Source organism: Zea mays, chromosome 5 (genome assembly GCF_902167145.1).
Source record: "Zea mays cultivar B73 chromosome 5, Zm-B73-REFERENCE-NAM-5.0, whole genome shotgun sequence".
NCBI lineage: Eukaryota > Viridiplantae > Streptophyta > Magnoliopsida > Poales > Poaceae > Zea > Zea mays.
Genome location: NC_050100.1, coordinates 5,621,574 through 5,691,731, shown reverse-complemented (window position 1 = coordinate 5,691,731; position 70,158 = coordinate 5,621,574). Strand labels below are relative to the sequence as shown.

General features: G+C 48.6%; 4 protein-coding genes and 1 non-coding gene across 7 annotated transcripts; 3 read left to right on the top strand and 2 right to left on the bottom strand.

Annotated features, from left to right (window-relative positions):
- The first annotated feature begins 1,096 nt into the window (after positions 1–1,096).
- LOC100382108 (uncharacterized) lies at positions 1,097–6,863 on the top strand. Of its 3 annotated transcripts, NM_001174869.1 has the most exons (6): positions 1,155–1,355; positions 1,506–1,837; positions 3,626–3,732; positions 3,825–5,705; positions 5,802–5,901; positions 6,063–6,862. In NM_001174869.1, exons 2-6 carry the CDS (start codon positions 1,723–1,725, stop codon positions 6,707–6,709), a joined length of 2,850 nt encoding a protein of 949 aa, NP_001168340.1. In that variant the 5' UTR covers positions 1,155–1,355; positions 1,506–1,722; the 3' UTR covers positions 6,710–6,862. The 3 variants fall into 3 exon arrangements, with proteins under 3 accessions (XP_008643989.1, XP_008643988.1, NP_001168340.1); XM_008645767.3 differs by having other exon boundaries at positions 1,097–1,837; positions 3,626–3,726; positions 6,063–6,863; XM_008645766.3 differs by having other exon boundaries at positions 1,097–1,837; positions 6,063–6,863.
- Positions 6,864–34,628: 27,765 nt separating this feature from the next.
- Positions 34,629–36,157, bottom strand: LOC100383029 (uncharacterized). The gene has a single exon (NM_001175708.1). The coding sequence runs from the start codon at positions 36,050–36,052 to the stop codon at positions 34,706–34,708; it is 1,347 nt and encodes a 448-aa protein (NP_001169179.1). The 5' UTR covers positions 36,053–36,157; the 3' UTR covers positions 34,629–34,705.
- A 14,378-nt stretch (positions 36,158–50,535) lies between these two features.
- On the top strand, positions 50,536–50,696 carry LOC111589456 (U1 spliceosomal RNA). Its single transcript, XR_004849788.1, has one exon. It is a non-coding gene; the product is annotated as a U1 spliceosomal RNA (small nuclear RNA).
- Positions 50,697–55,626: 4,930 nt separating this feature from the next.
- Positions 55,627–57,301, top strand: LOC103625838 (transcription factor JUNGBRUNNEN 1). The gene is made up of 3 exons (XM_008646239.4): positions 55,627–56,078; positions 56,200–56,483; positions 56,581–57,301. The coding sequence occupies exons 1-3, from the start codon at positions 55,859–55,861 to the stop codon at positions 57,085–57,087; spliced, it is 1,011 nt and encodes a 336-aa protein (XP_008644461.1). The 5' UTR covers positions 55,627–55,858; the 3' UTR covers positions 57,088–57,301.
- Positions 57,302–58,469: 1,168 nt separating this feature from the next.
- On the bottom strand, positions 58,470–61,249 carry LOC100191535 (uncharacterized). The gene is made up of 7 exons (NM_001136966.1): positions 61,020–61,249; positions 60,867–60,933; positions 60,646–60,734; positions 59,852–60,066; positions 59,055–59,685; positions 58,890–58,972; positions 58,470–58,792 (listed from the first exon to the last, which is right to left on the bottom strand). The coding sequence occupies exons 1-7, from the start codon at positions 61,131–61,133 to the stop codon at positions 58,693–58,695; spliced, it is 1,299 nt and encodes a 432-aa protein (NP_001130438.1). The 5' UTR covers positions 61,134–61,249; the 3' UTR covers positions 58,470–58,692.
- Between the last annotated feature and the right edge of the window lie 8,909 nt (positions 61,250–70,158).

The following is a 70,158-nucleotide window of genomic DNA, read 5'->3' as shown; positions in this document are numbered from 1 at the left end:
GCAAATGGTCCCCATGCATGAATGTAGATGTGTATTTACCTTGGCCTTGTAGGAATCTAACTGTCCACCTTTCCTGTCCATGCTATAGTCACAGATGAGTGTTTTTTTTTTTTTTGTTCTTCCCTTTCTACAGTCACTCTAAGTATCTGGTGCTTTCTTGTTTACAACGCCAAACATTTTTGACCCTTACGATGTAAATATGAGCCTGGTTAAAATAAGATTGTATGGTGTGGTCTGGAATTAATAAATGTGTTGATGAAGGAACTTAAGTGACCGACAATTGTTGTGTGATGTGAGGTTGATGCTGCAACTGCACCTGCAAATTTGTTGAACGTCATGTGTCATCTTGTACATGGAACTCAGTTAGGTGGCCAGTTATTTGGGTCATGGTCTTTTTTGGAGCCTTTCTCCAGATTTTGCACCATGCAGCCCTTGTGGGTGCACCTGTAATGTGATCTGCAATCGCCTTTTAGGTTTAGCCAGCCAATCTTGATATATCTCGTGCTGTTTCCATCCATCCCCCCACCCGCCTTCCTCCCTTTCTCTGGATCTTTATTAATGGCGCTTGCTGTTTGTAGGTCTGGAATGTTCTTCTGTTGCTTTGCAGCTACAGTTTAAACCAATGGCCATCCAGAACCGTGCACACAGAATTCTGTGGATTGGCATTGCAAGCAACACTTGTACTCCCTCCTTTTTTTTATTTGTCGGCTTTTAATTCAAAAATAAATCTTTTTTTATTTGTCGTGTTTTAAAAATGAATCCTTTTTATTTTCATGTTTTATTTCAAAAATAAACTAGACCACGATAAATATCGGAGAACGTAGGTAGTAGTACACTTGGTACGGAAGCTCTTCTTGCCAAGATGTATTACAGTATTAGCATGGCCAAACTTCTTTGTACCACAACACGTAAGCATCTTTACAAGCTTCTTTTCCCGTACCGAGGGATGCTTGCCAATCACAACATCTTGATTCACCACCCCCTGATTAGCTTTTGAAGTTTTCTTTTAAAAAATGTCAACATATCTACCGTAAAGTCACGGAGACTATTATATAAATATAAATATGCACAAACAATTAAAGATAAAGTCACAGCAAAATCCTTTACGTTTTGCACAAATCCACATCATGGTCAAATGCGATCACTCACCACCCCACTACTCCACTACCACCACCTACCTAACCAAAAGCTACAAGCCTTGAGAGAATCCAAACGCAAATGCCATGTCTGCGTTCCCGGCTTTGCTTGCGAATGGGGCGAAATGAGCTGGGGGGCGCAGCGCAGCCGCAACGCGGTGCAAGTGCAACCAGAGGCAGGCGGCCATGTCATGTCACCATGGACGTGTGACTTCCAAGGCAATCCTCCTCCCACTCCTCATCAGTCCTCCCCCGCCAACAACAACATCTGAAAGCGTCTACTACTAGCGCAAGCGAGGTTGACATGTCTTCTCGCCCTCTGTCCCTGCCCCGCCGCACGGCTCGGTGACGGTGAGGCACACAGCACAGCAAGCGAGGAGGTTGACGACAACGAGAGCCCCGGAACGCTGACGCGCACCAACCCGGGGGAGGAGACGCCGCGCTCTTTCACCCTCGCGCACCTAACTGACAAGCCGACGCCTGGCCTGACCGCGAGGAGAGAGGTTCATGGTGCAGTGGAGCAGCGGGCGGCAGCGGAGCCTCGACCCCTCCTCCTCCTCCTCCCCCGCGAGACGGGCGCCGAGAGATGGCCAAGGTGCCCGATCTCGGCTCCGACTTCGCCCAGAAGCTGCTCAGGGACCTCCGCCGCCGCCGGGAGCGGCTCGGCTTCGACTCCACCGCCGCCGCGCCTCGGGCTCGGGGTAAGCTTTCTTCCTTCCTCGCCGACCGAGTCGCCGGTGCTCGCTTTCAAGTTGAGTTATTTGAGTTTGTAACAATCTCGTCGCGCGGCTTCGCCACTATATTACTCCGCAGCTGCGCATCGCCAATTTGGTATTATGCAGCACATATCTGCGCCATATTGGGACTGTTATTCTTCCGAACTCTGTTACCGTCTATGAACTGTGGTAAAAGTCAAGTTTGTCCCTGCTGTAACCACGACGCAAGCAGCCCCTCCCCTGCTCCTCCTATCATCTTCCCCAAGGCGAGCTCCACCAGCTGGATCTCCAGGGAGCCCCTGCGACCTTGGCCATGGCCGACCTCCACTTCTCCCTTGGCAGGCGCTGCCCTCCTCTGGTCCGAGCTCGAGCAGGTGAGCTCGCCCCATGGCCTCGGCTCCTAGCCTCCAGGCTCGGCTACGAGGACACCACGCTCGCCCTCACCCTCCGCCTCCCGGGCTCCGACTCCGGCCGTTCCTCCTCGCTCGCCGCGCCCTCCGCTGCGCCGTCACCCAAGGCGCGGGTGGTGGGGTGGCCGCCGGTGAGGTCGTACCGCAAGAACGCGCTCGCCGACTCCAGCAAGGCCAACCGCGCAGCCAATTTCGTGAAGGTGGTCGTCTCCCGCCGCTCCTCGGCCTCTGCTCCTCCCGCGCCCGGTTCCCATCGCCGCTCTCTTCCCCAGCGCGTCTTCTTCCCCAGCCGCGCCGTGTCGAGCTGCTTCTTGCGCACGCGCCGTGCCGAGCTCGCCCCCGACCTCTGCTCTTCCCTGGCGCGTCGCGTTCTTCCCTGCACTTGCCCATGGCGGCCGAGCTCCCAGCCTGCGCGCCCTCCGGTTCTCTGTGTCGCGCGCTGCTCCAGCTCCCACGGCGCGCAGCCTCCCTCTCGGCTCACCGGATCTCCCAGCGCCGCGCCCAGCTTCTTTCTCCCTCAGCTCCCGCGGTTCTCTCTCCATCTCCCTCCGTTCTCTGTTGCGTGCCCAGCAGAACTCCCTTGCGCGCCCGGATTCTCTCCTTCCCTACTCGAATTTGGTCAGGCCCGTGCAGCTCCCTGGCGCCCTGCTTCCTCTGTTCTCTCCCTGGACGCGCACAGCGTTCCGTCGAACTCCTGCGCCGTGCCCTGCTCAGGTTCCATGGCCGCACCAAATTCCCTGCGCGCGCTGGCCTACAACTCGACTGCACACCTCCCTACTTGTCATGGCCACCGTGCCCTGCTCCCTGATTTCTGCTCGCCGCGCGCGCTCATCTCTCTGTTCGCCTCTGCGCACAACTCTCCGAGCTCCATGGCCGGTTCCCTGCTCGCCGGGGATGCTCCTGCTCCAGCTCAACCTCGCCTTGTGCGCTCTGTTTTCTTGGTCTCACGCGCGGCAAGGTAGTACTCCGGTCAAGGGTAGATTAGTACGAAGGGGTACATAACCTGTATCAAAAGCAATAAAACAGACGTTAATGGAGCGCGGGAGATTAACTGTCCCAATCTGGCGTGACTTTGAACTCCATAATACCAAACTGGCGAAGTACAGCTGCGGAGTAATAAACTGGTGAAGCCGCGCGACGAAAATGTTACAAACTCAAATAACTCCTTTCAAGTTTCAACTGGCATTGCGCTGTCGTCGTTCTTTTTCCCTTTCCCCGGAAAAAAAAGTGAGCGGCACTGTTCCCATCATTTCATTTTTCGAATGCTTGTTGCCCCCGAGATAAATTTGCATCTGTTCTTGAGAAGAATAAAAAGGAAGACAATAATAAGTTCAGATGATAATATATCTGTGATGTTCTGCAGATGCTTATTCGAATGCTCAGAAACCACCTCAAGTTCAGAAGCCACAACAACAAGCAGCTCCTCGGCCTCGGGTGGCGACAAGATCAGAAGCACAAACGAGCGTAATAGTAAACCCGCAGAGACCCAATCCGAAGCAGTTACTGTGCCTGCTTAAATTTTACTCACTTTTACAATCTTTACGTTTGCTCTGCACTTGCAGCACCGACAAGGCAGCAGCAGCAGCTCCATTGCCAGACCAGGGACGCCGCGCCGCCATGACGCGCCGGCCATCGCCGATTCGCACGCCACCGTGCCGTTACAAGGAGGACGAGGAGGCAAGCAGACGGCGCCCGCGGCGAACGCCGGCGGCGTGGACGTGCAGATGGCGCTGGCCCTCGCGCTCAGCAACAGCGGCAAGCTCCAGAACGTGCATCTCGTGGCGCGCCAGGGCGGCAGCGGCGGCTCCGCGTTCTTCGGCGAGCCGTGCAGGATGGCGTCGCAGGCGCGGCGCCTCCTGGCTCCTGGCGCGCACGTCGGCAAGGTGGCGATCGGCGTCCAGAATCTCAACGACATTCTCGTGGCGTACTCCTCCGGCGGTGCTGCCGGCGCGAGGAGGGGCTCGGTTGAGATCGGGAAGCAGCTGCTCAGAGGTGCCATGGACCTCGAGGAGTCGCTCAACATGCTCATGATGCTCCAGGACGCTACAGACTACATGGAAATGGGGAGCTCAGGGAACGACGGCAAGGTGCTGCTGCTGGAGGGCACTGAGAGCTGGAAGAGGTCCGCGCCGCGTTCGACGAGCTCTGCCTCTGCAAGGCTGGTAGAGATCGTCGACGATGATTCAGGGACCGAGCAGGCCGACGATGCGAAGAGCTCGTCAGATACGTTCATGCAGATCGTTCCTCACGGCATGTCTCAGAGTTACAGACGGAACCACATCTCGCCCTCGCAGCTCGCCGGTGCTGCAACCAATTGCAAGAGCAATGCTTCGAGTGGCGAGAAGGATGGTTCAAAGGTGAGGATGCCCGGTCTGATTGCCAAGTTGATGGGGCTGGAAAACCTTCCGTCAGCGAAGACGGCTGCAGAGCGCAAGGAGACAGAGAGGTTTGTGAAACCTGAGGCGGTGCCAAGAAAATCAACGGCGGCAACTGTGATGGCTGGCACATTACCGATACGAATTATAGCTTCGGAACGGATGCCATCCAGAGGGCAGCTCAAGAATTTTCAGACAAGAGAGTGGAATATTAGCCTGACAAAGTCTGAAGAACCTGTACTGTCAAGTAGATTTTCACATCTCAAAGTTGACAAGCAAACAAGGCAGACCATGAGGCAGATGTTAAGCAAACAGGAAGGTACGGAGAGAAGAGCTAGTGTAAACCAAGTAGCTGATGAGAAAATCGTTCATCAGGATACGAAGCTGGCTGAAGACAGCAACCAGCAAAAGACAACAGTCAGTGCAGGAAGAAAGATGAGTTTCCTTCAGAGGTTTAGGAAGACTGGAAAGAACAAACCAGCCACAGAAGAGAAAGTCACTGTTGAAGAAAATAAACAGAAGCTCGGGAAGAAGCAAACCACAAGCACAAAACAGAGAGACAGTGAGGTGAAGCCGAGGAAGACGAGAGAGAAGTTTAACAAGGAGAACCTTGCCAATCCTGGAAACAAGACTCTAGGAAATAATGGCAAAACTGCCAAGACTGATCAAACGAGAAGGCAAGCACAAAGTAAACCTTCAGATAAGCAAGTCATGGAAAAGAAGGTGCAGAGTTACCGTCGAATGCAGAGTGAAACAGCCATTCAGAACCTAGAACAGAAGAGGCCACTGAAACCAGAACCAGCGCATTCGAACACGAAGGAGAAGCTTCAGTCTGTTACACCGACAGAACCACAGAATGGAGAAGGCACAAAAGTAGATGATACCAGAAGCCAGAAACCATCAGACAACACGCCCGGTGATGATGGTGTATGCGAACAATCTGCAGCGGAGATGGAAGATAGCGGCACAAAAGCTTTGCCGTACCAATCGGAAAAGGAATTGACTGAAGAAACCATTGATCCGATCACCGCAGCACAGGCTACACCTGAATCAATTGCTGAGACAAATGTATGTTTAAATAACAGCGCATTCTGCATCAGTTATTATGAAAGTATTACAGTGCACTGTTCTGATGGCATTTTTTTTGCTGGTCCAAACATGCAGGATGACAGCACAGTCAGTGAGGCTATACAGACACCGGAAACATTTCCTGAGGAAGAACAGCAGCAACAAATGAAAGAAGTGAACGATGAATCAACGAATGGTACACATACTCTTGATTCATTATTGGCCTCTGCACACTCAACAAGTTGTCTACTTACAGTAAATTTTTAGGAATACGATTTTATTTTTCAGAAGCTGTAGTTTATGGATAGCAACCTACATGCCAGATGAACTATGGATAACTTCATGTTTCTGTTGCAGGACTGGATCATCTCATGAACCCCAGTAACCCGAATGATTTGAGAAACCACAATATGGATGTTGTCTCATGCGATTCCTTCACAGAGAACCAGCTCCTGCTTGCAGAGATGTTGCTGAAGGATCCCTACCTACTCGAAACCACGAAGGCGATCACCGGGTTCCACGTCCCAGCCAGCGCAGCTCAGGTTAACACGGGGAAATGGCTAGACGAAGGCAACAGGGTTCTTTCAGACATCGGGCGCGAAGTGATCAGAAGGAAAGGCAAGCGAATGGAGGCGATGGTGGATGTCAGCGCGACACGTGCCGCTAACCTGAAGCTGCGGACTCTGGACGATCTGGTCAGGGAACTGGACAGCGACATCCAGTCTCTCCACGTCCCGAGGAAAATTCAGCAACGGGGGGATGACCACAGCACAGCTGAGAACCTGAGGATGGTCCTCCGCTACGACATGGAGAGCACGCACTCGGACGCTAACTCGGTGTGGGACTTTGGTTGGAACCGCGCGTGGGACCTGCCGGTCGAGAAGAACGAAGTCGTCAGGGATTTGGAGAAGAACATATTGGGTGGTATCATCACTGATGTAGCAAGGGAGCTTATCGATGTATCCATGCGCCAGCGCCATGGCCCATGGGTGCTGTGCCTGTGAGTCTTGATCTTGACTGACTTGGATATATATATGTGGGTATTTTCAATCTGGGTATGTACGAAGGTTTTCCAGTAGAAACATTCATATGATTTTTGTGTGTATATATAAAAGGAGGAACGTGTGCATAAAAGAAAGGGCAAATCTTCTGAGTTTATGTGTTCTTTGGTGATACAGTTTTTTTTTAAGAAAAAAAGAAAGGGCAAATCTTCAGAGTTTATGCTTCGATTAGGACATCCCAGTTAAACTTGATCAACCACGGTACAGTAAATACTATGAAACGAACACAGTAGACTTGCAGCCAGCTAGTAGTGCCTGGTGCCTGAAAACTAGAAATAAGTTCTGATCAGAAAGGTTTCATGTCTTCCAGCAAATATGTCAGATGTATCTCGTATTCTCGTGCAAGCACAGCTGGAAGCGTCCCGGGGTTGTACACTTGTACCGAAGCACTCGCTTGAACGACTATCAGGGTGGCATGTACAACCTTCACGTTGCTACACGGTAGGGTACTCTAAGTATCTAAGGGGGTGTTTGGGAACAACGTTTTTCTGCAGTTTTGGAAGAATACTGCAGTATTCTCAAATACTGCAGTATTATATACATAATGGTGTTTGGCAAGCTGGGTAAAATCTCTGTTTTCAAAACTGAAGTATTGCAAATACTATAGTTGTTTTAAGGCATTCTAAACTTAGCTCTGGACCTCAGTTTTCAAAACTGCGGTATTATAAACTACGGTATTGTCATAACTAAAGTATAGTATAGTATTTCAAAAACTGTGGTTTTCAAAAACTTTGTTCCCAAACAGGGCCTAAGTATGTCACAGCTAAAATACAATATAATATATTGGACGTGTCTAAAACCTGTATCTTACTATATTCATTACACCAATCAAAACATTCAATAAATTAAATTAACCAACCAAATAGTCCTCTGTCTCGAGCATAAAGCCAAGATACAATGTCTTTGTTAAGATACAAATCTTGAGTTTTTTTTTTAAAATTACCCCTTTAAACATATTTAAAGACATAGTTCTTCATAACATACATTGTACATGCCCTCATGCTTGACGACGGCTGCTTCTCTGGTTCCCAGGTTGAGCTGCACCAGACCGATTCCGTTCGGTGGCTGACCCCAGAAAATTTCAAAAGACTTGGCAAAAAATGGAAGAGTTGAGTCTTGTCCATCCTAAACTGTATTTTACCTATAGATTACATGTACATGTCGGTGATTTACGACAGATGAGCCTGAGCAGCTGAACAGGGTGGCCGGGTGAGTCCGCCAGTAATTCTGTCCATCTGCGGAACCAACGGACACGCGATGCCGCTCCTAGACCCAAACAACTGCAGATGAGCGGGACGTCAGACTAACCTGGCCTAAGCACGGCTACACCCGGAATTGAAGATATCTAGGCTCGATATAGTTTAGCTAGCGTCTAGATCTAGTTTAGCTAGCGTGTTGTATGGTGCTGACCCACGGACTACGAGCGAGACTTAGATATAGGAGCATCTTCAAAAGACTCTTTAATTTTTACTCTCTATTTAACTTTTTATATTTATCTCTATAAATATTAAACTCTATATATAACATCTTATTCCAACAGACTCTCCAACATACAAGTTAGCTTGGCTAGTGAGAGTTGCTAGCCAAATTTGGCTAGTGAGAGAGTTAATTTAGAGAGTCAGATAGATTAGAAAGTTAAATGACCAGTCTATTGGAGAGCTATTATGCTATTAAATAGCTAAAATTTAACTTGAAAAGTTATTTAGCTAGTCTCTTGGAGATGCTTTAAGCTAGTAATCATGTATCACTGGTCTATGGCCTGACGAGCATACAATTATAACACCTAAAACCTTATTTTTAAAATTTAAGAAAAAATTCTCTAAAGGTTCAACTTAGGTATCCCCTGATAAAGATTATATATTAGAAATTATTTTCTCATACAATAAATAAGTGATAAATATTGAATTTTTTAATGTACTTTAAATTGGACTATATATTCAAAAGGGTATTTCTCTTAAATAGAAACTTTGTGTGGATGCTCTACGTATTTAAAGCATTTGCTTAGATGGATTAAATAGTTAATATAAAAAAAATGTTGTGCATTAACACTGAGTTTTTGTTTGTGCATTCAAATTAAAGTTTGAAATACAAACACATATTTCATTTTGAAATTCAAAAAAATGAAACAGAAAACTGAAAATAGAAAAGGGGAAACAAAATAAAAAAGAAAAAAAAACTTATCTCACCGCACGACCGATCTCACCTCTCACTCTCAGCCAGCCACACCTGCTGCCCATTTTTTTTCGTGTGCGTCTGGCCACTCCTTGAGTCGCTGTCCGGCACGGTTTACAAATTCGTTTTACTGTTCAAAATTTTGTTTTTTTACCAAAGATTGATTTTCTTTTGAATTTGGAACCGAAATATATAGCTTTTCGGACTAAATTTTTACTTTACTGTAGTATCGAAAGAAAAACTACCAAATTTTAGTGTACCCGGTCGAAATCGTGAACAAGGTGTCCAGATGGATCTGGATGTCAGGCTCCTTCTATAGCCGTTCACATCGTAGTCGCTAACGATGTGGGACTCTAATACCAGAATCGTCTTCAACCTGGAGCTCGACTCCATGCTGAACACGAGGCTATGTTGCTGTCGTGGTTTCGATTAGGGCTGGAAAAAAACTTGATGCTCGCGAGCTAACTCGGAGTAGCTCGGCTCGAAGCGGTTCGTGAGCCTTAAACGAGCATCGACAAGCCTTTTTTTAGCTCGTTATCGCAACGAGCCGGTGAGCTACACTAAATTAATCAACCTACACAACAGTGATGAATATTGGATAATTTTATAAATATTCGGCTTATAAATATCTAACAACCATTGGCACCTTTTGGAAGAGAGATTGGGGCACTGGAACGCTAGATGGCGAGTCGCCGCCGTGGCCTCGGCACGCCGCCGCCTCAGATGATCGGAGGAGGGAGAAATCACACGTAGCCATTGATCTCGGAGTAGACGAGCTAGATTAGAATGTATACATAACCTTTCATACCTTAAAATTTGGTCGTTGAATCTCAGACGGCTCCGGTTAGATCTGAACCATAGAGATTAGATCGGACGGCTCTGATCCATCCCACCCAATCGCCAAGCCAGTTTTCTAAAAAAGACCTGTCGGCGTTTCGAGACAGGGGGGTCCCTAAGCCGACGAGTGAGTGTGCTGCGTGCCCCAGCCCAGATGGGTCGAGCGCGTGGGCGAGCGCGAAGGGGGGAGAGGCGAGGTGGCCGGAGTCGAGCGTGAGAGAGGTGTAAGTCCCGCGGCCTTCGTGTTCGTCCCGCGCCCAGGTCAGGTGCGCTTGCAGTAGGGGGGTTACAAGCGTCCACGCGGGTGAGGGAAGCGAGCGGCCCCAAGAGAGCGCCTGTCCCGTCCTCGGTCCCGCGCGGCCAACCTCCTCTGAGAAGGCCCTGGTCCTTCCTTTTATAGTCGTAAGGAGAGGATCCAGGTGTACAATGGGGATGTAGCAGAGTGCTACGTGTCTAGCGGAGGGAGAGCTAGCGCCCTAGGTACATGCCAATGTGGCAGCCGGAGAGATCTGGGCACCCTGCTGGCGTGATGTCGTGGCTGTCGGAGGTGCGGCGGAGCCTGATGGAGGGACAGCTGTTGGAGCGGTCGAGTCCCTGCTGACGTTGTCCTGCTTCCGTAAGAGAGCCGGGGGCCGCCGTCGTCACAGAGCTTGCGGAGCGCCATCATTGCCCCTCCGGCGGAGCTGGCCGGATGGGACGCCGGTCTTGTTCTCCGTGACCCGAGTCGATTCGGGGTAAGATGATGATGGCGCCTCCTGTTGACGTGGCGATCTATGCCCTAGGCAGGGCGACGTGGGGGTTCCTCCGAAGCCGAGGTTGAGTTTGCCCTTTGTTGCCGTGGCCGAGCCCGAGCCAAGGGGTCGGGCGAGGCGGAAGTCGTTCGGCCGAGGCCAGGGCGGAGTCCGAGCCCTGGGGTCGGGCGAAGCGGAGTTTCGTCGTCTTCCGGGTCTTAGCCCGAGTCCGAGCCCTGGGGTCGGGCGGAGCGGAGTTCGCCGTCTTCCGGGTCTTAGCCCGAGTCCGAGCCCTGGGGTCAGGCGGAGCGGAGTTCGCCGTCTTCCGGGTCTTAGCCCGAGTCCGAGCCCTGGGGTCGGGCGGAGCGGAGTTCGCCGTCTTCCGGGTCTTAGCCCGAGTCCGAGCCCTGGGGTCGGGCGGAGCGGAGTTCGCCGTCTTCCGGGTCTTAGCCCGAGTCCGAGCCCTGGGGTCGGGCGGAGCGGAGTTCGCCGTCTTCCGGGTCTTAGCCCGAGTCCGAGCCCTGGGGTCGGGCGGAGCGGAGTTCGCCGTGGCGCCTTTGGCAAGGCCTGACTGCCTGTCAGACTCACCCTGTCGAGTGGCACTGCAGTCGGAGTGGCGCAGGCGGCGCTGTCCTTCTGTCAGACTGGCCAGTGGAGCAGTGGAGTGACGGCGGTCACTTCGGCTCTGCCGGGGGCGCGTGTCAGGATAGAGGTGTCAGGCCACCTTTGCGTTAAATGCCCCTGCAATTTGGTCAGTCGGTGCGGCGATTTAGTCAAGGTTGCTTCTGAGCGAAGCCAAGGCCTTGGGCAAGCCGGTGATGTGTCCGCCATAAAAAGGGGGCCTCGGGCGAGACGGAAGTCTCTCGAGGTCGGCTGCCTTTGGCCGAGGCTAGGCTCGGGTGAAGCGTGATCGAGTCACTCGTGTGGACTGATCCCTGACTTAATCGTACCCATCAGGCCTTTGCAGCTTTATGCTGATGGGGGTTACCAGCTGAGAATTAGGCGTCTTGAGGGTACCCCTAATTATGGTCCCCGACAGTAGCCCCCGAGCCTCGAAGGGAGTGTTAGCACTCGCTTGGAGGCTTTTGTCGCACTTTTTTGCAAGGGGACCAGCCTTTCTCGGTTGCATTTTGTTCCGGTGGGTGCGCGCGAGCGCACCCGCCGGGTGTAGCCCCCGAGGCCTCGGAGGAGTGGTTACACTCCTTCGAGGTCTTAATACTTCGCTTAACGCTTCGGCTGGTCTGGTCGTTCCCTCATGCGAACTGGCCGTAGCCCGGGTGCACGGTCGGGGCCCAAGCTCTCGGGCTGGTATGTTGACGCTGTCAACGATTTGGCCGGAGCCGGTTTTTGCGAGAGCAGCCCCCGAGCCTCTGCACAGGGTGAGAGGACGATCAGGGACAGACTCGACTTTTTACATACGCCCCTACGTCGCCTTTTCGCAAGGAGGAGGGGGGGAGTGCGCCATGTTACCCTCGATGGGCACCGAACATGGTGTCTCCGGTGAGCTGCAAGCGGGTAATCCGAGTGGACGTCCGTGCCCCGTTCGTTGGGGGTCGGCTAGGGGCCCAGAGGCACGCCCAAAAGTACCTGCGGGTGATTTGCCGGACCCGGTCCCCTGGCGACGGGGTCCGAGGGCTCGATGCCTCCCTCCGATGGGATTCCGTTACAAGATCGTTCCCGCTGGTCTCGGAAATGTCCTAGGGTACCTCGGGAGCGCAGCCCGAGCCTTGGTTATGTATCGAACGTACCCCTGGTCATCCCTCGCTCGGTGTCTGAGGCGACTGTGAACCCTTCGGGGGCCAGCCTTCGAACCCCTGATCAGTAATGGGCGCGGAGCCCGAGTAGCCTGAGGCGGCCATGGAGCCCTTCGGGGGGCTGGCCTTCGAACCCCTGACCAGTAGTGGGTGTCGGGCCCACGCGATCTGAGGCGACTGTTGAACCCTTCGGAGGGCCAGCCTTCGAACCCCTGATCAGTAATGGGGGGCTCGGAGCTCGGTTCCTTCGCGGAGAAGGATCCCTTTCGGGGTATCCCCCTTTCCCGGTCCCTGTTGCAAGAGATAGAGAAAGAGGAAAACGGAAAAGGATACGAAATCGGACGACGTGGCGTACCTTTTCTGACGCGGTTATTGCGGCGAAGGTGAAGCGTCGCGCGCTCCTCCTGCCAGAGGCGCCGCGTGTCCCGCCGCGGAGTTAATGCGACGGGGCGAGGCGGCCGTTGCGCGCGTGCGATCCGTTCGAGGAACGGGTCACGGGTGCACCGTCTCCACGCCGTGAGAGGAGGCTCTCTTGCTGTCCTAGGATGGGACGTGAGCCTGGCTGACGACGTGACCGCTGCGCCCGCCCGCCTGCCACCGCTATTACTGCCGGCCCACTTTCGGTCGCTTTGACCGACGCGCCAGGCTGGCGCTGTTGGGTCGCCTCGAGTCGCGGCATAGGCTCCGCAACCGAAGAGGCGTGATGGTGGCACAAGTGGCGGTGCGGTCGCTTGCATGCAGCAACTGACGCACCGGTTGCTCGACGCGTGGGCCTGGGTTCCCAAGCTGGCGTGTCAGAAGTCGGAGAAGCGCGTCCATCTGGCGCGGTTGCATGCCGCCTGCATGGCTGGCCGCTCCTTCTGCCCGTTGGTCTGGGCGAAAATGGGGGGTCGCCTGTAACCGCCGGACAGTCGTGCGCACCACGCGCGGCGGTTTGGCTTCTTCTGCCCTGAGCCGGCTTGCATGACATGCGGGACCCAGCCCCCGAGTCGCAGGGGAGGGCCTTGGAGCGTGTTGGAGAAGACTCAGCCCGCGGCGTCTGGGGGCGCACGTAGGGAGAGTTGCCTTTAAAAGGAGGGAGACTCCTTTCGTAAGGCAACCATGTCTTCTTTCTCCCTTAAGCGTCGTGTCTTCCCATCTTCCAAGCCCCCGGATGGGGGGTATCCGCCGCCTTTCCGCCTCCTCGTTGGAGGAACGCAACTCCATGGGAGTTGGTACCTCTCAGCCATCGTTCGGCTTCAAGGATTTTCATCACGCAGCCCGGTCGCGCCCCTTCGCCGGCGGTCACCCGAGATGGCGACCTCCAGCTTGATGGTGGGGGAAAGCGAGCCGGGCTGTGGCCTCTGCCCCTTCCTCAGCCTCAAGGATTTTCATCACCAAGGCTGGGGAGGGGAGAGTGCCGAGTTGGGGTCGGCCCCTGCGTGGGCGGTGGCCCGCTCCTTCACTCAGTGATGGGGGGAGAAGCGGGCATTGCCCGTGGCGTCCGGCAGCTGCAGCGTGCCTGGTCTTCAGCCGCGAGTGGCTTCGGGGCCACTTGCGGCGCCGGCGTCTGCCACGGCAGCTGGAAGAGGTTCTTCCGCCGGCGCGGCGGCCGGGACCGGCCACGGGCTGACCTCCAACTTCTACGGCCTTCTGCCCGTCCTTGCCTCACGAGTTTTGGCATGGGCGGGGGCCTCCTGGCAGCGGCATCCACCCTGAGGTCAGCGTTGCCGCTGTTCGGCCCCCCGGAGCAGAAGTCGTCGTCGTCGCCGCTGCTGGAGCAGGTGACGGCGCGTCGTTCGTCGGCCTTCCGTTGCTCCGCAGGCCTTCCCCCTCGGAGTGGGGTTGTTCGTACCTGCGGAGGGGGAACCGGAGTTCCGTTTGTAATGGCACTTCGAATGCCAGTGTTCTTCGTTCATTGTGGCTGTCGGGGCCTGAACGTGTATGTAATTTTGGCACGGAGCCGTGTTTTTTCCTCATTTTCGAGCATTAAGTCTCGCCTGTTGATTATCTGAACCGCTTTACCAAGCATGAGTTGCCCCATGTCAAGGTGACGGGTGAGGTATCCGTATCCCGGAGGCGTAGGAATCCCTCGGCCTGTTCGGCCTTGTTGTCTGGGGCTCCTCTAGCTTAGTTGAAGAGACCCCTCGGCCGCCCTTCGGTGGACCGAGGCCAGAGGTAGCGATATCAGTATGAACAGAGGCGGAGTTGGCTCGAAAATGGGAACCTGTCTGGCCGGAGCCTAGCCGTGTTGTCCGTCGGCGGAGCCGACGCCGAAGTCGATCAGTCGAGGCCTCGGGTCGGGCTGGCGCCCTTGGAAGCCGGTTGACCGAGGCCCCAGGGGTAACCGGTTGAGCCGCCTGCTCGGGCCGGATTCCCGGAGGAGTCCCTGGACCGCAGCGCCGCCCGAGGCTGGGTCGGGCTTTGCTGAAGACGTCGTCGATGCCGAGGGTGCTACGGCTCCCTTCAGCGTGAAGACCCGAGCCTGCAGGATCAGATCATCTTGTAGCGTGTGCTTTCTGCGGCCGCCGAGGCCAGAAGAACACACCCTCGCCGCGCTTGCGAAGCTGCGTCTTTTTTCCTCTTGTTTCGAGCATCTGGACTCTGTCGGTAACAGGGATGTTTGTGTGAGCGAGAGCTGCTTTTCGCGGAAGGGACGAGTGAGGTATCCGTATCCCGGAGGCGTGGGAATCCCTCGGCTCGGTCGGCCTTGCGGCTTACGCGTACTTTCACCCGTCCATGAGGCCCTGTCGCCGACTTAGTCGAGAAAGCTTGAAGGACTGCTTCGGCAGGAGAGCTTCCGAGCGTGATGACTCGTTCGGTCCACGGAGTCGCTTTATCCGAGCGCAAGTTACTTATCGCAGAAGGTGATGAGTGAGGTATCCGTATCCCGGAGGCGTAGGAGTCCCTCGGCTCGGTCAGCCTTGGCTGCTTACGTGTACCTCGTCGTTTCCAGGACCCGCTTTTCCGAAGTAGTCAGGAAGCACGAAAGAAATCCTGCTAAAAAGATATCCTTTTTCGAGGAAAAATTCGACGCAGAGGGGGTCTCCCCCCTTTTAGCCCCCGAGGGAGGGTCGGGCTTTGCCGAGGCTAGGCCGACCCTTCCTTGACGACTAAACTTTGCGTTGGTGCGAGGTATATAAACAACTTGAAAACATCTTAAGGATAGAAGCGACGTAGCTGTTTGATGTTCCAAGCGTTGCCGTAGATCTCGCCTTGATTGTTGGCCAGCTTGTATGTTCCGGGCTTCAGAACTTTGGCGATGACGAATGGCCCTTCCCAGGGGGGCGTGAGCTTGTGCCTCCCTCGGGCGTCTTGCCGCAGCCGAAGCACCAGGTCGCCCACCTGGAGTTCTCGGGACCGGACCCCTCGGGCATGGTAGCGTCGCAGGGACTGTTGGTACCGCGCCGAGTGTAGTAAGGCCCTGTCCCGAGCTTCCTCCAGCTGGTCCAGCGATTCCTCTCGGCTAGCTTGGTTGCTTTGTTCGGTGTAGGCCCTCACCCTCGGGGAGCCGTACTCCAGGTCAGTGGGCAAGATAGCTTCAGCCCCGTAGACCAGGAAAAACAGCGTGAAGCCCGTGGCACGACTCGGCGTCGTCCTTAGGCTCCAGACCACCGAGGGGAGTTCCTTTATCCATCGCTTGCCGAACTTGTTGAGGTCGTTGTAGATCCGAGGCTTGAGCCCTTGTAGAATCATGCCATTGGCACGCTCTACTTGCCCATTCGACATGGGATGAGCCACGGCGGCCCAGTCCACCCGGACATGGTGATCCTCGCAAAAATCCAAGAATTTTTTGCCGGTGAACTGGGTGCCGTTGTCGGTGATGATGGAGTTCGGGACCCCGAAGCGATGGATGATGTTGGTGAAGAATGCCACCGCCTGCTCGGACCTGATGCTGTTCAGAGGTCGGACCTCGATCCACTTGGAGAATTTATCGATGGCGACCAGCAGGTGCGTGTAGCCCCTGGGCGCCTTCTGCAAGGGACCGACGAGGTCCAGACCCCATACAGCGAAGGGCCAGGTGATGGGTTGAAAGGGAATTAGGCTTACACCTAGTCCCTAATTAATTTTGGTGGTTGAATCGCCCAACACAAACAATTGGACTAACTAGTTTGCTCTAGATTATATGTTACACAGGTGCCAAAGGTTCATCTATAACTATACTAAATCGACTGTCCGGAATACCGTAGATTATTCCGGACAGGAGAAGCTTTTTGGAGAAACAGGCCAAGCGCGGACCGTCCGGGCCCTTGCGGCGGACCGTCCGCGACACGAGGATGTCACTCGGCCAGAACCAATGCAAAAATCCAAGTCTGTGCTATGGACTGTCCGGAGGAAAAGCAAAGACCGTCCGAGCCCTTGAGCGGACCGTCCGGCCTCTGGCGCGGACCGTCCGGTTGGTGAGAAACCGAAAAACCCGAAGGTAACGGGTTCGGAGAAATGAATTATAGCGGCCTCGCGGACAGTCCGGACCAGGCGGGCGGACCGTCCGCGACTGGCTCTGTCTGACATCTGACGCCGCATTAAATGCAATATAGCCGTTGATATAGCCGTTACTGCTGACCGTTGCATTCTCAGCCGTTGATCTACAGGGGCGGACCGTCCGCACCAGGAGGGCGGACCGTCCGCGCTCAGCAGAAAGGCCCAACGGCTAGGAAGTGGTTGGTGGCTATAAATACAACCCCAACCACCTCCATTCACTTCATCCAAGCATTCCAACCTTCAACATTCAATACAAGAGCTAGCAATCCATTCCAAGACACATTCAAAGCCTCCATCTCTCCAAGTTTCACAATTGAGAAAAGAGATCATTAGTGATTAGTGGCTTGAGAGAGAAAGTGATCCGTGTGTCATTTGTCGCTCTTGTTGCTTGGCTTTTTAATCGTGCTTTCTTGATTCTTTCATTGCGATCAAACTCACTTGTAATTGAGACAAGAGACACCAATCTTGTGGTGATCCTTGTAGGAACTTTGTGTTCCAAGTGATTGTGAAAAGAAAGCTCACTCGGTCCGAGGGACCGTTTGAGAGAGGGAAGGGTTGAAAGAGACCCGGCCTTTGTGGCCTCCTCAACGGGGAGTAGGTTTGCGAGAACCGAACCTCGGTAAAACAAATCCGCGTGTCTCACTTACTTATTCGCTTGCGATTTGTTTTGCGCCCTCTCTCGCGGACTCGTTTATATTTCTAACGCTAACCCGGCTTGTAGTTGTGTTTATATTTGTAAATTTCAGTTTCGCCCTATTCACCCCCCCTCTAGGCGATTATCAATTGGTATCAGAGCCCGGTGCTTCATTAGAGCCTAACCGCTCGAAGTGATGTCGGGAGATCACGCCAAGAATGAGATGGAGACCGGCGAAAAGCCCACTACAAGCTGCGGGAGCACTTCATCGGAAGAGTCCCGCACCAAAAGGAGGGAGAAGAAGAAGAGCTCCTCCAACAAAGGGAAGGAGAAGAAATCTTCTTCTCACCACAAAGTGAAGAAGGAAAAATCTTCTTCCCACAAGCCGCATCGGAAAGGCGACAAGCACAAGAGGATGAGGAAGGTGGTCTACTACGAGACCGACACTTCATCAACTTCTACCTCCGACTCCGATGCGCCCTCCGTCACTTCTAAGCGCCAAGAGCGCAAGAAGTATAGTAAGATCCCCCTACGCTACCCTCGCATTTCCAAACATACACCTTTACTTTCCGTCCCGTTAGGCAAACCACCAACTTTTGATGGTGAAGATTACGCAAGGTGGAGCGATTTAATGCAATTTCATTTAATCTCGCTCCACAAAGGTATATGGGATGTTGTTGAGTTTGGTGTACAGGTACCGTCGATAGGGGATGAGGACTATGATGAGGATGAGGTGGCCCAAATCGAGCACTTCAACTCTCAAGCAACAACAATACTCCTCGCCTCTCTAAGTAAAGAGGAGTACAACAAAGTACAAGGGTTGAAGAGCGCCAAGGAAATTTGGGATGTACTCAAAACCGCGCACGAGGGAGACGAGCTCACCAAGATCACCAAGCGGGAAACGATCGAGGGGGAGCTCGGTCGGTTCCGGCTTCTCAAAGGGGAGGAGCCACAACATATGTACAACCGGCTCAAGACTTTGGTAAACCAAGTGCGCAACCTCGGGAGCAAGAAGTGGGATGACCACGAAGTGGTAAATGTTATTTTAAGATCTCTCATTTTTCTTAATCCCACTCAAGTTCAATTGATTCGTGGTAATCCTAGATATACTAAAATGTCCCCCGAGGAAGTTATCGGGCATTTTGTAAGTTTTGAGTGCATGATAGAAGGCTCGAGGAAAATTAACGAGCTTGGCGACCCATCCGAAGCCCAACCCGTTGCATTCAAGGCAACGGAGGAGAAGAAAGAGGAGTCTACACCAAGTAGACAACCAATAGACGCCTCCAAGCTCGACAATGAGGAAATGGCGCTCGTCATCAAGAGCTTCCGCCAAATCCTCAAGCAAAGGAGGGGGAAGGACTACAAGTCCCGCTCCAAGAAGGTTTGCTACAAGTGTGGTAAGCCCGGTCATTTCATTGCTAAATGTCCGATATCTAGTGACAGTGACCGAGGCGACGACAAGAAGGGAAGAAGAAAGGAGAAGAAAAGGTATTACAAGAAGAAGGGCGGCGATGCCCATGTTTGTCGGGAATGGGATTCCGACGAAAGCTCAAGCGACTCCTCCGACGACGAGGACGCCGCCAACATCGCCGTCACCAAGGGACTCCTCTTCCCCAACGTCGGCCACAAGTGCCTCATGGCAAAGGACGGCAAAAAGAAGAAGGTTAAATCCAACTCCTCCACTAAATATGAATCGTCTAGTGATGATAATGCTAGTGATGAGGAGGATAATTTGCGTATTCTATTTGCCAATCTTAACATGGAGCAAAAAGAAAAACTAAATGAATTGATTAGTGCTATTCATGAAAAGGATGACCTTTTGGACTCCCAAGAGGATTGTCTAATTAAAGAAAACAAGAAACATGTTAAGGTTAAAAAGGCTTATGCACTAGAAGTAGAAAAATGTGAAAAATTGTCTAGTGAGCTAAGCACTTGCCGTGAGATGATTGACAACCTTAGGAATGAAAATGCTATTTTAAATGCTAAGGTTGATTCACATGTTTGTAATGTGTCAATTCCCAATCTTAAAGATGATAACATTAACTTGCTTGCTAAGATTGATGAATTGAATGCATCTTTTGCTAGCCTTAGATTAGAGAATGAAAATTTAATTGCTAAGGCTAAAAATTTTGATGTTTGCAATGCTACTATTTCCGACCTTAGAACTAAGAATGAAATGTTGCATGCTAAGGTTGTAGAACTTAAATCTTGCAAACCCTCTACATCTAATCTTGAGCATGTTTCTATTTGCACTAGATGTAGAGATATTGATGTTAATGCTATTCTTGATCACATGATCTTAATTAAGCAACAAAATGATCATATAGCTAAACTTAATGCTAAAATTGCCGAGCATAACTTAGAGAATGAAAAATTTAAATTTGCTAGAAGTATGCTCTATAATGGGAGACGCCCGGGCATTAAGGATGGCATTGGCTTCCAAAGGGGAGACAATGTCAAAATTAGTGCCCCTCCTAAAAAATTGTCCAACTTTGTTAAGGGCAAGGCTCCCATGCCTCAGGATAACGAGGGTTACATTTTATACCCTGCCGGTTATCCTGAGAGCAAAATTAAGAGAATTCATTCTAGGAAGTCTCACTCTGGCCCTAATCATGCATTTATGTATAAGGGTGAGACATCTAGCTCTAGGCAACCAACCCGTGCCAAGTTGCCTAAGAAAACTCCTAATGCATCAAATGATCATATTGTTTCATTTAAAACTTTTGATGCATCTTATGTTTTAACTAGCAAATCCGGCAAAGTAGTTGCCAAAATTGTTGGGGGCAAACACAAGGGCTCCAAAACTTGTGTTTGGGTACCCAAAGTTCTTGTTTCTAATGCCAAAGGACCCAAAACCGTTTGGGTACCTAAAGTCAAGAACTAAAATTGTTTTGTAGGTTTATGCATCCGGGGGGTCAAGTTGGATACTCGATAGCGGGTGCACAAACCACATGACAGGGGAGAAAAGGATGTTCTCCTCATATGAGAAAAACCAAGATCCCCAACGAGCTATCACATTCGGGGATGGAAATCAAGGTTTGGTCAAAGGACTTGGTAAAATTGCTATATCTCCTGACCATTCTATTTCCAATGTTTTTCTTGTAGATTCTTTAGATTACAACTTACTTTCTGTTTCTCAATTATGTCAAATGGGCTACAACTGTCTTTTTACTGATGTAGGTGTCACTGTCTTTAGAAGAAGTGATGATTCAATAGCATTTAAGGGAGTGTTGGAGGGTCAGCTATACCTGGTAGATTTTGATAGAGCTGAACTCGACACTTGCTTAATTGCTAAGACTAACATGGGTTGGCTCTGGCACCGCCGACTAGCCCATGTTGGGATGAAGAATCTTCATAAGCTTCTAAAGGGAGAGCACATTTTAGGATTAACAAATGTTCATTTTGAGAAAGACAGGATTTGTAGCGCATGCCAGGCGGGAAAGCAAGTTGGAGTCCATCATCCACACAAGAACATCATGACGACCGACAGGCCGCTTGAGCTACTCCACATGGATCTATTCGGCCCGATTGCTTACATAAGCATCGGCGGGAGTAAGTATTGTCTTGTTATTGTGGATGATTATTCTCGCTTCACTTGGGTATTCTTTTTGCAGGAAAAATCTCAAACCCAAGAGACCTTAAAGGGATTCTTGAGACGGGCTCAAAATGAGTTCGGCTTGAGGATCAAGAAAATTAGAAGCGACAACGGGACGGAGTTCAAGAACTCTCAAATTGAAGGCTTCCTTGAGGAGGAGGGCATCAAGCATGAGTTCTCTTCTCCCTACACTCCACAACAAAATGGTGTAGTGGAGAGGAAGAATCGAACTCTATTGGACATGGCAAGAACCATGCTTGATGAGTACAAGACACCGGACCGGTTTTGGGCCGAAGCGGTCAACACCGCCTGCTACGCCATCAACCGGTTATATCTTCACCGAATCCTCAAGAAGACATCATATGAACTCCTAACCGGTAAAAAGCCCAACATTTCATATTTTAGAGTTTTTGGTAGCAAATGCTTCATTCTTATTAAAAGAGGTAGAAAATCTAAATTTGCTCCTAAGACTGTAGAAGGCTTTTTACTTGGTTATGACTCAAACACAAGGGCATATAGGGTCTTTAACAAGTCCACTGGACTAGTTGAAGTCTCATGTGACGTTGTGTTTGATGAAACTAACGGCTCTCAAGTAGAGCAAGTTGATCTTGATGAGATAGGTGAAGAAGAGGCTCCTTGCATCGCACTAAGGAACATGTCCATTGGGGATGTGTGTCCTAAGGAATCCGAAGAGCCTCCAAATGCACAAGATCAACCTTCCTCCTCCACGCAAGCATCTCCACCAACTCAAAATAAGGATGAAGCTCAAGTTGATGAAGTAGAAGATCAAGCAAATGAGCCACCTCAAGATAATGGCAATGATCAAGGGGGAGATGCAAATGAGGAAGACAAGGAGGAAGAGGAACAAAGGCCGCCACACCCAAGAGTCCACCAAGCAATTCAACGAGATCACCCCGTCGACACCATCCTCGGCGACATTCATAAGGGGGTAACTACTCGATCTCGTGTTGCACATTTTTGTGAACATTACTCGTTTGTTTCCTCTATTGAGCCACATAGGGTAGAGGAAGCACTCCAAGATTCGGATTGGGTGGTGGCAATGCAAGAGGAGCTCAACAACTTCACTAGAAATGAGGTATGGCATTTAGTTCCACGTCCTAACCAAAATGTTGTAGGGACCAAATGGGTCTTCCACAACAAGCAAGATGAGCATGGTGTGGTGACAAGGAACAAAGCTCGACTTGTGGCCAAGGGATACTCCCAAGTCGAAGGTTTGGATTTCGGTGAAACTTATGCACCCGTAGCTAGGCTTGAGTCAATTCGAATATTATTGGCCTATGCTACTTACCATGGCTTTAAGCTTTATCAAATGGACGTGAAAAGTGCCTTCCTCAATGGACCAATCAAGGAAGAGGTCTATGTTGAGCAACCTCCCGGCTTTGAAGACAGTGAGTATCCTAACCATGTCTATAAGCTCTCTAAGGCGCTTTATGGGCTCAAGCAAGCCCCAAGAGCATGGTATGAATGCCTTAGAGATTTTCTTATTGCAAATGGATTCAAAGTCGGAAAGGCCGATCCTACACTCTTTACTAAAACTCTTGAAAATGACTTGTTTGTATGCCAAATTTATGTTGATGATATTATATTTGGGTCTACTAACGAGTCTACATGTGAAGAGTTTAGTAGGATCATGACACAAAAATTCGAGATGTCAATGATGGGGGAGTTGAAGTATTTTCTAGGATTTCAAGTAAAGCAACTCCAAGAGGGCATCTTCATCAGCCAAACGAAGTACACTCAAGACATTCTAACCAAGTTTGGGATGAAGGATGCCAAGCCCATCAAGACACCCATGGGAACTAATGGGCATCTCGACCTCGACACGGGAGGTAAGTCCGTGGATCAAAAGGTATACCGGTCGATGATAGGTTCATTACTTTATCTTTGTGCATCTCGACCGGATATTATGCTTTCCGTATGCATGTGTGCAAGATTCCAATCCGACCCTAAGGAGTCCCACCTTACGGCCGTAAAACGAATCTTGAGATATTTGGCTTATACACCTAGGTTTGGGCTTTGGTATCCTAGGGGATCCACATTTGATTTAATTGGTTATTCTGATGCCGATTGGGCGGGGTGCAAAATCAATAGGAAGAGCACATCGGGGACTTGCCAGTTCTTGGGAAGATCCTTGGTGTCTTGGGCTTCAAAGAAGCAAAATTCAGTCGCTCTTTCCACCGCCGAAGCCGAGTATATTGCCGCAGGCCATTGTTGCGCGCAATTACTTTGGATGAGGCAAACCCTGCGGGACTACGGTTACAAATTAACTAAAGTCCCTTTGCTATGTGATAATGAGAGTGCAATCAAAATGGCGGACAATCCCGTCGAGCATAACCGCACTAAGCACATAGCCATTCGGTATCATTTTCTTAGGGATCACCAACAAAAGGGAGATATCGAGATTTCATACATTAATACTAAAGATCAATTAGCCGATATCTTTACCAAGCCTCTTGATGAACAATCTTTTAACAAACTTAGGCATGAGCTAAATATTCTTGATTCTAGGAATTTCTTTTGTTAACTTGCACTCATAGCTCATTTGTATACCTTTAATCGTATCTCTTTCATATGCTATGACTAATGTGTTTTCAAGTCCATTTCAAACCAAGTCATAGGTGTATTAAAAGGGAATTGGAGTCTTCGGCGAAGACAAAGGCTTCCACTACGTAACTCATCCTTCGCCGTCGCTCCAAGCAACTCTCCATTCTAAGGGAAGAAATCATGAGCACCAAGCAAAAGGACTTCGTCTTTGGTATAATCTTAACTCATTTATTTATGACCCAAGGGGAAGGAAACACTTCAAGGGCTCTAATGATTCCGTTTTTGGCGATTCATGCCAAAGGGGGAGAAAGTAAGAGCCCAAAGCAAAAGGACCGCACCACCACCAATTTCAAAATCTTAAGTGTTGAATATTTTCAATTGGTATCTTATTGTGTTCAAAAGGGGAAGAAAGTAGGATTTCAAAATGATATATCAAAACCCTCTTGAACACTAAGAGGAGGATCTCATTTAGGGGGAGTTTTGTTTAGTCAAAGGAAAGCATTTGAAACAGGGGGAGAAAATTTCAAATCTTGAAAATGCTTCTCAAAATCTTATTCACTTGCCTTTGACTATTTGCAAAAGAACGTTGAAATGGATTTACAAAAGAATTTGCAAAAACAAAACATGTGGTGCAAGCGTGGTCCAAAATATTAAATAAGAAAGAAACAATCCATGAATATCTTGTAAGTATTTACATTGGCTCAACTCCAAGCAACCTTTGCACGTACATTATGCAAACTAGTTCAATTATGCACTTCCATATTTGCTTTGGTTTGTGTTGGCATCAATCACCAAAAAGGGGGAGATTGAAAGGGAATTAGGCTTACACCTAGTCCCTAATTAATTTTGGTGGTTGAATCGCCCAACACAAACAATTGGACTAACTAGTTTGCTCTAGATTATATGTTACACAGGTGCCAAAGGTTCATCTATAACTATACTAAATCGACTGTCCGGAATACCGTAGATTATTCCGGACAGGAGAAGCTTTTTGGAGAAACAGGCCAAGCGCGGACCGTCCGGGCCCTTGCGGCGGACCGTCCGCGACACGAGGATGTCACTCGGCCAGAACCAATGCAAAAATCCAAGTCTGTGCTATGGACTGTCCGGAGGAAAAGCAAAGACCGTCCGAGCCCTTGAGCGGACCGTCCGGCCTCTGGCGCGGACCGTCCGGTTGGTGAGAAACCGAAAAACCCGAAGGTAACGGGTTCGGAGAAATGAATTATAGCGGCCTCGCGGACAGTCCGGACCAGGCGGGCGGACCGTCCGCGACTGGCTCTGTCTGACATCTGACGCCGCATTAAATGCAATATAGCCGTTGATATAGCCGTTACTGCTGACCGTTGCATTCTCAGCCGTTGATCTACAGGGGCGGACCGTCCGCACCAGGAGGGCGGACCGTCCGCGCTCAGCAGAAAGGCCCAACGGCTAGGAAGTGGTTGGTGGCTATAAATACAACCCCAACCACCTCCATTCACTTCATCCAAGCATTCCAACCTTCAACATTCAATACAAGAGCTAGCAATCCATTCCAAGACACATTCAAAGCCTCCATCTCTCCAAGTTTCACAATTGAGAAAAGAGATCATTAGTGATTAGTGGCTTGAGAGAGAAAGTGATCCGTGTGTCATTTGTCGCTCTTGTTGCTTGGCTTTTTAATCGTGCTTTCTTGATTCTTTCATTGCGATCAAACTCACTTGTAATTGAGACAAGAGACACCAATCTTGTGGTGATCCTTGTAGGAACTTTGTGTTCCAAGTGATTGTGAAAAGAAAGCTCACTCGGTCCGAGGGACCGTTTGAGAGAGGGAAGGGTTGAAAGAGACCCGGCCTTTGTGGCCTCCTCAACGGGGAGTAGGTTTGCGAGAACCGAACCTCGGTAAAACAAATCCGCGTGTCTCACTTACTTATTCGCTTGCGATTTGTTTTGCGCCCTCTCTCGCGGACTCGTTTATATTTCTAACGCTAACCCGGCTTGTAGTTGTGTTTATATTTGTAAATTTCAGTTTCGCCCTATTCACCCCCCCTCTAGGCGATTATCATGGGTATTGTCTGCAGAGCCTGAGCGGGCAGGTGTGTCCGCTTCGCATAGAATTGGCACCCTTCGCAGGTGCGGACAATTCTAGTGGCGTCAGCCACCGCCGTTGGCCAGTAGAAGCCTTGCCGGAAAGCATTTCCGACAAGGGCTCGGGGCGCTGCGTGGTGGCCGCAAGCCCCCGAGTGTACTTCTTGCAGCAGTTCCCGACCTTCGGCGATGGAGATGCACCGCTGGAGGATGCCCGAGGGGCTGCGATGGTAGAGCTCCTCTTCGTCGCCCAGCAAGACGAATGACTTGGCGCGTCGCGCTACCCGCCGAGCCTCGACTTGGTCGAGGGGTAGCTCTCCTCGACGGAGATATTGCAGGTACGGGGCCTGCCAATCTTGATCTGGTGTGGCCCCGCTCTGCCCTTCCTCGACGTTCAGTGCCCTGCCCTCGGGGGCCGAGGGTACCTCGGGCTGGGCCGAGGGTGCCTCGGGCTGAGCCGAGGGTACCTCGGGCTCGGGCGTGTCGTCGAGCTTGACGGAGGGTTGATGCAGATCCCGGGAGAAGACGTCCGGGGGGACTGTCGTTCGCCCCGAGGCTATCTTAGCCAGCTCGTCTGCGGTTTCGTTGTAGCGTCGAGCGATGTGGTTGAGCTCGAGCCCGAAGAACTTGTCTTCCAGGCGCCGAACCTCGTCGCAGTAGGCCTCCATCTTCGGGTCGCGGCAGTGGGAGTTCTTCATGACTTGGTCGATGACGAGCTGCGAATCACCGCGAGCGTCGAGGCGTCTGACCCCTAGCTCGATGGCGATCCGCAATCCGTTGACCAGAGCTTCGTACTCGGCCACATTGTTGGACGCCGGGAAGTGGAGGCGCAGCACGTAGCGCAAGTGCTTTCCGAGGGGCGAGATGAAGAGCAGGCCCGCGCCGGCCCCCGTCTTCATCAGCGACCCGTCGAAAAACATGGTCCAGAGCTCCGGTTGGATCGGGGTCGTTGGCAGTTGGGTGTCGACCCATTCGGCCACGAAACCCGCCAACACTTGGGACTTGATGGCCTTCCGAGGGGCGAACGAGATCGTTTCGCCCATGATTTCCACCGCCCACTTCGCGATCCTGCCCGAGGCCTCTCGGCACTGGATGATCTCCCCCAGGGGGAAGGATGACACCACAGTCACCGGATGGGACTCGGAGTAGTGTCGCAGCTTCCGCCTTGTCAGGATCACAGCATACAGCAGCTTTTGAACTTGTGGGTAGCGGATCTTAGTCTCGGACAGCACTTCGCTGATGAAGTAGACCGGCCTCTGAACGGGCAATGTATGCCCTTCCTCCTGCCTTTCGACCACAATCGTGGCGCTAACCACCTGAGTGGTTGCGGCGACGTAGACCAAGAGGGCTTCTCCGTCCGCCGGCGGCACCAAGACAGGCGCCTTTATAAGGAGCGCCTTCAGGTTGCCGAGGGCTTCCTCGGCCTCAGGGGTCCAAGCGAAACATTCGGCCTTCCTTAAGAGGCGGTACAGAGGCAGACCTCTTTCGCCGAGGCGTGAGATGAAGCGGCTCAGGGCCGCGAGGCACCCCATGACCCTCTGTACCCTTTTTAAGTCCTTGATGGGTCCCATGCTGGTGATGGCCGCAATCTTCTCCGGGTTGGCTTCGATGCCTCGCTCGGAGACGATGAACCCTAGGAGCATGCCTCGGGGGACCCCGAAGACACACTTCTCAGGATTAAGCCTGACTCCTTTCGCCTTGAGACACCGGAATGTCACTTCAAGATCGGAGAGGAGGTCGGAAGCCTTCCGCGTCTTGACTACGATGTCATCGACGTAGGCCTCGACTGTGCGACCGATGTGTTCGCCGAACACATGGTTCATGCACCGCTGGTACGTCGCGCCCGCATTCCTCAAACCGAACGGCATGGTGACATAGCAGTACATGCCGAACGACGTGATGAAAGAAGTCGCGAGCTGGTCGGACTCTTTCATCCGGATCTGGTGATACCCTGAGTAGGCATCGAGGAAGGACAGGGTTTCGCACCCAGCAGTGGAATCCACGATTTGGTCGATGCGAGGCAGAGGGTAGGGAACCTTCGGACATGCTTTGTTGAGACCAGTGTAGTCTACACACATCCGCCATTTCCCCCCCTTTCTTCCTCACAAGCACAGGGTTGGCAAGCCATTCGGGATGGAATACCTCTTTGATGAACCCCGCTGCCATTAGCTTGTGGATCTCTTCGCCAATCACTCTGCGCTTCTCCTCGTCGAATCGGCGCAGAGGCTGCCTGACGGGTCGGGCTCCGGCCCGAATATCCAGCGAGTGCTCGGCGACCTCCCTCGGTATGCCGGGCATGTCCGAGGGACTCCACGCAAAAACGTCGGCGTTTGCGCGGAGAAAGTCGACGAGCACTGCTTCCTATTTGGGGTCGAGCCCGGAACCGATCCGGATCTGCTTGGTGGTGTCGCCACTGGGGTCGAGGGGGACGGCCTTGACCGTCTCCGCTGGCTCGAAGTTGCCGGCATGGCGCTTCACGTCTGGCACCTCCTTGGAGAGGTTCTCCAGGTCGGCGATGAGGGCCTCGGACTCGGCGAGGGCCTCGGCGTACTCCACGCACTCCACGTCGCATTCGAACGCGTGTTTGTACGTGGGGCCGACGGTGATGACCCCGTTGGGGCCCGACATCTTGAGCTTCAGGTAGGTGTAGTTGGGGACGGCCATGAACTTCGCATAGCATGGCCTCCCTAGCACGGCGTGGTAGGTTCCTCGGAACCCGACCACTTCGAACGTCAGGGTCTCCCTTCGGAAGTTGGAGGGTGTCCCGAAGCAGACTGGGAGGTCAAGTCGCCCGAGGGGCTGGACGCGCTTCCCAGGGATGATCCCGTGGAAGGGCGCAGCGCCTGCTCGGACGGAGGACGGATCGACGCGCAGGAGCTTGAGGGTCTCGGCGTAGATGATGTTGAGGCAGCTGCCCCCGTCCATCAGGACCTTGGTGAGCCTGACATCGCCGACAACGGGGTCGACGACGAGCGGGTATTTCCCCGGGCTCGGCACATGGTCGGGGTGGTCGGCCCGGTCGAAAGTGATGGGCTTGTCGGACCAGTCTAGGTAGACTGGCGCCGCCACCTTCACCGAGCAGACCTCCCGGCGCTCCTGCTTGCGGTGCCGAGCCGAGGTATTCGCCGCATGCCCTCCATAGATCATGAAGCAGTCGCGGACCTCGGGGAACTCTCCTGCTGGGCGATCTTCGTTCTTGTCGTCGTCGTGGGCCCTGCCACCCTCGGCGGGTGGCCCAGCCCTGTGGAAATGACGCCGAAGCATAACGCACTCCTCGAGGGTGTGCTTGACGGGCCCCTGATGGTAGGGGCACGGCTCCTTGAGCATTTTGTCGAAGAGGTTTGCACCTCCGGGGGGCTTCCGAGGGTTCTTGTACTCGGCGGCGGCGACAAGGTCCGCGTCGGCGGCGTCGCGTTTCGATTGCGACTTCTTCTTGCCTTTCTTTTTGGCGCCGCGCGGAGCAGACACCTCGGGAGCTTCTTCCGATGGGCGGCCCTGGGGCTGCTTGTCCTTTCGGAAGATAGCCTCGACCGCCTCCTGGCCAGAGGCGAACTTGGTGGCGATGTCCATCAACTCGCTCGCCCTGGTGGGGGTTTTGCGACCCAGCTTGCTCACCAGGTCGCGGCAAGTGGTGCCGGCGAGGAACGCGCCGATGACATCCGAGTCGGTGATGTTGGGCAGCTCGGTGCGCTGCTTCGAGAATCGCCGGATGTAGTCTCGGAGCGACTCCCCCGGCTGTTGCCGGCAGCTTCGAAGGTCCCAGGAATTTCCGGGGCGCACGTATGTGCCCTGGAAATTGCCAGCGAAGGCTTGGACCAAGTCGTCCCAGTTGGAAATCTGCCCCGGAGGCAGGTGCTCCAACCAGGCGCGAGTAGTGTCGGAGAGGAACAGGGGGAGGTTACGGATGATGAGGTTGTCGTCGTCCGTTCCACCCAGTTGGCAGGCAAGGCGGTAGTCCGCGAGCCACAGTTCCGGTCTCGTTTCCCCCGAGTACTTCGTGATAGTAGTCGGGGTCGGAACCGGGTCGGGAATAGCGCCCGTCGGATGGCCCGACTGAAGGCCTGCGGACCGGGTGGCTCGGGCGAGGGACTCCGATCCTCCCCGCTGTCGTAGCGCCCCCCACGCCTGGGGTGGTAGCCTCGGCGCACCCTTTCGTCGAGGTGAGCCCGACGGTCGCGTCGATGGTGCTCGTTGCCAAGGTGGCCCGGCGCCGCAGGCGCGGTGTTGCGCGTGCGCCCGGTGTAGACCGAGGCTTCCCGCATGAATCGGGAAGTCGCGGCATGAGGTTCCGAGGGATATCCTTGCCTTCGGGATGCAGTGCTCTCGGCCCGCCGGGCCGCAGCGCCTTCCAGGAGATTCTTGAGTTCTCCCTGGATTCGTCGACCCTCGGTGGTTGACGGCTCCGGCATCGCGCGGATGAGCATTGCTGCGGTTGCCAGGTTCTGACCGACCCCGCTGGATGCGGGCGGCGGCCTGATCCTGACATCGTTGGCGACGCGGTGCTGGAGACCTTGGGGCAGATGACATATTTCTCCGGCCAGGGGTTGGCCCACCCATGCCTGTCCGACGTCCCGACGGATCGGCTCAAGCGCTCCTGTTCCCTCGTTGAGCCTGGCCTGCGCCTCGCGGACTTGCTCGAGTTGTGGGTCGTAACCCCCCGCCGGAGCGGGGACCACAGCTAGCTCCCGTGGGATGTCGGCGCGAGGCACCGGCCTAGGGAGATCACCATCCTCCGGCATGCCAAGATGGTTGCCTTCGGTGGGATCCCCTAGCTCGATGTGGAAACATTCGCGGCTTGGGCCACAGCTCTCGTCGTCAAGGCTGCGGCTTCCATCGGAACAGTCGGATAGGCAGTAGTCACATGCGGTCATGAAGTCCCGCACGGCACTGGGGTTGCCAAGTCCGGAGAAATCCCAACCGATGCCGGGATCGTCATCTTCCTCGGACCCAGAGGGCCCGTAGGTCGAGACGTCCGTCAGTCGGTCCCAAGGCGACCGCATACGGAACCTCAGTGGGGTTGCACTCGCCTCAATGAGAGCGCCCGCCAAAACGAGGTCGTTTGGCGGGTTGAGGCCGAGTCGAAATGACGCAAGATGGGAGTTAGTCGTTACCTTTTGGTCGACGAGGAGCGACGTAGTCACATCGGGGACTGGTTGCGCCGTCATCTCTGGTTCGAGGGCGACGTCCTGCAGGCTTTCCGCGAGCGCGCCGGCGTCGTCTTCTTGCTCGGGGTCAGCGTGCCGCGGGGGGACGGCGCTTGCCTCCGTCTTGAACGCGAGGTCGACGTCCGGCGTGCCTTCCGTCGGGGCGTCGGAGGCGTCGATTCGCACGACGGCCGACGAAGCGCGGCCTCCCGTCTGGCCTTGACGGCCCCGCCTCCTCCTCCGTTGGCGGGGGAGGGAACGGAGCGAACCCGAATGTTGCTCTTCCACCACGCGGGGAAGACGTCGTCGATTCCGCCGCCGGCGGGCGGGTTGTCGGCCGCCATTGTCGTAGTCGCGCGGCGGTGGAAGAAGTATCATGTCGTAGCTGCCGTCGAAGGACATGAACTCAAGAGTCCCGAAACGAAGCACCGTCCCGGGCCGGAGAGGTTGCTGGAGACTGCCCATCTGGAGCTTGACGGGGAGCTGTTCGTCAGCACGCAGCAGGCCCCTACCTGGCGCGCCAACTGTCGGCGTTTCGAGACAGGGGGGTCCCTAAGCCGACGAGTGAGTGTGCTGCGTGCCCCAGCCCAGATGGGTCGAGCGCGTGGGCGAGCGCGAAGGGGGGAGAGGCGAGGTGGCCGGAGTCGAGCGTGAGAGAGGTGGAAGTCCCGCGGCCTTCGTGTTCGTCCCGCGCCCAGGTCAGGTGCGCTTGCAGTAGGGGGGTTACAAGCGTCCACGCGGGTGAGGGAAGCGAGCGGCCCCAAGAGAGCGCCTGTCCCGTCCTCGGTCCCGCGCGGCCAACCTCCTCTGAGAAGGCCCTGGTCCTTCCTTTTATAGTCGTAAGGAGAGGATCCAGGTGTACAATGGGGATGTAGCAGAGTGCTACGTGTCTAGCGGAGGGAGAGCTAGCGCCCTAGGTACATGCCAATGTGGCAGCCGGAGAGATCTGGGCACCCTGCTGGCGTGATGTCGTGGCTGTCGGAGGTGCGGCGGAGCCTGATGGAGGGACAGCTGTTGGAGCGGTCGAGTCCCTGCTGACGTTGTCCTGCTTCCGTAAGAGAGCCGGGGGCCGCCGTCGTCACAGAGCTTGCGGAGCGCCATCATTGCCCCTCCGGCGGAGCTGGCCGGATGGGACGCCGGTCTTGTTCTCCGTGACCCGAGTCGATTCGGGGTAAGATGATGATGGCGCCTCCTGTTGACGTGGCGATCTATGCCCTAGGCAGGGCGACGTGGGGGTTCCTCCGAAGCCGAGGTTGAGTTTGCCCTTTGTTGCCGTGGCCGAGCCCGAGCCAAGGGGTCGGGCGAGGCGGAAGTCGTTCGGCCGAGGCCAGGGCGGAGTCCGAGCCCTGGGGTCGGGCGAAGCGGAGTTTCGTCGTCTTCCGGGTCTTAGCCCGAGTCCGAGCCCTGGGGTCGGGCGGAGCGGAGTTCGCCGTCTTCCGGGTCTTAGCCCGAGTCCGAGCCCTGGGGTCGGGCGGAGCGGAGTTCGCCGTCTTCCGGGTCTTAGCCCGAGTCCGAGCCCTGGGGTCGGGCGGAGCGGAGTTCGCCGTCTTCCGGGTCTTAGCCCGAGTCTGAGCCCTGGGGTCGGGCGGAGCGGAGTTCGCCGTCTTCCGGGTCTTAGCCCGAGTCCGAGCCCTGGGGTCGGGCGGAGCGGAGTTCGCCGTCTTCCGGGTCTTAGCCCGAGTCCGAGCCCTGGGGTCGGGCGGAGCGGAGTTCGCCATCTTCCGGGTCTTAGCCCGAGTCCGAGCCCTGGGGTCGGGCGGAGCGGAGTTCGCCGTGGCGCCTTTGGCAAGGCCTGACTGCCTGTCAGACTCACCCTGTCGAGTGGCACTGCAGTCGGAGTGGCGCAGGCGGCGCTGTCCTTCTGTCAGACTGGCCAGTGGAGCAGTGGAGTGACGGCGGTCACTTCGGCTCTGCCGGGGGCGCGTGTCAGGATAGAGGTGTCAGGCCACCTTTGCGTTAAATGCCCCTGCAATTTGGTCAGTCGGTGCGGTGATTTAGTCAAGGTTGCTTCTGAGCGAAGCCAAGGCCTTGGGCAAGCCGGTGATGTGTCCGCCATAAAAAGGGGGCCTCGGGCGAGACGGAAGTCTCTCGAGGTCGGCTGCCTTTGGCCGAGGCTAGGCTCGGGTGAAGCGTGATCGAGTCACTCGTGTGGACTGATCCCTGACTTAATCGTACCCATCAGGCCTTTGCAGCTTTATGCTGATGGGGGTTACCAGCTGAGAATTAGGCGTCTTGAGGGTACCCCTAATTATGGTCCCCGACAAGACCCTACAAAACCTAATAACTAACCCACGGTCCATGCATATGTAAAGATCATTAAAACAATATTGTTTTTATCGATTTAGACCCTAAACTTTCCCGAAACCGAATTCACCCTCCATATAATATCATTTTCATCTAGGACCTTGGGTTTATCCTCATAATTACACATCAGTCCCCACATCTTCGCAAAAAAAAGTCCATGAAATTTATATTAATTCATAACTTTCTCGTTTTAGTTTTGATTTTAGTGGTCCTCGAACTTACGTGTTCATCTCGGCATATAGATTTGTTTCACGTTGTTGTTTTGTTTGTTTTGTATAATGTTATTTTTATTGTTTGTCTGTTTGTTTGTATTGTTGTGAATAGAATAGCAAGGTCACTAGGATTTTAAAGCCCAACCTATAGACATGAGTTTTCTAAGAAAGGCAGGTATGTCATTGATCGTGTTGTTTGACCTATATAATATTTACTGGATTGTTCTCGCCTATGCATTACATAGGTAGGTTAATTTGATGAGAGAAGGGGAAATGAAGCTAAGGTTAAAACTATCTCTAGCAGCTTGTTCGTCCATATCTCTCATTTCAAACTCCACTCTATAAATAGTGTAAACTACAGTGTGAAATAGTGTTTTGAATAGTCATATACACGATCTACTATCCATATCATAAAAATAAGGAGTACGATATACACGATCTACTATCCATATCATAAAAATAAGAAGTACGACGAGCTCTTAACAGGATATGAAGGTCAGATCTATTTCTGAATACTATACCATACAATACCACATGTATATAGGGTTTAGTAATGTGCTCTAAATTTCATGTTATAAAATTTAAGGATCTGAACATATTTAGACTGGGCTTTATTTATATTCATTTTAAAACTAAATTAATTAAGGCTCAAATGAATCGTGAAAAAAATATTTTGATCCTGCTCCTGCTCCTTTTACCAGCCCTGCGTGCATTGCTACGTAGCGACCTACGCACGGTCCTTTGCACCAGATCGAGCTTCATATATTTTAAATTGGTCGGTTTAACTAAAGAAATCAACTTACCAGCCAATATATTCGACCCTAAATGGCGCCAAAGCTGTATTAAGTAGCTGCCCATACAGAAGTTAACACATAACAGTGATCCCATCCTAATGCGGGCAATGAGTGGTTGTTTCGTGTTAGCAACTACTACTCCTGACTCTACTTAGCACTATGGCAGTTCGCTTTATTCCCTTTCCCACTTTTTTCCAGAGACTATCTCTAGCAGTCTTTTTTTTATCTCACTCACTATCCTACTATCTATTTAAAATTCAACTATGCAAACAATACTAGAAAACAATACTTTTATATCAAGTGTTACAACCTTGTACTAATTCAGTGGACTTCAATTAGTAACTACCATCAATCATATCGATGTCAAAAAATAGTGACATCCATCTTCTATCTTTGAACATGGTGATATTTCGAGGAACATCCACATCCTAGAGTGACACTGAATTGTTAGTTTGTTACCATATTAGTCAGAAAATCAACTGTAGAATGTGAAGAATTTACCCAAATAAGTAGTAGCAGAAGCAAGTTGAGTTAGGATTAATTATTATGTACAGAAGCAGCTCAAAAATTAAGTTGTTTCTCCACACGAAATCATGCGCAATCACAAGCTTGATTATTTCTGTACGTAGATCTAAGCGTGGCGTATGAGGCACTGAAAATTTTTCCAAGAGATTACGATGACACCTCTTCCTGATCATCCGGAGGCTCCATGAACACCACGGGGCCGACCAGCGCGAGCGTGTTGGTGTGCGCGATGTACTCCACAACGCCCCAATCCTTGGTGGTCGGCTGACCCGGCACCGGCAGGACGGCCTCACGCCGGCGCCGCGTCACCGTCTCGAACGCCACCACCCTCCAGCCGGACAGCAGCACCACCTCCACATCGGCGCCCTGAAACGGCAGCAGCCTCACGTCGTCTCTCGGCACCCGTACCCTGCTCCTGCTGTACCTGTTGGCCACGGCAATGACAGCACCCACGCGCTCCAACTCTGCCTGACCCGCCGCCGCCTCGTCGTCGTCGTCGTCCTCGGAGTCGGACAGCTCAAAAGTGGTCTCCGGTTGCCAAGGCCGCTGCAGTATCTCGCAGACGGAGACCACGGTGGCCAGCTCCCAGCCACCGCGCCTGTCGTCGAGCCGGAACACCAGGACGTCGCCGCCGTCGCGCACGGCGCAGTGCAGCCTGCCCGCGGCGGAGCCGATCTCCCACCGGGCGCTGTCCCCGGGGCACAGCGCGAGGTCAACGCGGCCCGTGGCAGGGTTGTACCCGACGGCGGTGCCGATGTCCGTCCGCCACCAGGCCGTCCCGCCAGCCGCGACGCCCGAGGCAGGGACGAGCCCCTCGGCGGGCGCGACCGCGCCGGCGATCCGCCACGCGCCGGTCCCCGACGCGAACACCGCGAAGCAGTAGATGCCGGACCCCGGCGCCGACTCGAAGGCGCAGACGAGCGTGTAGTCGCCGCAGAAGTTGTAGACACCGGCGTCGAAGAGCACGACGACCGCGGGGCGCGGCCAGGTGATCCGGCGCGGCGGGCACGGGACGCCGTGCCAGGCCCCCGTCGCCGGGTTGCACACGAAGTAGGCGTCGTCAGCCGGAGAGAAGCAGCACGCGAGGCCGCGCGAGGACGACAGCACGGCGGGCGGCGACGAGGCCGGGAGGAAGGCCAGCGCCGGGGACGGCACGGTATCGGCGGCGTCAAGCGGGAGAAAGCCCGCGGGCGCGGACGCGGACGCGGAGAAGAAGCCCGAGGCTCTGCGCGGGGTAGCGGCGTGCGCGACGGCGAAGAGCGGCGACGCGAGCGCCAGCGCCCACGACGGGTGCACGAGGCGGAGGCGCGCCGCGGCGGCCGGCGGGAGGTGCACGAGCGCGTGGTCGCGGAGCACGGTGCCCAGCGGCGCCCTGATGGCGCGCTCGATCGCGTCCCGCTGCAGCCGCCGCCGCGCCGCGTCCCGGAACGTGCGCTGATGGTGCTGGCGCTTGTCGTCGCTCGACGGCGCTGTGTCCGCGCCGGCGCCTGACATGGCCGGTGATGGATCGGTGATACGGAAGTTTGGTCGCGGATGGATGTTGCGCTGCACTGCTGCAGCAACCGTCTTGGAAGTTCGGGGGGCGATCACTGCTCGTCCAGTGCAGCCAGTCGACGAGTAGTGGACGCACGCGGACATGGGCGGAGTCGCGGTCGCGGGGCGTTTCGTTTTCGTTGAGGTGAAGGAATCGCGCGGGCCCTGCGTTGACGCGTGCCGAGGGGGTGCGATCAGGTCAAGGAACAAGGGGCTGCACGTCTGGAGAGGGTTTGTGGGTTTGCTTTTGTCGTGGACTCGCCGCTGGCGGTCGTCTTCGTCTCGGCCTTAACGGTGCTGCCGCAACAGCCGGGGACTTGAGCGACGACGGCACAGGTTGGTTCCGGCGGACTTGTCAACGACACAGGTTGGTCCGTTGGTCTAAAAAAATAGAGCAAGCAGAGTATGAGCATCTACAATTTCAGGATGAAACCTTATTCATTCAACCAGCAGTAGCAGTACGGTGTTGACGGACTCCGATCAAACCACAACGAATGATTGGAGAAACAATCAGGGCCTGTTTGGAAATGCAGTTTTGAAATGATGTAGTTTTGAGATACTATAGTTTACAACTGTACATGACAAAAATACTACGGTATTACTTTACTACATTAAAACCATAATATTCCTCAAAACCGAGATCTATTTGGTTCCATTAGAAAAACAAAGTATATGGAGAGAGAAGAGAAGAAAACTGAGGTCCTGAGTGAAGTTTCGAAAACTCTAAAAATACCACGGTTTCAGGTAAATCATGGTATTTAAAACTGTGTTTTGTCTGTACAAACCAAACAACTTTTGTGTTCCAATACTATAGTATCATCAAATACCATAGTATTGTTTTAAAACTGCAAAAATACTACGTTTCCAAACAGGGCCTCAGATTGTATCGTATATTTGTTGGGTTCTAAACCTCTAATACTATTGCAAGCAAACCGTGTATATGATCATAAGTTTTACACTATAAATTATATTGTTTATCGAGTGAAGTTTAAAATATAGAATGAATATTAGTAATCCGATGAAGATAGTCTATGTGGGTACTATCGCCATGCCACGATATGATACTGAACGGCTAGTTTGCTACCTTAGTATTGCCACAACCCATCATGCCGCTACAGGAGGCTGAGGTTGGGAATATGTGTACATTGTTATGCCGGATGGCGAATGCGGAGTGGCCTGCCTCGGCGGCGAAGGTGACGCCTTCGGCAGCCAGTGATGGAGTTGTTGGGGGAAGAATGCATAGAGACTACGCACCCTTTTTCAAAAAATAAAGATCAGGGTGCCATAGGACAAATTAGAATTCTTTAATGTGTTTTTGCAATAATAAAATTGTAATTGTAATCTGAACTGTATCCGAGGGCTAACGTGTATATGCGTAGATTGAAACTTGGCCTTAAGTTTATGGTCCGATACCTGGCATCGGACGAGTTTGGTGTCTACGAAAATATCTCTAGTCACCATACAACGCTCGACTGATTTATCTACTTTGGTCTGACAAAGCAAGTGTTCACATAGTCTGACAACCCTATTATCGAAACCCTAACTATAACTGGGACATAGCATACGGTTAAACCAATCTGGCACACCCTAAAACTCTCGGGTTTAATCACATAGATAATTAGACCCAACGTATTAGTCCGATGAGAAACCGTTCAGGTCAAACAATCCATCATTCTCGGGCTGGCTACGTGGATGTGGAGATATCAACCATATTTCACTATGGTCTGACAACCGTGCAATAAAGGGCCTCACAAACTTTTTGGGCTCATTGATGTATTGAGCCGAGCCGAGATGGTTTGTTCTAGCTCGCGAGCAGGCCCATGAGTTGTTCCAAATTAACCAATCCATAGAATAATAATGGATATTAGATAGTTTTGTAGATAGTCAGTTTGTTCCTTAGTGTTTGACTAGGAGAGTGTCCGTGCGTTGCAACGGGAACATATAAAACCACGATAACCTATCTACAAATGTGTTATACTTTTATAAGAAAAGGTTTCATAATCCACTTGTGATCCTACTATACATAAACTTTGTTATTTTAATCTACCTATGTCACCACTACATTGCAACAATCAGCACCATACAGACTTCTATATATGATTTTAATAATGTTATGTCAATTGCATCATGTAGACTTTATATATATAGTTAGATGTATGTGTGTTGCAACATCATACAGAATACTTAATAAAATGTTAGTGCACAACAATTATATAGAAACGAACACTATATAACTGAGGAAAAACCTTTAAATTCTAAAGTGGAAAAGGAAAGCTTGTCCACGAGTGGAGTGTGGAACCCCCTCCTATGCACATCGGGGTAGGTCATAAGTGGATAAGCCAGATTGAATAATAGGAGCATATGCAAAACAAATGGAAAAGTGATAGAACAGAATTAAAGTGATACAAAATTATGCCACAACACACAAATCATCTTAACCAAAACATATTCTTGTGTGCATTAGCACTAAAGATTCAACATACCAAAAATTCTACAAAGTAGTACTGGACATTTGTTGCAGATGAATATATACCATATAATAAGTGGATTGACACACTAAATACTCAATAAGGCAGGCATCCTAACATAACTCATGTACAAGTAACTACAGATACTTATCTACATGATTTCTGTCAAAATATAACAAGCATGCTAAATGCATGTAAGGTAGAGACAGGCCTGGTTCCTGGAGATCTGGATGCCAGCCTTCAGGTCCTGCACAAAGTGTTTCAACTCGAGGTCTTAGACCTTTACATAGTAAGTAAGAATAATGTATCACTGTTCACTAATGATTTGCTTGTATCATCTTCTATAGTACAAAAATGCAGCGATTCACTTGGGATAAGCATTGCTCGCACAGGAGCACCGAAAGGGTAAGTAGTAGTGATGAGCCCATCAGAGGATCCAAATCACATCACAAAAATGCACGAAAGGGTAAGCAACAGCGACGCACCCATCAACGGATCCAAATCAAAATGCAGCCGAGGGACGGGGGAAAGACGTACAATCGAAATTGCGGTGATCTAATGTCGCAGGCCACGGCTTCAAGATTTGAGAAACCTCCAACTCCGACGGGCTGGGCTGGGTGCCAGGGTTCTTAGTGGCCAGCAAGCATAGTAGTCAAGGTTGATGCTCCTGAGGGCCTCCTGGTGGCAATCCATAGAAAACATTTAACTCATCAGAGCTTGTGCACATAGAAAATGACTCACATTTTATTATTAAAAGACAAACTTCTAAATCCCCCAAATCCCAGGAACAAAACAAGGTTGTACACTTTTGGGTCACCTTGTCCTCAACATTGATTTTATGTTAATCAATCACAAACGAAGAACCTAGACAACAGCTCCTAGCCCTTGTTTTGGTTTGATTCAGAGAATTAAATGAACTAAATTCAAAAGAGCAAATTAATAGATTGCAGACCACCATTGGGTGTAGTAAATTGCTCCCCTATTTTTTCATCAAATCTATGGTTACACACTGTTTTTGCCAGTGGAAGGTGAATATTCTTCTGTTGTTGATAATCATCAATTAAAATGCAGAATAGTGTAGCACCACTCATGAATTTGTATTTTGAGGAAGCGGCGAGAGACTGTGCAGCTATGTAGTCACTTGTTTCTGTAGTAGAAAACAAAAGAAACTGCGGTCGTAGTAGGAGGCTGAAACGGGGGACCGACGACAATTGAGATGGACCCGCGCTTCCCGCTGTCGACTGAGACTACACCGTCCTATTTGGTGGTGGCACTCGGGGGCACCATAGGCAAGCCCACTCGGAGTCGTTCATCCGCTTCTTCGACGCAGATCTACTCGACCCGGACGGATAATGCGCTGCGCACTGAGCCGTCCGGCCGAGAGCTAACGTGCAAGCAGCCAGCCTTTGCTCTCGACCCTCACAAAACCCTAACACACAAAAACCCCTGAGTAGATAAATCATGGTGGAAGGTGGTCACTAATACCTTTACGAAGCGACGAGATGCGCCTGCGCAACACACTGGGAGGGAGGCATTCGACCGAGGACTGCAAACGTCCTCGCCATCGTGGACTTGGACAACATCGTCTCCCCTTCTTTCTTCCTAACTGGTTCCTCGTGTAAATCCTAGAATCGAGGTATGGGCGGCGGGGACTGGCGTCTGCGGACGGCGGCGACGGTGGAGGAGAGCTCGGGCGCGATGATTTCGACGCGACCGGGGTGCGACGGTTTCAGGGGCGCGCGATGGCTTTGGGGTTGGTGGGCGGGATCGGGGAGCAGTACTGGTGGGCGAGATTGACAGCTTAGATCGCACAACGCCAGAACATACGGCTAAGATTGTATATCGGCAGAACGACAGGCTACCCTTACCGTCTTAATAAGTAGTAGAGATTGTGAATCAAGTTGTTTGGCTTTCAGTCCCTTACTGAGAAAAGGAAAGGAAAGGCAAAAATCAAGGGAGGGTTATAGTGATTTCGTAGATACCAGATGTTTTGGCCATTAGTTTACTGAGTTGTGCCTTCCTGCCTGTCCATTTTCATATATATATAGATGCTCTTGATTTTAGGTGGAAAGGTTCTCTTCACCAGTATTTTGTGAAATTTCTCCATTACTTTTTAGGGGTATAACTACACAAAAAGTCTACCTTTCGAAGCATGTAGGAGGTTTCTGTATGATAATACATATCTCTATGCTAAGCAAGCTAGCACACAATCTATATACACATTCTAGATTAAAACACCAGAAACCTGAGTTCACAGAAATTTGAGATATGCACTTATTAACAATACTTAAATACTCAAATGAGACTACCAAAACGGTGAAAATAACCCAAGCTAAGCTGCAGTCTAGAACACCAGTTATTTTTACCTTTTATACATGCGTAACTTTAGAAGTTACCTAGCTTATTTTTACCACCAAAGCATAAACAATTCAGCAACCTGACAATGTAGATAAAAAAGCAGACTATAGATAAATTTTGACATTTAAATCACATGTCAATACAGTTTGCTATTGTTGAAAAGTCAGGTTCCAGTAATAGTAAATCATCACAATTCAGAAAGTTGGTAAGGTACAGATAAAAAATTCAGGAATCAACTAATAAAAGATAAAAAGAGCTGCTAATATGACTGCCAAGCCATAATTTACATAATGAAGTATTCTGAACATGGCAACTGTATACACAGTAAAAGCTAAAGGACAAAGAACCAAATAAACTTTTGCTATGTATGAACCTAAAATTAAGTGACATTACAGGGAACCTACAGACTATAGTATATATGGTTGTACAAAGTAGGTGAATGAGAATATAGTGCACTTGCAATAATAACACACACCCTGGAAATGTAAATGACAGGTCCAAATATAGAGCACTTTGCTACTGACACAAACATGAAACTATCTAATTGTATAAACCACTTGGAAATGTAATTGACAGGTCCAAATATAGAACATTGTGCTACTGACACAAAAATGAAACTATCTAATTGTATAAACTACCTGGAAATGTAAATGACATGTCCAAATATAGAGCACTGTGCTATTGACACAAACATGAAACTATAAAATAGAAAAAAATGGCTATAAAATTATAAAACAGAAGGGGCAACTGTTGTTTGCTTGACAGCTTAAGAGGAATGAAGAAGGTAGAAGTTTCTTCCATCTAGGGCTAGTTTTTCCAAATTGGGTGTTGGGTCAGTGGGTTGCCCTAGAAAAACCTGCATCTAGATTTCACGTACACATTTCCACCAATCATGTCATATGATCTAAATTACCAAACAGTAGCTAAGATACTGGGCAAATAAAGCCTCATTTGACACAGTTAAGCTTCGTCATGAGCAGTTTTCTTAGTGAAGCTTATCAGTTTTGGAAAAAAATTGACAAAACAACTTTACCAATAGCTTCATACATGACAGAGGGGAATAAATGAGAGTTGTGCAAAGCTACATTTTTCAGCTTCACCTCTCCCATCTTCCTTTGTGATCCTCATTCCTTTGTGAGAGGATAAAAAAGAAGCTCCAGCAATGAAGCCATTAACCTTGGGCATAGAGCCAGCATCTCTACTGAACTGTGTTGAGGACCTATAAATTTGCTTCAATTTAGTATACATAGAAGAAATATATGTGAGTTGAGCACAGATCACCTATCCTTCATGCAAATCAAAACTCTTCCAACTTCTTCTTTTGCCTTTGATTCAAGAAAAGTCCTTCCATCCTTCTCCAGCTTCATAAGCAGTACTTTCTCAGTTGGTTCATCGAGATTGAAAGCTGACAATACACTGCAACACATCAAAACCACGACTTGTTACACCGAAGTGGGCATGTTTTCTTGAGTGCAAATAAATAGTCATAGCAATCTACCAATCTAGCAAGTGAATTGTTATGACACAAGATCTATAGAACAATAAACAATACAAAAGGGGTCATAGTTCACATTTTAGGAGTTTTAGCCTTTGACAGTGGCGCACAAGGAGGGCAAGATACTTTGGGGCAGATCACAACATTAGCAAACAATAGCTCACATATGCACGTTCATTGATATGTAGATGACAAAAAACAATGGATGTGTTTAACTGTGAACATATACTGCACAACATACATCATGCTGCATATAAAGGACCCTTAGTGGCCAGATCACAACAATTACCAGGTAAGCTTCATGGTTAGCAACAATCCTCCTGATGATAGTACTTGTAGTCATATCCAAGGGACTCTCCAGTCGAGGTTAAATACCCATAGCCATTGTATTAGCAAATAACCAAGTATTGTTATTGTACCCCCTTGTTGTTGACAGCAGTAGCCATATCAGAACTCAATCCCATTCAAGAAGACAAGCAACTCTACCAGACAAGACACTGACTGTTCAACCACGGTACGGGGATTATGTTCTTTGACAGCCTTTTTAAGTCCAAAAGAAACATGGACCTCAATTCAATTATTCAGGGGCTGGATTGTATATAATGCAAGACTAAGCAGTGTGGATTTCGATGCCAGTCCCAGGCAACAAACAAGTTGGTTAGATCAAAGAAATCTACAACGCCCAACGAATCCACTAAATATCATCTATGTTTCCAAATCAAACAAGCATACAACAGAAAGGTTCTCTCTGTCTCATATGTTGTTGTCACTCCAATACCAGTCTACCAAACTGAACCTCAGAAAAACGAAGTCAAGACAGCAGAGCAATATCTGACCCCAAAACAATTGGAGCGAAAAGAAAATAAGACATGATCCGAGAGTAGCCCTTTGCCAATCAGTAGTCAGACAGTGCAAAAAATGTTGTTCTAAAAAATAATAAATGGGAGAGTGAAAAGAGACAGACCATTCACAAGCTTGTAGCTAAGGTAATGAGCTCCATCTGATTGGGAGCACCCTCCTTTTCCTCCAGCATGAGAATCCGCCTTCTACGAGAAGAGGTCTACCACACCGAATCTCTGAAAACAGAGTCAAGATAGCAGAGAAATTTCTGCCCCAAAACAATTGGAATGTAGGGGAAAACGAACATGAACAGAGTAGCACTTTGGCAATTACTCGTCAGACATTGTTGAATATTGCACATCTAAGATTGAAACAACACATAATCACAAGGTCACATGTATACCAGAGACAACAGCCTTTCTCACCAGCAACACAGATTACTCAATATTAGTACCCTTCATAACCATAACCTGTTCGAAGCTACTTTGGCAGCCGAATGTTGGGAGAAACGTAATTTTGAATTTTTGACATAGCAACATAAAGCAATGTACAAGCATATGGATGTAGCAGGACAATCACAATGAAATAAATCAAATAATTAATGAGTTCCTCTTGCTCAGGAATCAAGGAGTGGGATTAGTAAAAATAATGGTTATGTTCTCCAGAAATCAATTGTGTGGCCTAACTATCCATTAAGGTACATCCTGCCAAGTGCCAACTGTTTTCTGCCTAACCAATAAACATGCGCCAGGTTAAATAATCATCACTCAGAGTAACTGGCAATAATAGCGCTATCTTACACAACATGGGTTTGTAGTTGTATTTACTGGAGTAGCAAAAGAACATTGTCCACCTTCTACAGTATATGTAGTTTACTAATATTGAGCCCCAACACCAACCAAACTACATAGTTGAAAGCATCAGGAGACTATCATCGCACAAATTGTACTGCCAGTTAACTCTTACATTCACATAAAAATATATTGAAATTGCAACGCTCAAATACATGCATCCTAGCCAACATCTCCTAAACACATATAGCTAACAGCAATCCATCGCATCAAAATAACTCGTTCACCATGCCAATCCGATCCGAACCAATCAGGAAACTAAAATGTAACTATCACATGGGAGGGGAGGTCGGGGATTCGCTTACCCTTGCTGGCGCTGATGAGGAAGTAACCATCGGGTGTGACGGAGCTGTAGAAGAGATCCACCACCGGCCACGAGTGATCGTGGCACACCAGCGGGATCGCCACCTTCTTCTTCTCCAGTGAGATACTCATACTAATGCTACAAAAAAGGCAGACAAGCCACAACACCGACTTGTGCACTTAATTGTCATTTTCTTAACTGAAATGATGCATTGGTACTAAACAATTTAAAACCTAAGTTGTTCCACATTCGAAACTGAATACAATAATGGCCCGTAGGTTCAGATTTCTATTCAAAACTGTAGTAAGACCACATAGCAGTTGCCTATCTTACACATGGTATGAATGATATCTCTAGAAGAAAAAAGCCACGCAAGTCGAAAGCAACTAGCTAGCTAGTGATCTGTCAGCAGCACATTGCACTGGTTCACATGAGGTGCTCAACTGCTCATGAGATGGAGGACGGATTAGCGCTTGTATAATTGTATTTTATACATGGCCAAATAAAAATTTCAAGTATAGTGTATAACATGGCTAGATACAAAGTTAGTTGAGCCTAACTACCTCATAGGTACACGCATGGACACATTGGTGCAGGATATGAATTGTGTCACCTCTTTATGACTCTCTGCAATCAAATCAATGATTATTCAGGTGAGAATGAAGCATCTAAACACATACATTTATACGTAAGTACGTACATACATGCATGCATTTAGGCTATAGTAACTTGTAACCAAGCATTGCCAGTTGTTGGTTTCGATCCATTGGATGAGTATCAGTGGCCTGGCTAACAAAGAGCTATAGCAGTCACCACTCTGCCTACATAACAAGAGAAGAGTTAAGTACAATAGTTTTAAAACGCATTGATTTGGAGAACCATATATTTAATAGTGATCAATAAACATGGAGCAACCTACTGCTACTTTGCCACTTAATAAGCAACCCACATGGCAAGGACTTACTATGAGGACATTCACCTGGGCCCCAAGAACCCAGCAATCCACATTCGACAACCATTCACTAACTTCCTAAACAAAAAAATGGTTACATTATGTATGTAATGAAGGTGGCTGTTGACATGTGTGACTTTTTATATGGATAGATTCAAAACAAAAATACAACATATATTTAGAGAGCTATTGGAGAACTCACAGTTTTTTACTACCAAAGTTATTTAGCAACTCCTTAAATATGTGAATTAGAGAGTTAAAATTTATATAACTACTGGAGTTGCTCTAATAGATATGACCCAAGTAGGTATGATTTAGTTTCTCAAAAACTCCAACCATTTTTAGTATCCCATCTAGTATGATATGCTTTGCAAACACAAATCAAGCATGTTCATCCCAGTAAATAGAAAAATGAAGCATGGAAACATCAAATCATGTAATAAGAACACATATCTTGTTTCAGGCATCAAGTTGTACCTTGAATCTGCACTAATCATTTTAGTTGGCATCTTTGTATCATGTGGTATGTCAGTCCTTTACTTTGGCATTGTAAGATTGTAGGCCTATGATTGGTAAAACAGCAGCTGAGCAACCCCATTTGATGAGCTGCTTTGATGAATCCAATGCCCAAGGGAATGGGATTGCTCAGCTGCTGTTGAATTATAATATCACCAAATAAAAGGAACATAGAACAAACCAGGAGGCTGGATGAAGATCATGCAGGCTGGCATCCAAATTCAAAGCCAAGTTATCAGTCAATAATCTGATCTTGTCCTTCAAAGCCAACAAATTCGATCCATGGCTCTAAAAACATATCAGCGTGTCATCGCAGAGTCAGAGCATAAGCGACATCGCTCTCCGTGTCCAGCACCCTCCATAGTAAGACAAACTCCATCCACCCACTTGTCCCAAGATCAATCATGATGGATTTCACTTGTTGTGGGCAAAGAACAAAGTTGAGAAAATGAACCTACAATAGGTGAACAAAATATTTGTTAAAAACACGATACCATTCACAAAATATAGCAATTGCCAGTAGCCTATCTTATTACAAAACTTCTAATTCACACATACATTCAAAATTGAAGTGTCCTTGGTTTCTAGCAGATCCTCAATAACCATCTCAATGTTCCCGAAAATGGACATAAAGGAGTGCAATGCAGGTGGAGTACTTGCACGGTAGAACTATGTTCAATACTAATGGCAAACGTCAAACTTAAAATAAGATCAAATCCATCGGATTCTGATATGATACAGTCAACTAATTCATCTTGTGTACGGTGACACCCTTTTTTCTTTAATCTAGGGAACTGAACAACCAACTTATAAGCAAAAGATCAAAGCAATGCCATTTCATGGTATTAAAAATGGGGTTAAGATGAAAAAGCATGTTATACGGTGATGTAATAAATGGATAGAGTTTATTTGGTGTAACAATTTTCAGAACATCAAGTAGGACAGATGCAATCTGGAAGTGTCTACCCATTTCCTCCCTTCATCACTCAACAAAAAGTAAGTCATTGTAGTATAGTATGATAATTTGTAATATTGCTAATACAGCTAAACAATAACCATTCTTACAGTTTCCTTTTTCATCATTTTTATGTAGATATTTTCTACAGTATTGGTAATAGAAAAATTGTATTTCCATTGCATTAGTTCTAGGAAGCTTGCTCTTTGTCTCTTGTTCATCCTACCAGACAAAAAGGGGCAAACATCAACAAACCAACTATAGTTTATTTTTGGTTAGATGGCAGAAAGAGTATTTGACAATTGACATAACGATGCAGTTAAGTCTTTAGTAATGGACAATGCACATTGATTGTCAAACATATCCTGTAAAATCACTTATTTGGTGCAAGCGTGCAACCAAACTATTAAGAGCATCCAATCTAGATCCAACCATTAAGCATACCTTTTCCAATCTATGCAATATGTATGTTTTGAATTGTTGAACACCATGTCCACTTGAGTTTGTGTCCATAGCATGAACGTTCTCCAGGGAGCAGCGACCAACAAATCAAAACAACATAAGGTAACTGGATGTGGTGATGATTTTTGGGACAAGAAAATAGATTAAGTTGCGGAATAATATATAAAGAAGCTCGATGAGAGGACTTAAATATCAATGGTATTGAAGAAATTGAAGGCGATAAATGGACAATCCTCACCCTCACCTGCCCCTACTCTGATCCAAGCATATCCCCTGACACCGAGGAGGGCACCATGATCCATGTAGTAGCCTCCTAGCCAGCCTTGGCGATGGCGCAGCTACATCTCCCACCGGTTCCGCAGCAGCTTTATTCGCGGGATCGACAGCTTCAACAGCGCCTTGCAATAGTGGGGGAAAGTATAAGGATGACCAACAACAACAAACAAGATTAGAGTACAGAAGAATACATATGGGACATTTTGTAGAGCAACAAGGCATTAGGTATAGTTCATATTACACACCTCTCATTGTCTCCCTTGTTCTTTTGGAGCAAATTCATCAAGCACCAACAACACATAAATTCCAATGCGAACCATAAACCACAATGATCATACATTAATTCAATACTAAAGCAACAAATTAAAAAGAACCCAAATTCGCTGCAAGCTGTGAAACTCTAACTTTGAGCGCGGCTAGGTCAGTGCTGGAGACATGACATCCTCTAATCTAGTGTTTTGCTAAAGCTTATCTATGCTTTTGGGGTTATTTTTAAATCTTAGGGTAAGAACTTCTGTACTTATGACAAGTCAATTAGGCAGACGGTTTAAACCGATTGTTCGGATCAGTTTGTTCGGTGTTTAAAAACTTCAATTTGCCCAAAACGACAAACGATGAAAAACAATACCTGTGTCTGTGTTAGTGTGGCATGCCACCATCATAATTCAAACATATTACATAGCTGAAACCACAATAATAGTTTGAGAGTATATATGTTTAATGACATAGTATTATGTTTGCACCTATGTGACAGCCAATGTGAAAGCAATATAAGTAGCAACTGATTAATACAAACTATACATGTAGAGTTAATTGAAGTACAATTATAAGTGCATATGAGGACCTTTGCAAGAACGACATGTGCATTAAAAACAATTATATGATATAAGCATAGTTATGGCATTTGAGAATAGGGAGTTAGGGACAAGCAAAGTAATGTTCACGATAGTTAGATCGGTGTTGAAAAACTTCAGTTTGCCCAAAACGACAAGGGATGAAAATAAACACATGTGTCTGTGTGGGTGTAGCATGGCGCCTCATATTGCGGGCTCAGAAGAAGGAAGTTCCACTTGAGGGTATAACAGCATGAATGATTAGAGGAAACACCTGGTTGGCTCAGAAGAAGGAAGTAGATTTATCCTCTTCCATCATGTGTCATGAGCATTTCATTGTTTGGTGAAGCAGCAGCATCGGAGATCTAGAAAAAACAATCGCGGACCTGGTGTAGCAGATCAAATCATGACGCTGAGACATTGCAGATGGAATGAATGCGACCGTAGGGTCCATGCCAAAATAAGGACCATTGTTACCTTGCAGCGTCCGGCGTGGGCGTTCGCGATGGCCGAGAAGCCGACGACGTCGCGGTGGCCCGGTGAGGCGACCTCAAAGCCGGTGCTGGTCAGGTAGAGGGAGAGTGGCGTGAGCATGAGGGTGCCAGAATCAGAGGTGGGGAAGTCCGAGAAGGGCAGTACGAACTCCTCACCCATGGGGGTTCAACTTGGAGATGAGTGATGCGTGTAGTTTGTTTTGGAGTGTGGTGGTGGATCATGGCCGTGGCATCCGGTCATCTGTTCCGGCGAGCTTCGGGGCGGGGGCGACGTTTGGGGCTGGCGCGTTGACACCTGAGCCGGTGCGCCGTTGGCGACGGTGAAATCGGGGCTAGGGCGTCGACGGCGGAGGTGGCGAGATCGGGGCTAGGGTTGCTGGGGGATCGCGGCTAGGGGTTGCAGCCTTGCGGGGATCGGTGCTAGGGGTTGCGGCCTTGCGGTGGGATCGGGGCGTTGGTTTGGACGTGCGGGATCATTCTGGGCGAATCGGACGACTTAGATTGCATAACGGTATAACAGACGATTGAGATTGTGTAACGGCAGAACGGCAGAACGGTAGGAGGCAGACTACCCTTACAGTCTTAATAAGTAGTAACTGATTATATATATACACACACAAAATTCATAACTTAGATTACTCATAACGGTAAAAGTTGTATATATATTTCATATTTATATTTCTGGTCCTAACGGGCGTAGAGTTTTACTCTTGTTAAATATTCCTTGTAATTACTATGTCGTAAAGTGGTTTCAAATTGACAATTGCATATTTAGGGCTAGTTTGGGAACACAATTTTTCTAAGGATTTTCAATTTTCTTAAGGAAAAATGAACTAATTTTTCTTAGAAAAATGAAAATCTATTGGAAAAAGTAGGGTTCCCAAACTAGCTCAATTTAAACTCCCGCAAAAACATCGTGGAATTAGGACTTTTTATTTAACTGTTAGGGACTCGTGGATCATGGTCAAGGGAGAGTAAGACTAGGAGACACTTGGATGGTACTATGGTAGTACTTTCGTTGCCAAAATCACAGCAGAGAAGTAGCGGAACATGATACGTACCGTACGTACATAGCATTGTTGAGTTATTGCAGGACGGGAAGAGTTCAGGAGAGACCATTCCTCCATGATCCACTGTTTTTTTTGCCGCTGGTGTCCTTGTTCCCGTGTACTATGCTGTTTTTTTTAGCCTGGCCCCGATTACTAGTTCACTGTACTGTACAACCTAATGCTGATACATGGAACATACATAGCAGTGGGGAACTTGTTTGTTTTTTTTAAAGAAAGAAAAGCTAAGGGTACGACCTTCGGATTTGAAGGTGTTGAAGAACAGCGAAACATTGTTACATGGCACGTTCACTCTCAAAACGCTGACCGATCCGTTGCTGCCTGCAGTCCGGTTGTTTCGGCAAGAGCCACTTTATATTGTGCCAAAAAGAAAAAAAAAGATAAGCATATCGGGCCCAGGCTTAAAGGCCCATATAAAAGACTTCTCCATGTCTCGGTGGCCCACGAGAGCTCAAGCGGCAGAAGAACGCGTTCGTCCGGTCCGGTGTGAGCGTTTAGCACCACCTCGCCTGGCGAAGGCAGACGCGACGCGAGCTTGCGCTATAAGACGAGCGTCCAGTGCAGCGGTGTTCCATACTTACCTGGACGGGATCAACGGGCGATCAATAAGGCCCGTGGTCTAGGTCAGTGGCCTGCATTGCACTTGGCAGGTGCGCTGGCCTACCATCTTCCCAAGTGGGAGAGTGGACGTCATAATTTGTGGCAGAGGGGGTACGCGTCCGCGCGGCCCCTACAAAATGGATTAAATTTAATTTAGGTCCCTTGTTAATGCAGGGGTTTCGGCTTTAGAAGGTCATAATAGACGTATGCGCGGTTCCCGTCCAATATAAGAAATTAAATTTAGGTCCCCCCTTAATGCAAGGGCTTTCGAAGGTGGTCACAGACGTCTGCTAGTCCATATCCAGCCATTGAATTGGTGCCGTAATTGCAGGATTGTTGAAAAGGAGCTTGGAACAAACGGCCATGGCCTTGATCCGTGCGATAGTTCAAGAGGATGTGGTGGTCATTGCTTTACCTTGATAACTGCATAATGTGGTGCCCATACAACCCATTACTGACAGAGTGGTCTGAAATTTTTATCTTCTATGATGCAGGCATTCAACTCTTGCCAACTCCGATCAAAGCTTCAACTATTAAGGTCCGCTGCAATCGCAGATCCCAAGTACTAGCAACCATTTGTCCTCCCTCTTGGGCTGCATTTTTTGCAGCTACTGTATTTGGGATGGTTGCCAGAAATAAGGACGAATTATTCACGCAAATCATATTCAGAAGTGAGCTAAGGCAGACCTGAAAACAGTCAATGGAGTAATGCGATGTTCCCATGGCTCTGTCGTTGCAGGAGCAGAAGACTGGAAGGTACGAGCCAACTTGAAAGGAACAATCCTTCTCTGAACCATGAGCAGATGCTTCTTCCTCTGCACTATACTGTACAGTACTTACTGCGAATGTGATGGTTCGATGAAACTATGGTCGCTTGACTTCCATATCAGACTGGCCAAGATGTATGTCCTGTACATTAGTAAGCTCGGATGGTACCCATGCTGCTGATGCAGTTTCTGTAGCATTTATTTCCGTTGACATGAAACTAAGATTGTAGAATTCTGGTTAGAGGCAAGCATGATGTGCAAGTGAATGTCTTGAACCATTCCAAAGTCCATTCAGTAGCATTTGTCAATGTTCATCTTGACAATGTTAATGAGTACTGCTGCACAGGCTGACATCTTCCAGGAATTATATATGAGGTACAGAAAGTCGACCCTCGTTGCCGTCTGTGTTCTGAATTTTGAGGGTTTCTTTTAGTTTGTTTGTTGTATGTTGGTTGCACAGAAAGGTTTTAAAGGTTAATACACTACACAGTGATCAGACTGGCTCAAGAACTGCCGACCTTTGATTCGGAGCTCAAACCTTGGCTGATAATAACAGGCTGCATGGAATTCTACAGGTGGTAGAATATTTGTTATGCCTAATAGCCCGTAGAAGTGGACATTTTAAAACAGAATCCGAATAGACCGAATTATAAAGAAACTATTATCTTTTGTTAAAATATACACAATAAATAATTAATTAAAGGTATTATTATTACAACAAGTGACTATAAAAAACATATAGAGATATACATATACCATTGTTAAGATGACAATACTATTTTTAGCTAATAAGTTCATAAATCACATAATAATATCATCATATATTAAAGTTTTTTATATTTCTTATTATCCGGTCTATTCAGATTTTAAAGGTTAGGAACCGAATATAAATTCATACCTCGAAATATAGCACAATTCGAATACACAAACAATTCGGAAAAAATGCCCTAGATATATTTCTCATGTTTAGTTAGTGATTCTTTATCTATCCGTGCCATCATTAGTGGCATAGAAGGGACCACAATATTTTATTTTCTTACTCTTTTATACCACGACCGATGGTATTTAAGAAGATGAAATCCGAGTGCCATAAAAGGATTAATACATTTATGACGAAGATACCGAACAAAATTGCAATGGTATATAGAGAAATTTCCGTATTTATTTAGGTCATGTCTGAATGTACTAGAGCTAATAGTTAGCTACTAAAATTAGAAAAAGACATCCAAAAAATGTAATAATTTGTCTATTAGCTAATAGTTAAGTAGCTAATTTAACTTGTAATTTTTTATCCAACTAGCTATTAGCTCCAATGTATTTAAACACCCCTTGGTAATTGTAGTACACGGAGGATGGTGTTTGAATAGTAGTAGTCTACGCGGATGTTTGAATGGTAATAGTTTAAGGAGTGTTTGAATGCACTATGACTAATAGTTAGCTGCTAAAATTAGTTAAAGATATCTAAATAGCCTAGCTAATAGTTCAGCTATTAGTTACTTTTAGCAAATTAGCTAATAGCTAGCTAGTTATTTGTTATCTAGCTAATTCCACTAGTATTTTTTAACAAACTAACTATTAGCTCTCGTGCATTCAAATATCCCATAAGACCAAGTCTCAAAACTTTTGTAACTTTTTGCCGTTTGAATATTAATAGGCTTTAGGAAGTGTTTGAATATACTAAAGACAATAGTTAGTTGACTTAAAAAATGCTACTACAATTAGCTAGCTAACAAATATCTAGCTAACTACTCCATCATTTTTTTATTTGTCACGATTTAGTTCAAAAATGAAATAGCGGACGACAAATATGAGAACATGGTAGTATTAGCTAATTTACTAAAAATAACTAATAGTTAAACTATTAGCTAGGCTATTTAGACGTATACAACTAATTTTAGCAGTTAATTATTAGCTATAGTGCATTCAAATACCCCTTAGCCTTTCCTAAAACCAAATTTCAGAACTGTCATTTTGTGCTGAGATTTCGTGCTGACAAATCTCTTCGAATCACTAGAACATAAATTTCAAATATTTGAAGATGTTTGAATGCACTAGAACTAATAGTTATCTGTTCTAAATTAGCCGAGACATCTAAACAGTCTAACTAATAGTTCAACTATTAGTTACCTTTAGTAAATTAGCTACCAGTTAGCTAGCTAATTTTATTATTAATTTTTAGCTAACTAACTATTAGCTACGGTATATTCAAACACCCCTTTTCTAGACACATCTCTAATACATTTGTCGGAATGTATAGCTTGTATGGAGGTAGGTGTAATTGTAGACCTGGATAGACAACTGAATAATATGGAGCATTAAGTTAACTTAAGTCCTAAGAGTGCGAACTATTAACAGCCATGCTAGGGTGGAATTGCAACGTCCTGAATACACTATCGTATCCTTTTGCTTATCTTAATTATCGCAGGCTTCCATTCCTCACCTCATTCTTCGTAGCGAAGGAATGAGGGCATGCATGAGGCTGTGCGACAACCTTTTTCACCGTTGTATCTATGATTCACATCACAGCTACAACACGCGTACAAAAATAATAAAAAAAATCCATAATATCTGTGATCGTTTGACAATAGGCTTCTGCCATCGAGAGAAAACAAATGATCTTAATCTGCTCAATTTCTTTTCTCCAGGGTGCCAACTTTCTCTTACGGATGAAGAGCAGCCTCCAACCAATGTCCTCCTGTTGACTAGTGAGCCGTTCAAAGTCTCAGGCAGGTAGCATTATTTTCTCGAAAGTTTCAAAGGGGATGAGGACCCCTGGAAACAGAAAGCTGAAAGGTCTGATCGGTGGAGAAAGGCTTCGGTCAGTGCTGCTACTGGTAGCATAGCATTTCATTTGCAGGTAGCCTAGCGTTCACGGGAACGGCAGAGATTCCAAGTCCCCCTTTGGCTGCCGCTGCCCGATTGCCTAAAAGAAAAAGGGTTGCCCATCCCAAGAAGCAGATGGATATCATCAATTCATCATGTAGCTGTCGGCTAGGTAGCTCGCAAGAACCACCCAGATTGCATACAAGTCAGTTAGATTTACCCTTGTTGTTTGTTTTTAAGAGCTCGATTCCATGTGTCACTTTCTATACTTTTCGCTGGTTTACTTTACCTTAGTTTCTTTTTTTTACAAAGGTGAAGAATCTAATAATGCCATTGCCACTTAATAATGTGACAGATCAAAAACATTGATGTATATGTATGTGTGATAATAGTAAAAAGCTCGTTGGTAGTTTTTCTTTTTCCTTCGAAAGATCAAAGATTTGAAACTTTGAACCCCCCACTCACCCACCCACATTTAAAATTACATTGGCTTAGGACTGAAGACAAGACCCAGCACCACACACCCTTGAAGTTTTTTTCACGAGCTCTTGTACAGTTTTCCAGCCATTGTAAAAGCTTCTCAGGTTATATATATATATATATATATATATATATATATATATATATATATATATATATATATATATATATATATATATATATATATATATATATATATATATATATATATATAAGATTTAAGAATGATTTCATCTGAACATAATCTCTTAAGATTTTTCTTGCGTGACTTGTGTTCTTTTTATTCTCTAACAGCCATGACAGACACAGCGGCTCATCCAGCTTTCTACAGTACAATACAAGGAACATGTGTGTGGATCATAGTTGTGAATCCTCAACTGTACCGTACAACAGCTGGTAGGTGTTAACTTTCTTAACCCAGCAGCTTAGCTTCCAACAAGAGGAGAAGATCTCCAAATAGTAGAATGAAGGTGGAGACTTGGATTCTCGTAATATATATAGCGATAGTGATTGAGGTTCTTCTACTTTGTAAGTAGATTCTTAGCTCTAGCTCCTTGATTCTAGTTAGGGAACTACTGGGTGGGGTAGAGAATCTGTGTGGAGTTCGTTTAAAGTGGTTTCTTCATAATAGTATTATGAATAGATTAGACTTCTCTATAATAGTATTTAAGAGTGAAAAACTTGTTTAAAAGAGACGTGTCAGTCACAAGCCCGGTAGGTGCTGCTCCATGGCTAGCTGCCAAGTTGCACGTACCTTTCTCACACAGACCAAAACCAGCATTCTCAGAAGGAAAACAAACAAACAAACCACAACCAACCAACACAATGACTTGTAACACAGACTATAGTAAGTAACAAAGTGCCAGTAGTTTCTGCCTCTGTAGATTCGTCAAGATGGTAGTAAGTAGTGTAGTTCAAACACAGTGGCTTGGACCAAATGAACGACGCACGCGCGGCTCCTTTTAAGACCATGTCGATACTCTCTCTCTCTCTCTCTCTCTCTCTCTCTCTCTCTCTCTCTCTCTCTCTCTCTCTCTCTCTCTGCGTGTGTATATATAGAAGACATCAGAGGAGCATGATCAGCAACTACTGGCTCCTTATCAACTCCTTGAATGGCCATCTAGAAGGCTACTAGCTAGCTGCATCAAGAGCATACGCACATATATACATCGGACATAGATCGAACTCCTGATCTATCCTGCAGCTGGCAAGTAGAAAGATCGACCATGGTGGCCAAGGTGAAGAGAGACGGAGAAGTGCTCGTCGCCGCCGCCACCGGAGACAGCGAAGAGCAAGACGACTTGGTGCTCCCGGGGTTCCGGTTCCACCCGACCGACGAGGAGCTCGTCACGTTCTACCTCCGCCGGAAGGTGGCGAGGAAGCCTCTCAGCATGGAGATCATCAAGGAGATGGACATCTACAAGCACGACCCGTGGGACCTCCCTAGTGAGTAGTGTGTTCTTAATTGTTCTTAGTTCAGCTATTTGACTACTGTAAATAAAAAAGAAACGAAGAGTAAATTGAACGGATTCTGACCATTATTAATATTACATCGGTCTTCAATCAGAGGCGAGCACGGTAGGTGGAGAGAAGGAGTGGTACTTCTTCTGCCTCAGAGGAAGGAAGTACCGGAACAGCATCAGGCCCAACAGGGTCACCGGCTCCGGCTTCTGGAAGGCCACTGGCATCGACCGCCCGATCTACCCTGCCGCGGCCGGCGAGTCCGTCGGGCTCAAGAAGTCCCTCGTGTACTACCGCGGCAGCGCCGGCAAGGGCGCCAAGACCGACTGGATGATGCACGAGTTCCGCCTCCCGCCGGCCGCCTCGTCCCCGAGCACGCAAGAAGCTGTAGTAAGTTCCATCGATCTCCATTCCACGTGAGAGTGACCATCTGAAAAACGCACTAGTGTCAACTCTGACACGGTATGGTGCTCTGAAAAAAATGCAGGAGGTGTGGACCATCTGCAGGATTTTCAAGAGGAACATCGCCTACAAGAAGAGGCAGCCGGCGGGCAGCAACGCTCCGCCGCCGCCGCTGGCGGAGTCCAGCTCCAACACGGGGAGCTTCGAGTCCGGCGGCGGCGGCGACGACGGCGAGTACATGAACTGCCTGCCAGTGCCAGTGCCAGCCACCGCTGCGGTCGTGCCCCGGCAGCAGCATCGGATCGGCAGCATGCTGAACGGCGGAGGTGTCACTGCCAGTGGCAGCAGCTTCTTCAGGGAGGTGGGCGTGCACGGCCAGCAGTTCCAGGGGCACTGGCTGAACCGCTTCGCTGCGCCAGAAATCGAGCGGAAGCCGCAGCTCCTCGGCTCGTCGGCCATGACCATTGCGTTCCATCAGAACGATCAGACCGCCGCCACGAATGAGTGCTACAAGGACGGGCACTGGGACGAGATCGCAAGGTTCATGGAGGTCAATGATCCGACAGTACTTTACGACTGTAGATACGCTTGATCGATAGGAAGTTCAGAGAAGGGCGCATGAGAGACGACTGGCATGCAGGGCCTGCTCCAGTGAGGCCGCTAGTCAGTTAGATTTTGCTGGCAATGCGCCCCCCAAAACCACCAGCCTTTTGTGTTTATTTTCCTGATCGGATGTATACAGGATGTGCTGTGAACCTGTCACCAAAATAAACATATGTTTCAGCCATGAATCAGGACTTTTTTGACACCTGTTTTTTTTCTGCCATTTTAGTTTTGATTTCTATAAGTTCTGTCAGACGTAGGAAAGTTTGACATATGACAGTTCAAAATTCCTTGTATACATCCTTTGTCACAACTCGCCAAAGCAAAGCATAACGACAGTTTCTGACTTGGCTACGGTTTTGGGCAGCCAATTGAAAGGCTACACCTCAACCGTTTTGCTCATACAAGAAGCACACCTGTTTTTTTTTTTTTGCATACTCCTAGTCACTTCCACTCAGAGATGAGTGAGCTGAAGCTACAGACAACCTAGACAGCCGTGTTGTCACTCCTAGATTGATCTCATGCCCACAAAGTCACCCAAAAGCTGTGATGCATCAGCAATCTACCATTCATGCTTGAGGACAAATAAAACACCTGTGATTCGGATGGCATAAACAAAGGATGAATCGGTTTCAACATCTCTTGTGCTTATCCCCTACTTTGACCCTTGCGCCCAAAGATTCAAATGTTTCTTAGCCACTTGAAGCATGAGCATGTGCATGACAGTGGACACAAATTTACTTTAAAAAAAATCATCTTATCTGAACAAGTGAATACATAGCTTAGATCACTACCATGGATAGGTGTAGATACCGTTCTGGAGGCTGAAGTGATTTCCCAGACGACAAAACAGCCGTCTTTAAATTCAACAGACAGTACTAGCAATAACGCATGCAGGAAAGATTCAGCCAAATGAAGCATGTTTCCCATGGTAAATGACTATTTGGGAGGGATTATAGTATCGCTGTGCTCTTATCAATGTGTTTGGATAATCGAGAAAATAGACAGCCTAATTTTTCAGCCTCTCTGACTAAAGAAGCCACATACTTTTTTCGTTCAAATGTAATAAATGACCAAACTAGAGGTTTTAGACCAGAAACACTCCAGACCAGAACTACATTGAATCAATCCGAAGACAAAAGCAAAATGATATATTTTCAAGAGAAAAGACAGCAATCAAGAGAATGTTTTTCGCCAGGTGGATTTCATGAGCTTGTATGCAACTTGTCAAGGTAAAGTGGAAATATGTGCTCGTTTCCAGTATGTGGGTTAAGGTGCCGCGCAAGACAACTAGAATTTTAGAATGAAGCATGCCTATCAGTCAGTTCTCCAATAAATAACAGATACCAGCGGAAGCAAACCAGAACAATAGAAGGTACCAACAATATTTTATACTTGTCAACTGAGGCAGCAACAGTATTAGAGTTAATTATATCTTAAACAGTTGAGGTAAGCACAAACTGAAACATCACATCCGGATGCTACCTACTCTAGGACAGAGGAAAACAGGGCTGTGCAAATGCAATCAATCAGGAGGGTGATAGCAGAAAACCATTGTACTGAAAGCTTCTGTGCCTCGTGGCTAGCAGAATTGTCATGCATAAGCAGTAGCATATAGACGGTTAGATCCAGCAGTATCACTCTCCTCGCCTTCCACTCCTAAAAACTGAGATGTTTTTCCACTCGAGCAGTTCCTGTTACAGCATTGGACGATAAGAGTTATGGCATTAGAGCCATACATGATATGGTGATAACGAAACATAATGCAAAGGTCAAAGAAAACCTACAGACCTTTCAGAGAGCGACTTCTCTTCAGATAAAGCCTTCTCAAGCCTCTCCTCAAATGGTGTTGCATGCCAGCTCACCTTTTGGTCCTGCCCATATGATAAATTCTTCTAGGTATAGAACTTTACTTGAATGTAAGTAGAAAGCAAGAGAACGAGATGCAGACTTTACTTCTTTGTACTTATTTGTTGAATTGGGAATGCCATTTCCATCCCACCATTTAGAGGTGAAATTTGCTGGCTCTTTATCTTTCCAGTGTGCTGCAACCATTCCAATAATAGGCCTATCCTCATCTGAACTCTTAGCTGAATGAGATCTGTCTCCTGTCACAGCCTCATCTCTGAATGCTTTCTTAGGATTTGGAGGCTTCAACCATTGAGCTAAGCTTGGGAGCTCCAGTTCTGAAGTATTGCTCTTCAGTAACTTCTTTCTGGTGGCATGAATAGTTGCCTCAGTTTTCGGTGACTTCTCCGTAGATGTTGTATTCATGCTCCCTCTTATCTTGTTAGAAGGTGATACAGAACCCTCAGAGCTCTGGAAAAGGGAACATTCATCGGATATTGAAATTTCCATGGAGACCACATGGTCATTCTTTGCACACTTTGGATCCTCTAATTTTTCAGGGGGGAAGAAATCTTCTTTTGAAACCCCACATTCTTCAAAATCCTCAGCAAGATCCAGAGCTTGTTGTTGTTCTTCACCCTGCACACAGGCCTCAGTATCGTTCTCATTTGTTGACTCTTCCACGTTATTTTTTAAGGAAGTAGCGGAAGTACGCAACTCATCATTTGTTTTTGAAGAACTGCAGTGATGACGCGGACATCCAAAATGTTAAAGTAGTTAAATTACTGCTTACTACAATAGAGAAATTGAAATAGAGAGTAGCCTAACATCTTCAGAAGCAGGAATGGTAAGTTTATTCTTCCATCAACCTACTAGTAGTAGGAAAAGGAATAGAGTTTACATACCTCGTTGCATCTGGTACAGTGGAGCTCTGATGAGACCTTGGAGGAGTTTCACAGTTCTCAACCTTTGGCGCTTCCATGAAATGTACATCATCAGACATAACAGGAAGACATCCTGAATGTGTTTCCTTCTGATGAACTGAATCTGCATCTCTGAGCACACTTTGGATGTTGTTTGTAGTTTGCAGCAATGCACCACAGTTTTTTTGGATAATGGTCTGTTATCATGGAGGTAAATCAGTCTGAAGCACCCAAGATCATGTGGTGTATGCTACGAGGTAACAAATATATAAAACTGTTTTGCGGCTACTAGCTAGCCCGCGCATCACAATATAAGATGAAATGACAAGGTTATCTACAACTATGAGAAGCAGACTGATTAGAAAACAGAGGTGTATTGTGTTTATAGCACCAACTGGCTGCTTCAATGTCTCTTCACCAGCATGGCAGCATAGGTTCAATGAAATGAGCAATGAACTGACTCACAAGTTCACATGCTAACATCCAAAGAAATTAGCATGTCCGGCGTAACACCACAAGCATTATGTGATTGTAAGTAAACAACTTGAAGGAACATGCCACATATAACGAGAAACTCAAGCAACGAACGGAGGTTAGAAGGACCCATAATTAACCAGGGATTTTCTACTGCACATGCTGGTCCTAGTCAAGTGAACTCAGCTGAACTGAGACCATGAGATAGCTGCATCGATAACCAAGCGCATTGAGAAACGAACGACAACCACAAATCCTAAAGCGGGTAAATCAGCGCGATACATATTTTTATAATGGCTTACCTGGGGCTCAAGCTCCTGATCCATCCTCTTGCTCTCACCAGTCTGTTCCGCCCACGAGCTCGCCGCCTGCGCCGCCCTCGATCCCTCATCTGAACCAGACAGTACAATGTACAAGCCAGCAACACCAATAAAAAAACAGAAACAATCACCACCATTCAACCTCAAGAATGAGCAAAGGACAGTACGGAACTGCAGATTGAACAAAAAAAATGGTTGGGCACCTTCTCGCTGGAACACGGCGGAGAGCGCGTTCCTCGACGGTGGCCTGATCCTCCTGCCCGTACCATCCTGACGAACGGACACACACACACACAAGCCGGCATCGTTAACCAACCGCGGCTCACATTCCGCGATCACGGCGCAAGCAGACCAACCTGTTGGATCGTCGTCGTCGTCGCGGGGGCCAGGGACGTGTTGCGGTCTCCGGCGCCCTTCGCATCGCCGCCGTCGCCGGACGCGCGGAAGCAGCCGAAGAGGCACCCCATCATCCCCCGCTCCTCCTCCTCCTCCGCCCCGCCGCCGCGCGGCCTGGATTCCCCGCCCGCTTCGAGGAGGAGCTGAGCCGCGCCTCGTGGCAGCAGGGGAGAGGAGGAGGAAGCAGGTGGGAGGGGTTTGAAATTTAAAATGGAAGGGGGAGGGGGCGGAGCCGCGGAGGCCGATGGAAGGAGAGAGAGCCAGGGCGGAGTCAGTGGAGTGGTGTTGGCCGGGTGGGAGGACGGCCCGACCCGAGTACCCATCAGGGCCCATGTCCCGCTGACCCGCTCTGTGGCTGCGCCGCATGCGTAACTTAAAAAAAAACTAAAATTTTTGAAGTGGTTTATTAATTCAGTGGGAAGGCTAGGCCATGGGGCTCGTCCATCGGCTACAAGCAGTTGTTGGGTTCAATGTTGTCGAAGGTAATTTGACTAGTTATGCCATATCTGTACTAACTATTAAGATGATATTGTAGACTGCCCCCGCCAAACAACCGCTCGCCCGATCAATCCGCGCGCCGCGACCCTCGCCCGCCCGCCGCGATACGCCTGCCGCAAACCCCGACCGCCCGCCCGCCGCATGCCGTCTCTCTTCTGTCTCCGCCTCCCTCGCCTAGAATGCTTCGCACCGCCACGGATCCATTCTCTGCTTGGCTGTGGTAGATCTCTTCCTGCACAGCCACGAGCTAGGTAGCTAGCTATGGTCACGATGGGGAAAAGCAGCACCTGGCCGACGACGAAGAGAACTGCTGGTACTGCGTCGGTGGCGCTGAGGCGGAGTGCGGCGTCGATGACGAGTTCAGGGCGACGGATCTGCGCCCTCTATCACTGTTGTCGCCGCACACGCAGGCGTTCCACCTTGCCTCGCTCTCCCTCTTCGCCTGCTTCTTCGCGGCCTTTGCCGCCCCGCCCATCCTCCCTGCGCTGCGACCTGCGCTCGTGCTCACGCCCTCGGACGCCCCCGCCGCCGCAGTGGGCTCCCTCTCCGCCACGCTGGTCGGTAGGCTTACCATGGGGCCCGCATGCGACCTCCTCGGCCCGCGCCGCGCGTCGGGGTTCGCCAGCCTCCTGGCCACGCTCGCCGTCGCGGTCACCGCGTCGTCGCCCGCGGGGTTTGTCGTGCTGCGCTTCGTGGCAGGCCTCTCCCTCGCCAACTTCGTCGCCAACCAGCACTGGATGTCGGGCATCTTCGCGCCCTCCGTCGTGGGGCTCGCCAACGCCGTCACGGCCGGCTGGGCCAATGTCGGCAGCGCCGCGGCGTAGCTCGTCATGCCACTCGCGTACGAGCTCGTCCTCCGCCCCGGCGTGCCCATCACCGTCGCCTGGCGCGCCACCTACCTCTTCCCCTGCGCGCTCCTCATCACCACGGGCCTCGCCATCCTCGCATTCCCCTACGACCACCCGCGCGGCGCCGCCGGCGGCGGCGGAGCCAAGACCGGCAATAGCTTGTGGAAGGTGGTGCGCGGAGGGGTCGGCAACTACCGCGCATGGGTGCTCGCGCTCACCTACGGCTACTGCTACGACGTCGAGCTCATCATAGAGAACGTGGCCGCCGACTTCTTCTGGAAACGTTTCCACCTCCCCATGGAGGCTGCGGGCGCTGCGGCGGCTTGCTTCGGCGCGATGAACGAGGTGCGCGTCCCGCGGGCGGGTCGGCGTCGGACGCGGTGCCGAGACTGTTCGGCATGTGCGGGAGGCTGTGGCAGCAGGTGCCCGCGTGCCACGCCCCGTCCTCCCGACATCGACGTCGCGTCCGCCTCGCTCGCGATGCCCGCTCCCCCAACCCTGCTCCGACAGACACCGCGTCCATCCTCCACATCGCTGAGACGACCGTCGTCTCCCCCCTGTCCCGCTCGCGCGTTACCCGGGCCCTCCCGCCCAAGATCGTCGCCAAGGTCCGCCCCCTCCCTTTAATCCCATCTCGATCTCGTCCCAAATGTGGTGTGTGATAGTCGCCTAGAGGGGGGGGGGGGTGAATAGGGCGAAACTGAATTTTACAAATATAAACACAACTACAAGCCGGGTTAGCGTTAGTAATAAAGAAATGAGTCCGCAAGAGAGGGCGCAAAACAAATCCCAAGCGAATAAGCAAGTGAGACACGGAGATTTGTTTTACCGAGGTTCGGTTCTTGCAAACCTACTCCCCGTTGAGGAGGCCACAAAGGCCGGGTCTCTTTCAACCCTTCCCTCTCTCAAACGATCCACGGATCGAGTGAGCTTTCTCTTTTCAAACACTTGGAACACAAAGTTCCCACAAGGACCACCACAAGTTTGGTGTCTCTTGCCTCAATTACAAGTGAGTTTGATTGCAAAGAAAGGATCAAGAAAGAAGAAAGCAATCCAAGCGCAAGAGCTCGAAAGAACACAAGCAAATCACTCTCTCTAGTCACTATGGCGTTGTGTGGAATTTGGAGAGGATTTGATCTCTTTGGTGTGTCTAGAATTGAATGCTAGAGCTCTTGTAGTAGTTGGGAAGTGGAAAACTTGAATGCAATGAATGGTGGGGTGGTTGGGGTATTTATAGCCCCAACCACCAAAAGTGGTCGTTGGGAGGCTGTCTGTTCGATGGCACACCGGACAGTCCGGTGCACACCGGACAGTCCGGTGCCCCCTGCCACGTCATCACTGCCGTTGGATTCTGACCGTTGGAGCTTCTGTCTTGTGGGCCCGCCTGGGTGTCCGGTGCACACCAGACAGGTACTGTTTGCTGTCCGGTGTGCCAGTATGGGCGCGCCTGACTTCTGCGCGCGCTGCGCGCGCATTTAATGCGCCGCAGGTAGCCGTTGGCGCGGAGATAGCCGTTGCTCCGGAGTTGCACCGAACAGTCCGGTGCACACCGGACAGTCCGGTGAATTATAGCGGACTAGCCGTTGGAGTTTCCCGAAGCTGGCGAGTTCCTGAGGCTGATCTTCCTTGGCGCACCGGACACTGTCCGGTGTACACCGGACAGTCCGGTGAATTATAGCGCGAGTGCCTCTGGAAATTCCCGAAGGTGGCGAGTTGGAGTTGGAGTCCTCTGGTGCACCGGACACTGTCCGGTGGCACACCGGACAGTCCGGTGCGCCAGACCAGAGGTGCCTTTGGTTGGCCCTTTGCTCCTTTGTTGAATCCAAAGCTTGATCTTTTTATTGGCTGAGTGTGAACCTTTAACACCTGTATAATCTATACACTTGGGCAAACTAGTTAGTCCAATTATTGTGTTGGGCAATTCAACCACCAAAAATATATAGGAACTAGGTGTAAGCCTAATTCCCTTTCAATCTCCCCCTTTTTGGTGATTGATGCCAACACAAACCAAAGCAAATATAGAAGTGCATAATTGAACTAGTTTGCATAATGTAAGTGCAAAGGTTGCTTGGAATTGAGCCAATATAACTACTTACGAGATAAGCATGGAATGTTTCTTTCTTATAACATTTTGGACCACATTTGCACCACGAGTTTTGTTTTTGCAAACTATTTTGTAAATCCTTTTCAAAGTTCTTTTGCAAATAGTCAAAGGTAAATGAATAAGATTTTGCAAAGCATTTTTGAAATTTTCTCCCCCTGTTTCAAATGCTTTTCCTTTTTCTAAACAAAACTCCCCCTAAATGAAATTCTCCTCTTAGTGTTCAAGAGGGTTTTGATATATCATTTTGAAATACTACTTTCTCCCCCTTTTGAACACAATATGATACCAATTGAAAAATATTCAATGCTGAGTTTTTGAAATTTGAAATAGGTGGTGGTGCGGTCCTTTTGCTTTGGGCTCATTTCTCCCCCTTTTTGGCATGAATCGCCAAAAACGGAATCATTAGAGCCCTTGAAGTGCTTTTCTTCCCCTTTGGTCATAAATAAAAGAGTTGAGATTATACCAAAGAAGAAGTCTGATCCTTTAGCTTTGGGCTCTTACTCTCCCCCCAAAGACAAAGTCCTTTTCTTCGATGCTCATGCTTGTCTCCCCTAGAATGGAGAGATGCTTGGAGTGACGGCGAAGGATGAGTTACGGAGTGGAAGCCTTTGTCTTCGCCGAAGACTCCAATTCCCTTTCAATACACCTATGACTTGGTTTAAAATAGACTTGAAAACACATTAGTCATAGCATATGAAGGGTATGATCAAAGGTGTATAAATGAGCTATGTGTGCAAATTTAACAAAAGAAGTTCCTAGAATCAAGAATATTTAGCTCATGCCTAAGCTTGTTAAAAGATTGTTCATCAAGAGGCTTGGTAAAGATATCGGCTAATTGATCTTTAGTATTAATGTAAGAAATTTCGATATCTCCCTTTTGTTGGTGATCCCTAAGAAAATGATACCGAATGGCTATGTGCTTAGTGCGGCTATGCTCGACGGGATTGTCGGCCATTTTGATTGCACTCTCATTGTCACATAGCAAAGGGACTTTGGTTAATTTGTAACCGTAGTCCCGCAGGGTTTGCCTCATCCAAAGCAATTGCGCGCAACAATGGCCTGCGGCAATATACTCGGCTTCGGCGGTGGAAAGAGCGACCGAATTTTGCTTCTTTGAAGCCCAAGACACCAAGGATCTTCCCAAGAACTGGCAAGTCCCCGATGTGCTCTTCCTATTGATTTTACACCCCGCCCAATCGGCATCCGAATAACCAATCAAATCAAATGTGGATCCCCTAGGATACCAAAGCCCAAACTTAGGAGTATAAGCTAAATATCTTAAGATTCGTTTCACGGCCGTAAGGTGAGCTTCCTTAGGGTCGGCTTGGAATCTTGCACACATGCATACAGAAAGCATAATGTCCGGTCGAGATGCACATAAATAGAGTAAAGAACCTATCATCGATCGGTATACCTTTTGATCCACGGACTTACCTCCCGTGTCGAGGTCGAGATGCCCATTAGTTCCCATGGGTGTCTTGATGGGCTTGGCATCCTTCATTCCAAACTTGGTTAGAATGTCTTGAGTGTACTTTGTTTGACTAATGAAGGTGCCCTCTTGGAGTTGCTTCACTTGAAATCCTAGAAAATACTTCAACTCCCCCATCATAGACATCTCGAATTTCTGTGTCATAATCCTACTAAACTCTTCACATGTAGACTCGTTAGTAGACCCAAATATAATATCATCAACATAAATTTGGCATACAAACAAGTCATTCTCAAGTGTTTTAGTAAAGAGCGTAGGATCGGCCTTTCCGACTTTGAATCCATTTGCAATAAGAAAATCTCTAAGGCATTCATACCATGCTCTTGGGGCTTGCTTGAGCCCATAAAGCGCCTTAGAGAGCTTATAGACATGGTTAGGATACTCACTGTCTTCAAAGCCGGGAGGTTGCTCAACATAGACCTCTTCCTTGATTGGTCCATTGAGGAAGGCACTTTTCACGTCCATTTGATAAAGCTTAAAGCCATGGTAAGTAGCATAGGCTAATAATATGCGAATTGACTCAAGCCTAGCTACGGGTGCATAGGTTTCACCGAAATCCAAACCTTCGACTTGGGAGTATCCTTTGGCCACAAGTCGAGCTTTGTTCCTTGTCACCACACCATGTTCATCTTGCTTGTTGCGGAAGACCCATTTGGTTCCTACAACATTTTGATTAGGACGTGGAACTAAATGCCATACCTCATTCCTAGTGAAGTTGTTGAACTCCTCTTGCATTGCCACCACCCAATCCGAATTTTGGAGTGCTTCCTCTACCCTGTGTGGCTCAATAGAGGAAACAAACGAGTAATGTTCACAAAAATGTGCAACACGAGATCGAGTGGTTACCCCCTTATGAATGTCGCCTAGGATGGTGTCGACGGGGTGATCTCGTTGGATTGCTTGGTGGACTCTTGGGTGTGGCGGCCTTGGTTCTTGTTCATCCTCCTTTTCTTGATTATTTGCATCTCCCCCTTGCTCATTGCCGTCATCTTGAGGTGGCTCATTTGATTGATCTTCTTCTTCATCAACTTGAGCTTCATCCTCATTTTGAGTTGGTGGAGATGCTTGCGTGGAGGAGGATGGTTGATCTTGTGTAGTTGGAGGCTCTTCGGATTCCTTAGGACACACATCCCCAATGGACATGTTCCTTAGCGCGATGCATGGAGCCTCTTCTTCACCTATCTCATCAAGATCAACTTGCTCTACTTGAGAGCCGTTAGTCTCATCAAACACAACGTTACATGAGACTTCAACTAGTCCAGTGGACTTGTTAAAGACCCTATATGCCCTTGTGTTTGAGTCATAACCAAGTAAAAAGCCTTCTACAGTCTTAGGAGCAAATTTAGATTTTCTACCTCTCTTAACAAGAATAAAGCATTTGCTACCAAAGACTCTAAAATATGAAATGTTGGGCTTTTTACCGGTTAGGAGTTCATATGATGTCTTCTTGAGGATTCGGTGTAGATACAATCGGTTGATGGCGTGGCAAGCGGTGTTGACCGCCTCGGCCCAAAACCGATCCAAAGTCTTGTACTCATCAAGCATGGTCCTTGCCATGTCCAATAGAGTTCTATTCTTCCTCTCCACTACACCATTTTGTTGTGGCGTGTAGGGAGAAGAGAACTCATGCTTGATGCCCTCCTCCTCAAGGAAGCCTTCGATTTGAGAGTTCTTGAACTCCGTCCCGTTGTCGCTTCTTATTTTCTTGATCCTTAAGCCGAACTCATTTTGAGCCCGTCTCAAGAATCCCTTTAAGGTTTCTTGGGTTTGAGATTTTTCCTGTAAAAAGAATACCCAAGTGAAGCGAGAATAATCATCCACAATAACAAGACAGTACTTACTCCCGCCGATGCTTATGTAAGCGATCGGGCCGAATAGATCTATGTGCAGGAGCTCCAGTGGCCTGTCGGTCGTCATTATGTTCTTATGCGGATGATGAGAGCCAACTTGCTTTCCTGCTTGGCATGCGCTACAAATCCTGTCTTTCTCAAAATGAACATTTGTTAGTCCTAAAATGTGTTCTCCCTTTAGAAGCTTATGAAGATTCTTCATCCCAACATGAGCAAGTCGGCGGTGCCAGAGCCAACCCATGTTAGTCTTAGCAATTAAGCAAGTGTCGAGTTCAGCTCTATCAAAATCTACCCAGTATAGCTGACCCTCTAACACTCCCTTAAATGCTATTGAATCATCACTTCTTCTAAAGACAGTGACACCTACATCAGTGAATAGACAGTTGTAGCCCATTTGACATAATTGAGATACGGAAAGCAAATTGTAATCTAAAGAATCAACAAGAAAAACATTGGAAATGGAATGGTCAGGAGATATAGCAATTTTTCCCAAACCTTTGACCAAACCTTGATTTCCATCCCCGAATGTGATCGCTCTTTGGGGATCTTGGTTTTTCTCATATGAGGAGAACATCTTTTTCTCCCCAGTCATGTGGTTTGTGCACCCGCTGTCGAGTATCCAACTTGAGCCCCCAGATGCATAGACCTACAAAACAAGTTTAGTTCTTGACTTTAGGTACCCAAATGGTTTTGGGTCCTTTGGCATTAGACACAAGAACTTTGGGTACCCAAACACAAGTCTTTGACCCCTTGTGCTTGCCCCAACATATTTGGCAACTACTTTGCCGGATTTGTTAGTCAACACATAAGATGCATCAAAAGTCTTAAATGAAATGCTATGTTCATTTGATGCAATAGGAATTTTCTTCTTAGGCAACTTGGCACGGGTTGGTTGCCTAGAGCTAGATGTCTCACTCTTATACATAAAAGCATGGTTAGAACCAGAGTGAGACTTCCTAGAATGAATTTTCCTAATTTTGTCCCCGGGATAACCGGCAGGGTATAAAATGTAACCCTCGTTATCCTGAGGCATGGGAGCCTTGCCCTTAACAAAATTGGACAATCTTTTAGGAGGGGCACTAAGTTTGACATTGTCTCCCCTTTGGAAGCCAATGCCATCCTTGATGCCCGAGCGTCTCCCATTATAAAGCATGCTACGAGCAAATTTAAATTTCTCATTTTCTAAGTTGTGCTCGGCAATTTTAGCATCTAATTTTGCTATATGATCATTTTGTTGTTTAATTAAAGCCATATGATCATGAATAGCATTAACATTAACATCTCTACATCTAGTACAAATAGTGACATGCTCAATGGTAGATGTAGATGGTTTGCAAGAATTAAGTTCAACAATCTTAGCATGAAGAATATCATTTTTGTCTCTAAGATCGGAAATAGTAACTTTGCAAACATCTAGTTCTTTAGCCTTAGCAATTAAATTTTCATTTTCTACTCTAAGGCTAGCAAGAGAAATGTTTAATTCTTCAATCTTAGCAAGCAAATCTTCATTACTATCTCTAGGATTGGGAATTGAAACATTACAAACATGCGAATCAACCTTAGCATTTAAACTAGCATTTTCACTCCTAAGGTTGTCAATTATCTCACGACAAGTGCTTAGCTCACTAGACAATTTTTCACATTTTTCTACTTCTAGAGCATAAGCATTTTTAACCTTAACATGTTTCTTGTTTTCCTTAATAAGACAATCCTCTTGGGAATCCAAAAGGTCATCCTTTTCATGAATAGCACTAATTAATTCATTTAATTTTTCTTTTTGTTCCATGTTAAGATTGGCAAAAAGGGTACGCAAGTTATCCTCCTCATCACTAGCATTTTCATCACTAGAGGTTTCATATTTAGTGGAGGATCTTGATTTTACCTTCTTCCTTTTGCCGTCCTTTGCCATGAGGCACTTGTGGCCGACGTTGGGGAAGAGAAGTCCTTTGGTGACGGCGATGTTGGCGGCGTCCTCGTCGTCGGAGGAGTCGCTTGAGCTTTCGTCGGAATCCCACTCCCGACAAACATGGGCATCGCCGCCCTTCTTCTTGTAGTACCTCTTCTTTTCTTTTCTTCTCCCCTTCTTGTCGTCGCCTCGGTCACTGTCACTAGATATAGGACATTTAGCAATAAAATGACCGGGCTTACCACACTTGTAGCAAACCTTCTTGGAGCGGGACTTGTAGTCTTTCCCTCTCCTTTGCTTGAGGATTTGGCGGAAGCTCTTGATGACGAGCGCCATTTCCTCATTGTCAAGCTTGGAGGCGTCTATTGGTTGTCGACTTGGTGTAGACTCCTCCTTCTTGTCCT

Coding starts and splice junctions, on each gene's coding strand:
- LOC100382108 (XM_008645766.3), top strand. CDS start 1,723: ATGGCCAAGGTGCCCGATCTCGGCTCCGACTTCGCCCAGAAGCTGCTC. Junction 1,838..3,625: donor CGCCGCGCCTCGGGCTCGGG/GTAAGCTTTCTT, acceptor GATGTTCTGCAG/ATGCTTATTCGAATGCTCAG. Junction 3,733..3,824: donor AAGCACAAACGAGCGTAATA/GTAAACCCGCAG, acceptor CTGCACTTGCAG/CACCGACAAGGCAGCAGCAG.
- LOC100383029 (NM_001175708.1), bottom strand. CDS start 36,052: ATGTCAGGCGCCGGCGCGGACACAGCGCCGTCGAGCGACGACAAGCGC.
- LOC103625838 (XM_008646239.4), top strand. CDS start 55,859: ATGGTGGCCAAGGTGAAGAGAGACGGAGAAGTGCTCGTCGCCGCCGCC. Junction 56,079..56,199: donor CGACCCGTGGGACCTCCCTA/GTGAGTAGTGTG, acceptor GTCTTCAATCAG/AGGCGAGCACGGTAGGTGGA. Junction 56,484..56,580: donor CGAGCACGCAAGAAGCTGTA/GTAAGTTCCATC, acceptor AAAAAAATGCAG/GAGGTGTGGACCATCTGCAG.
- LOC100191535 (NM_001136966.1), bottom strand. CDS start 61,133: ATGATGGGGTGCCTCTTCGGCTGCTTCCGCGCGTCCGGCGACGGCGGC. Junction 60,735..60,866: donor CGCCGTGTTCCAGCGAGAAG/GTGCCCAACCAT, acceptor TGTCTGGTTCAG/ATGAGGGATCGAGGGCGGCG. Junction 59,686..59,851: donor ACTGTACCAGATGCAACGAG/GTATGTAAACTC, acceptor TCATCACTGCAG/TTCTTCAAAAACAAATGATG.